Source organism: Zootoca vivipara, chromosome 4, assembly GCF_963506605.1.
Source record: "Zootoca vivipara chromosome 4, rZooViv1.1, whole genome shotgun sequence".
Taxonomy (NCBI): Eukaryota; Metazoa; Chordata; class Lepidosauria; order Squamata; family Lacertidae; genus Zootoca; species Zootoca vivipara.
The window spans coordinates 57,123,671-57,194,412 of record NC_083279.1 but is presented as its reverse complement, the minus strand read 5'-3'; the positions used below and the strand labels follow the sequence as shown (position 1 = coordinate 57,194,412).

At 41.1% G+C, this 70,742-nt stretch overlaps 4 protein-coding genes across 8 annotated transcripts in view; 2 read left to right on the top strand and 2 right to left on the bottom strand.

The window, feature by feature from the left end:
* The window catches only part of LIPI (lipase I), a 15,984-nt gene extending 2,222 nt beyond the window's left edge, over window positions 1-13,762 (bottom strand). Inside the window, 10 exon segments of the mRNA XM_035116146.2 lie at window positions 3,064-3,237; window positions 4,138-4,249; window positions 6,422-6,517; window positions 7,475-7,642; window positions 8,640-8,729; window positions 9,429-9,530; window positions 9,845-9,953; window positions 11,200-11,576; window positions 13,628-13,715; window positions 13,718-13,762. Of these exon segments, the coding sequence (XP_034972037.2) occupies window positions 3,064-3,237; window positions 4,138-4,249; window positions 6,422-6,517; window positions 7,475-7,642; window positions 8,640-8,729; window positions 9,429-9,530; window positions 9,845-9,953; window positions 11,200-11,576; window positions 13,628-13,715; window positions 13,718-13,747 (1,346 nt within the window). The 5' untranslated portion in view covers window positions 13,748-13,762.
* A 2,973-nt stretch (window positions 13,763-16,735) lies between these two features.
* RBM11 (RNA binding motif protein 11) lies at window positions 16,736-26,225 on the top strand. Its single transcript, XM_035116733.2, has 5 exons — window positions 16,736-16,995; window positions 20,611-20,773; window positions 22,513-22,585; window positions 23,921-24,014; window positions 24,848-26,225. The coding sequence occupies exons 1-5, from the start codon at window positions 16,894-16,896 to the stop codon at window positions 25,133-25,135; spliced, it is 720 nt and encodes a 239-aa protein (XP_034972624.2). The 5' UTR covers window positions 16,736-16,893; the 3' UTR covers window positions 25,136-26,225.
* A 716-nt stretch (window positions 26,226-26,941) lies between these two features.
* Window positions 26,942-57,134, top strand: LOC118084808 (multidrug resistance-associated protein 1). 5 transcript variants are annotated; one of them, XM_060273640.1, is made up of 28 exons: window positions 26,946-27,922; window positions 29,764-29,825; window positions 31,907-32,048; window positions 32,665-32,819; window positions 34,278-34,455; window positions 35,793-36,047; window positions 37,297-37,362; window positions 38,297-38,434; window positions 39,267-39,413; window positions 40,892-40,976; window positions 41,078-41,144; window positions 42,424-42,550; window positions 42,917-43,093; window positions 43,873-44,040; window positions 44,147-44,333; window positions 45,950-46,010; window positions 47,244-47,286; window positions 47,536-47,755; window positions 48,348-48,502; window positions 49,670-49,825; window positions 50,232-50,431; window positions 51,033-51,159; window positions 51,541-51,642; window positions 52,506-52,649; window positions 54,366-54,524; window positions 55,285-55,451; window positions 55,946-56,140; window positions 56,889-57,134. In XM_060273640.1, the coding sequence occupies exons 1-28, from the start codon at window positions 27,743-27,745 to the stop codon at window positions 57,022-57,024; spliced, it is 3,999 nt and encodes a 1,332-aa protein (XP_060129623.1). In that variant the 5' UTR covers window positions 26,946-27,742; the 3' UTR covers window positions 57,025-57,134. The 5 variants fall into 5 exon arrangements, 3 of the variants coding, with proteins under 3 accessions (XP_060129624.1, XP_060129625.1, XP_060129623.1); XM_060273641.1 differs by lacking the exon at window positions 56,889-57,134 and having other exon boundaries at window positions 26,942-27,922; window positions 55,946-56,426; XR_009557484.1 differs by lacking the exon at window positions 56,889-57,134 and having other exon boundaries at window positions 26,943-27,922; window positions 55,304-55,451; window positions 55,946-56,083.
* A 2,571-nt stretch (window positions 57,135-59,705) lies between these two features.
* On the bottom strand, window positions 59,706-68,433 carry HSPA13 (heat shock protein family A (Hsp70) member 13). Its single transcript, XM_035114804.2, has 5 exons — window positions 68,279-68,433; window positions 66,050-66,390; window positions 65,250-65,463; window positions 64,689-64,856; window positions 59,706-63,908 (listed from the first exon to the last, which is right to left on the bottom strand). Exons 1-5 carry the CDS (start codon window positions 68,301-68,303, stop codon window positions 63,229-63,231), a joined length of 1,428 nt encoding a protein of 475 aa, XP_034970695.2. The 5' UTR covers window positions 68,304-68,433; the 3' UTR covers window positions 59,706-63,228.
* Between the last annotated feature and the right edge of the window lie 2,309 nt (window positions 68,434-70,742).

The window sequence follows — 70,742 nt, the reverse complement described above, 5'->3', positions numbered from 1 at the left end:
ATGCAGCTCCTATTGATTCCCCTTCTGCTTCCCCTTTCCATACTATGCCACACACAGACCTGCTAGAAGATTATATAGTGCATGCTCACTTGCCTATTTAAAGCACTTTTACATATAATATCTGAGATATTAAAGGTAAAGATAAAGGGACCCCTGACCATTAGGTCCAGTCACAGATGACTCTGGGGTTGCGGCGCTCATCTCGCTTTATTGGCCGAGGGAGCCGGCATACAGCTTCCGGGTCATATGGCCAGCATGACTAAGCTGCTTCTGGCGAACCAGAGCAGCACACGGAAATCCCGTTTACCTTCCCGCCAGAGCGGAACCTATTTATCTACTTGCACTTTGACGTGCTTTCCAACTGCTAGGTTAGCAGGAGCAGGGACCAAGCAATGGAAGCTCACCCCGTCGTGGGGATTCGAACCGCCAACCTTCTGATCGGCAAGCCCTAGGCTCTGTGGTTTAACCCACGTCCCAATACAGTATGTGGTATTAGGAGGCTCTTAATCCTGCAAACTACTTAGAAGCCATCTGGGCTTCGAAAATCTTTATCTGAGCCTTCTTTTATTCTTCTAATTAAAGGTGTCAGTTCTCATGGATACCTGTTGGTTCAAAGTCTCAAATGACCCCACCCCCCATGTGTTCAAACTGAGCTTCTGAGTGGTCACTAGAAGGTCAGCCAGCATGCAGAATGACAGTGCCATGTATCAAAAAAAAAAACCCTCCCCGTGCTCTACCATGATTTTTAAGATCACCTGGGAATGTTCTCCTAAATACACCACCAATGGGCCAAATCAAGATGACAAGGATGTACAGGGGGGAGTCGTTTTATATATCGATTTTTACATAATGCTGCACCTGCACTGTACAATTGGAAAGCTTATCCACACTACTATTTTTTGAGGTGTTGATAGTCAGCTCAAACATTTCCCACCAATATTTGCATAGCAAAGTGTTCTTGGGGAAACGCCTCTTCCACAAAGCACACACAAAAAGGAGTCATGTGACCTAACGGCCCTTTCCTCAAGGCTATTTTTCCAGGTACGTTGTGGCGAGGGAGGGAGGTTGTGTTAGCTGTTCCTCCAGTGCCTTTCCGCTTTGTACTTGATATTGTTGGCAGATCACAAATTAATATAATTTTTGGAGCATTATTCTTTCATGCCAGTGCAATTCCTTATCTATTTTTGTTCTAATTTAATTAACATTTAGAGCTTGGTTAAGTACTGTTGTTTTTAACATATCTCTGAGTGTTTATGCAATTACAGTAATGATGAATAACTACAGAAGCCATATGTGTGTGCTCACATCAATTTCACATATTTTACCCAACTGCAAGACGCAATTATGCAATTACAGCCTATGATTGTGTAATAAGGAACTTTGTGCAATGTAATAATTCAATTGTCATTCCAGCCAGACTTGCATAATTGTATATGAGCAGCAACAACAAAACACACACTCAATACAAAGCACATAATATACTGATAAATAAGTTCAACTGCTTTCCATATGAAGCATATACAGAACTAAAACCTTAGGGGTCACAATCCAATGCATTGGCTATGCACACTTAAGTGTCACTGAAATGAATGGAATTTAGGTATGTCTAATTCTCTGCTGGATTGTGGCCAATGAATTCATGCCTGAAGCAAGTAATAGTTAGGACTAAAGCAAGTCTAGTGGAGTATACAAAATGCTGCGCAGAATGCAAAGGTAATTGGCTAAGGAAATTATTTTTCGAGCAGTCACAGCTCCCCCTACCATGGCCTGAGCCTGGCTGTCAGGATTAGAACGAAACCCTGGCCCAAGACAGCATTAACAAACAAATCTTCCCTTTTTGTATTATTTATGCTACCATACTGTAATAGGATTTGTGGTTGGTTTGGATGATGCCGGTAGGTCCCAAACAAGCCTGTGAGGCAGAATTTGTGAGATGGGGGTCGCAGTAGACTAGGAAACTGCTGAACTGGTCAAACCAGACTCTTCGTAAGCTAATGACCCCAGCTAGGGCCAGCTAAGCACCCTGATTAGAATCTAAAAGAGCAGGCCCATGTTGCTATGAAGACAACTGAGATGTGAAGTTCTTCAAGAGGGAGTAAGCATCTTTCCCCAGCCCCTCACTTGGTTCCAGCAACATCATATTGTAAGTAGGAGAACAATAGCAGAGTTAGTGTGCAAGTTTGGCTGGAAACTGGAGAGAAGGACTTGACTTCCTTGCTGTGCTGAATGAGCCCTTCCATCCTGTGTTCCACTCGAATATATGTGCAAATAAAACAGATATCCACTATCCTTCATTCCAAGGAAACGGAACCCCAGGTGAGTGCTGGAACCTCTAGAGTCCCTCACTACTCAGAGATGGGGGTGCATGCAGCAATACTTTCACTGACCACTTGCAGTCTTTAGCTTGGTGTTATGCATGTGCATGCATGTGCACATACTACTCTGGTGGCATGGGGCCTATTCATTTCAATGCTATTCTCATACTACCTAACCACCCTCTACTGCAGGACTTAAGAACCTGTGGTTCTCAGGGTGCTGCTGGACTACAACTCCCATCATCCCTGACCACAGGCCATCCTGACTGGGGCTCATGGGGTTTGGAGTCCAATAACATCTGGATGACTGCAGGTTCCCTGCCATTGTTCTACAGCACCCCCTACTCCATGCTGTCATTGAGCAGAAGACCTTAATGGGCTGCTCAGCTATCTTTTTTGAAATTTCAGCTCCAGGTTCAATCAGGTCATAGTCACATTCTCCTGTTGCCATTGTGCAACATACTCCCAATAACTTATTCCCTGGCCCATTTGTATAAAATTTCTCCATCTTTCAGTCATCTCCTGATCCTCGTAAGATCTATGTGCTAAAGAGCATTATAAAAGGAATAATTCTGCTGCTGAAATCAAAGTTAGATCTCATACAAACTGCTACAGTTCTTTGTTTATAAGGCTGGCATTATTAGTAGTCATGTTAAGGACTATACATAAAAAGATGTCCACACAGAGGCTTCCAAATAAGGCAATCAATGCAAGTTCTGTTAAGTTGCAAGAAAAACTATATGCTTACCTTTGGGGATCTGAAAGCGACTTTAAACTCATTTTGAGGATCCTAAGCTTGTACTTGCGGCCTATTACATTCCTTGTAGAAAATGTCAATGCTATTTTGGATACATTGTTGAAATCCACGTAAAATCCAGCAAGCAAATGGGCTTGTCTATATTGGTGAAATGTAGCTGCACCGCTAAGGAGATATCAGGACACATTATTAGTTCAACACCTATTCTACGTCTTTACAACTTGCGGCTCTGCAAACCAAACACAGCCTGCCACCCATGTCTGCCAGTTGATAATCCTTGCTTGTTCTTGCAATCCCAGGCAGGTAGCAAAAATAGCCAGTCTTCAAAACAGGAAGTGAGCCTGGCCTGAGTGATGGTGAAGAAAGACATTTAAAACAGAGGGGCATCAGCAGGTGGGGAAAATGTCAAGCATCCTGTATATTCTTTCTCAACTATGCATGCTTTCTCATCCACACATAATCAATAAGTGAAAAACACCAGTTATGTTCTTTGTGTTCCTTATATGCAGCGGTGGGGCTTCATGCTCCGCCACCGGGGGCGGAGAGCAGGCACGCTGCCCCCAGTGATGTGGCGCACATTTTGGGGGTGGGGCGCGCCATGCGTGGTGATGTGGCACACATTTTGGGGTGGGGCGGGGTGCACGTTTTGGGGGTGGGGTGGGCAGCGGTGATGGCACCCCTGGGATCGAGTTGCTCAGGGCACACCGCCCCCACCACCCCTATCTCCCTACGCCCCTGCTTATATGCCTGATATTATTTCCTAGCTTTGAACCTGCCATATTTAACTTGTTGGAACCAAGCCAGGTGGCAAACTCATCAACACTGATGAGACATGCTTATTTTCCTTTAGGCCAGCACTTTTGCCATTGCATCACACTGATTAAAAGACAAAACAGACACAACTATTTGTATTTTGCCATGTTTCTATATATTTATCTTCAAACTGGCACTTCATTCCAAATGCAATTTACTGAGAAATAAGTATCACTTATCTCCATGAGACTTAGGTATACTTATGGCTGAAGTGACTTCTATAAAGAAAAGATCGACTAAAATAAGACCCACCTATTAATTTTGGATTCCGCTGTATTTCCAGCACCATCTGTTATTTTGATCTTTATGAAACCTCTCCTACTATTTCTGTTCCAGGTAATAATATCCACAGAGTAATGATACACTGAAGAGAGAAGAGGAAAGAAAGGTAAATTAATGCAATAAAATATTGTGCTCAGCAAAAAAAAAAAAAAAAAAACCTCGGCTGCCCTTCCCCAAGTGGTGCTATTGCCAGGGATTTCAGTTTGAGAGCACTCTTGAGATTTGTGATCTCTTTGCATATTTGTAAAGGAAACATACACTGCAAACATAGCATAGTAGAAGCAAATAGTGTCCGGTGGCAGGCATCCAAACCACTGATCTTGCCTTCAATTCCCAGAGAGCAACATGAACTTCTACAACCCCCAGGCTGCATCCAGTTCAGCCAGAGTTCAAAACCATCTGTTCTGTACCAAGCTCCCCATCTCCAAACTGTCCATCCCTCAGATTCTGATGGGTGGGGAAAAAATCCAGACTATTGAGTGTCATTAAAATCCCTTTGTTGTGTAGACACCAATCAAGTTTGCCAAGAAAAAGAGAGAAATAATAGGTCTAGGTCTAGGTCCTCCTCCTCCTCCTCCTCCTTTGGCGATCACTCGTAGCTGAGTAAGATTGTCTTCCATAAACATGGTTTTAACAATGGGTCCGTAAGTGACTGTGGAGGCCAATTCTGGATCCACATGTCCTTCCACAGTGGGGACATTGGTTTTCAGGCAGGAGTTGATCATGGTGTGGATTTGCCAAGCGTGCCTTACTCTTAGCACAAAAGGTCCATGCTAACCTTTTCTTCCCCCCCCCCCGCTTGCTGCTCACCCCAGTTAGGCCGCCTTTGCTAAACATCACGCATTCCGCGTCTCCCGTGCCCCCCCCCCAGCATACACGACGGATATTTCCATATCGCACAAACACAGACTTATTTATTATTCTGAAGTCTCGTTTCCCGTATTTCTGCATTGTGTTCCCGCATTGTGTGCAAAAACCCATAATGAAAACCACCACTATTTAAATGTGCGTGTGCGAGGTAGGCTGACCAAGTCTTTAAAGAGCATTCCAAACACGTTCTTTTCTATTTTATCTTATTTTTATTGTTGTTGTTGTTACCTGTGCTACTATTATTATTGTTACTTTTATCCCTATTTTTATTCTTACTTTTTCAGTTTCACTTTTTTAAACCCCCTTTGCTTTCCCCCATATCAACACTTTTATATCATTATTATTACCCCACCCCCACCTTTAATACATAGACCCCCCCTTTGTTACCAACCCCCAACCCCCCCTTTACTCATCTCTTCCAGAAAAAGAAAGTATTTAAAATACCTGTTTAAAACTGGAGGGGTGTGTGCTTCCCCTGCCTCCCCAGTAAAATAATATGCTAGTTCACAGCACCCCACACAAGTTAAATAATATCAAGACCAAAAAGGATCCGACTGACAGATTAGTTTTTGGTTTATTAAATACAGTTATATATTCCAATTATACAGTTATATATTCCAATTATACATTTTATCGCGAAACTATGGGTTTTTTTCTTGAAGCGACACACCACCCGAGTTATGCTCGTTTTTTTTGGTGACTTTTGACACACCAAGCTTAAAAGGTTGTCCATCACTGGTTTACTAGTATTCAGCTCATGATGTGGTGGTGTTTTATGCTTACTATGCATTATTGTTTATTGTAAATGGTGCCATTGCCATTCTAAGAGAACAAGGGAGAAGTTTGTGGTGAGCTTTGGCACCTCTTTTTCTAGAAAAATAGCACTGGTCATATGTACAAGTAAAACTGTGGTGATGATATTGTAATTGCCCCCTAATCCCTGTTTCAGACTCCACATAGCATGCAAGGATTGGCTGACACACATCAAATTCTCAAATTTTAAAACCAACAGAAATGTGAGCATCTGAAAATCACATTGACATACAAATCATGATGCAATGAATTGGAGCAAGCACCTAGCTAACTCTCTTCTCTTTCTTTGTAATTCTTAAAATATTTTTTTTTCTGATTATCCAATGCAAATCCAGCTGAATCTCATTTCCAGCTCATTTGTCATCTTTTACCAGGTGCCCAGATAATTTCCTTTCTTCGGCTTTCCCCCCTTCCTACATGTAGATCTTCTGAGCATAAACAATACAGCAACAGAGAACGAAGTTTAATCAAGAATGTGCTGTGCTATCTGTACAGCAAAAAGCGGTTTGTTCATAATGTTATTAGATAATGAAAACTGGAGAAAGAGGACAGAGAATGGTTAATCACTTACTGCAGAATGGGTCTTTGTCTGAAGTGTCAAAGTAAGCTCTTGTCACAGGAGGGTTCTTTTCAATTAAACGGTCCTTCCACTTATCAGCATAATAACCTGAAATTCAAATTGGAATGTGCTCAGCAGAAAATTAACAAACAAAGGAAAGATAAAAATCATGAAGATTGGTTTTTGTTATATAATGTTCTGGGAAATCAAAACTAACATCAGCTCATAAGAACTTAGACTCAAGTAATGCACGCTGAGTTCTATTACAGTCAGTGGGTTTATGCACAGGAAAATGGATTACACTTTGGCTCCTTTGTCACTCAAGCTATAATATAAGATACGTGTGCATTCCTTTCTGTCTTATGTCACTATTAGTCATCTTACTTTACTGATTTACTAAGCTTGTGGCCCAAGCAGAAGATAGTGTGGTGAAGAAGAGATACTCAGAGAGTAGCCACAATTGCCCTCAGTTCCGTTGAATTAGTTGGCTTAACTGCTTTTCTTTTGTCTTGTGCAAACCATAAGGACAAGAACATGCCCCAAAACAAGTCAGTTTCAGTAAGTTCTATTTACAGGTAGGTAGCCGTGCTGGTCTGAGTCGAAGCAAAATAAAAAAATTCCTTCAGTAGCACCTTAAAGACCAACTAAGTTTTTATTTTGGTATGAGCTTTCGTGTGCATGCACACTTCTTCAGATACCTGAAGAAGTGTTCATGCACACGAAAGCTCATACCAAAATAAAAACTTAGTTGGTCTTTAAGGTGCTACTGAAGGAATTTTTTTATTCAGTTTCAGTAAGGTAACTTAAAACCTATTTGGAAGACATCAACAGCAATTCCTGGTTCATGTGTAACATGGTTTGATTCCTGGTTTGATTCCTTGGTTTGCACCAGAAGCGAAGCAGAAGCCAAGGGGTGTTGTGCAGGTGTATGAAATACATGCATATAACTGGTTTATTAAGCTAATGTTTAATTATCTGTGCACAGCCAGTATCTTCATTATTGCACAACCAGGAAATTATCCATAGCATGCTGCTTCCACTTGCAGGATAATTAATAACTCTTACCCAAAACTGGACATGGGAGTGGCTGAAAAGCTTCACAGTGCACGCATTTTCCATTCCTAAAATTTACGTACGAGTCACAAGGGTATCCAGTTACATTACAATTCTGTTTCAAGGATGCCATGTACAAGAAAACAGATCTCTGATGATCACATTTAAAATATTGAGCACCTTAAAGTAGAGAAAGTATTACAAAAGAAAGAATGAATGAAGCAATGCAATGTTAGTTTTATAAAAGCAATACTAATATTATTAAGCAACAACATTTCAAGTCCAACTAATATTTTCCTTTTATAGATTATCAGCAGTGTGTTTTTTTCTGGGGGGGGGCGCGTGCAGGGGTACACATACCCCTAAATATTTTGTGAATCTTTGTACTTTTGTCCATTTACTGTATTTATTTTCTCCCGATTTGAACTATAAAATGGCGATTTTCTTGAGTCAAAATGAGAGTATCCCTAAACATTTTGTTAGGGGAAGAAAGCACTGATTATCAGTGTAAGACTAGGTTGTCATCTAAGTATATATAAAAGCTTGCCAAATTAATGTGAATCTTACCAAAAAAGGCTGCCTGTCAAATAGTGGTGGCACATGTGCTGAACACTATTATGTTTTAAAGTGGCGAGTTTGACTTTTGCATCGTTTTGTGTTTTCCTACAATCAGTTCTTTCACAGATTCCCATCATGGGACACAATAGCCAACTCAAAAGTAACTAGGAATATGAGATAGCTGATGCAAGGAGGAGTGGTCCCAGGGTTCCATACAGAAAGGCATTTCAAGACCACAAAGAGTGAAGTTGCTGCTGAGGCAAAACATGCAAGGGAGAATAACGCCATCAAGGGTGCATGTAAAGAATATCAGTCAGGAGGACCATTCCGACATCCTGCCAGGAAATACATTTATTTGAGTAAAGCCAAAATGATGCTAATATATTTGCCAGTTGATTTGTGAAAACCCAGTTGACTCCAGAGCAGGCATCCCCAGACTTCGGCCCTCCAGATGTTTTGGACTACAATTCCCATCATCCCTGACCACTGGTCCTGTTAGCTAGGGATCATGGGAGTTGTAGGCCAAAACATCTGGAGGGCCGCAGTTTGGGGATGCCTGCTCCAGAGCATAATCCTTCCTGATGTTTTTATCTATCAGAATTAATTTATCTGTATTTACCACTGAATATTGTTTTTGGGCATCCAGGTTGATCTGTTCCTCCATTTGGGTAGAAATCGATGTTTCCCAAAGGCTCCCTGAAACCCAAACCTAAGAAAAATCAGGTGTCATTTCACAATAAATGATAACATTTTTCTCATGCATTTGTCAGAATGTTCAAAACGACAAATAAAAGAGAACTATTATTCATATTTACAAAGATAACAACAACCAATGAGATTATATTATGGAAATGTAACTAATGGATGCACAGAAGTTGAGGGTGAGGAGGGATGTTCCTGCAGGCTCAGAAAAACTGGAACCAAGACATTTTCCAGGCCTCAGTGACACATAACTAAGTGACAAGTGTGTGACAACTATGTGAACGATGCTTTGGCTAGAATATCCTATAGGTATCTTGCATGGGGTGAGTAGGTGGGTTATAAATTGGCCAAGGCTGGTCATGTTTTCCCTGGAATAGCAGGTGCCCCTTTCCTCAGCCAAACATACTGACCTGCCAGATGCCATTATTGGGCCAGCCTTGATAAATTCTAAGATTGTTCAGGGAACCAGACATAAAGCACAGAAGGCTCTCCTTACTGAATGAATTGAGTTTGAACTAGTGTGTATTAAAGACCAGCCAGTAGTATTGCTTCAAAAGAGTAAAAAACTGTTTTTGCTTTTGTTTTGTGGTTATGTATAAGCCTTTCAGAACACTTGAAATAGTTATTTTTCTCCCAGCCAACCAGATTAGGGGTGCAGGTAATTATTCTCCATTAGGATAACGGAAATCCAAAATGGTATAATTACCATCAGTATCAGTATGAATAACATCAACAAATTGAGCATCACTGTGATCCAATCTTTCACTGGGCAGCTTTCCTCTAAATGATGGTCCTGCTGGGTCAAGACCTGGTATGAAAAATGAAAATTTTAGCTTATTGTACACACACACACACACACACACACACACACACGGATGGATGTACATACGTATCTGTAAATAGTATTTGAGTGGAAGCAGACCACAGCAAATTCCAAATTTCAGCTATGTGCATGACTATGGTCACTTACTTAAACCTACCCTAGGCACTGTACCTTATATCGGGTGACTAAACCAGCTTGACTTTGTTTGCTTTCTATGACAAATTGAATAATTCATCATAGGGAAACAAGAATGTGAATGCAGAATAAAACACCAGAATGTCCAAGTTTTTAACACTTACCTGTAATTCTGCGAATTTTGCCATTGTATGCCTTCCCAACAAATCCAGCTATATGAGCCCCAAGGCTTACTCCAATCATATAAAGAGAGTCAAGAGACGCTCCATTTGCCTGTCAGTAAAAATGTATGGATAGAAGGTTATACCGTAGGAATTTGAACCATAGAGGGCAAACCAGCTTTTATTCTTCCTTCTTAAATGGCCATGTTCCAGCTTTGGATGTCCAAATGCTTTTCAAGAGGAGATGAGACATGGAACAATTTTTCTAGCAACTTCAAAAGGAAGTTCTTTGTAACAGATAATTAATATCTTTGTTGTCTCTTTAACAATACAAAAATGCCATATATTTAATACTAGGCAATATTTACCCACATTGACTATATTTCTGGTTATTTCTACATAGCATGGGCAACCATTTTCTTCAGTGCAGCTAAGCAAGGGGAACAAGGAGACTATGACCACATTCACATCATATATTTAAAGCACTTTGATACCACTTTAAACAGCCATGGCTTCCACCAATTAATTATGGGAGCTGTAGCTTGTTAAGGAGGCTGAGAGTTGTTAGGAAAGAGAGCTACAATTTTCAGAGTGGTTTAACAATCAGTTCCTTTTCCTGGGGAACTAGCTCTGTATTGTTTACAATTTCCATTAACATGCAGTGGCTTTCTGGGATTTCGGGCAGAAGTCTTTCCTTGCCCTAGCTGGACATACTAAAGATTGAACTTGAGGCCCTTTGTATGTCAAGCTCTTCCAATGAGCTACAGCCTGTCCAGGTTTGATTATTTTTTTGCAATTGTAGACCTATCAAAATGTGGGAGAGTACAAGAAAGTTCAGTGTTGCACATGGTAGCAAGTTCAGCAGCATGCTTCAGCAGGAGTTTGGAGCCACTGCATCATCAATCATGAAAGCAGCCACTGCTAGTTTGCTGTGGCTGATGAGCGTCAGCTCTAAGGGCTACTTCACACATTTCATTTTTCCTAGAGGGCAAGAAATTTCATGTCATGAAAAAGTGTGAAAGCTACGCAGATCCTGCACAGACATTTTTTTTTACTGTGTTGACAAATCCTGGGCAAGTATGATTGGCCATGGGTCTGTGGCACATATACAACCGTGGAATTATTGCAGTGTTAGTTTGCATTGCATGTGAGTTCACACATTTTTCTGAATAAGAATATTTTCCAAATACACAAAAGCATAATGTGAACAGCAAAGCAAACAGTGAACAGTCATACATCTCATTACACCCTTATACTAGGTACATTTACCAAGAATTAACCAAGGTCCTGTCACCCTTATAAGACAGTATACTGGATTAGATAGAGGTAAGTAGGCTGTTGTGCCATGGCTTCCTTACCAGCATTTTGTCAATAAGTTTTTTCAAAATTCCTACTACTGCCTTGGCATTGTTAACAGCAGTAGGATAATACACAGTCGTGGCACCCCGATTCCAATCTACCGTTATGACATTGCTGTCTTCTTTTTTAAGCAGAAGCTCTTTAATTTCATCAATCCATACTGGTGGGGAACCTGTAAATCTGTAACCATGAATAATAATAATAGTTTGCTTGGTCAGCTTTAGATGTGTGGAAGCCATTAGATTTTTTTCACTGAGAATCTCTGCACAGTTTTGGTTTCTCCGTGTGTGCAAAAGCAGTTGTACTTTTACATTTGTACCAATCAGAGCATTGCCTAAGTTAAGATGAGTAAATTTAGGGCATTCTTGTCCTGTATCTGAAAGATAAAATAAGTGAGAAATAAAACTCTTGATCAGTTAAAACAATGCTTTTTAAAACCACAATTTACCTCACCGACCTACAAAGTGTATAGGGAAACTTACTTCATTACTATCCTGTTTTAGTTTCCCAATGGAGCTTGGCCTCATAGAATTGTAGAATTGGAAGAGGCCTCGAGGGTCATTTAGTCCAATTCTCCTGCAATACAGGCATCTCAACACATGGTTTCCCATCCAATTTGAAACCATACTGGACCCTGCTTAGCTTTGCAAATGTGCTAGTGGTTTATTGCTGCATCAGAATCAGCAATTTACCCAAGGTCACCCAGCAAACATCATAGCTCACATGAGAAAGAATTTGAACCTGGGCTAGCTGGTCCAAGTCTGCTCTGTTTAATACAATGCTGCATCTGATTAAACAAACCATTTTTATTATTTTTTTGCAAATGTTTCAATGAGTTTTACTATTATGACAAGCTTACACCTTCCTCATCTTATGTACCTAAAAATGCATTCAAATTACTGTCATTCAAACAAGCTCTATCACAAAGAATGAAAACTCCACCATCTCTAACTTGTGTTAGTCCTTTTAATATAATGTGTGCATTTTTACAGTTAGAATGGTTGCTTTTAATATCTTTCTGTCATAATGTCAAAAATAATGCCTGCAGGCTGAAAATACCTACAATGTAACTGCTACAATACAGAAATGCATTGGACATATACAACTTGAATATGTTAATTAGGCATCCCCAAACTCAGCCCTCCAGATGTTTTGGGACTACAACTCCCATCATCCCTAGCTATCAGGACCAGTGGTCAGGGATGATGGGGATTGTAGTCCCAAAACACCTGGAGGGCCGAGTTTGGGGATGCCTGTGTTAAATGTAACACAGCAAACATAAACTGTTCCACAGTGTCAGTCAACATCAATGCAAAATCTCACATTGATCTTCTGTCATTTTGTGTGTCTGAGACACCCATATATTCATACAGATATAATTTATGATCTGTCTGAATGTGAGAAGTAAATATTTTTTTAATAATGACTTAGGCTTCTGTTCTAGGTTTGTTTCGTTTGTTTCCAGCCTTTTCCCCAGACTCAAGGCAGATATAAAACACAGTTAAAATAGAAAAAGATAAAAATATATTAGGATAATCATTAAAAAGCAATTAAATGCTAATCAAATTAAAACAATATTTAAAAATGTATTTAAAATACAAAAGCACCAATGATAAAAAAAAATCACAGCAATAATTTTTTCCTTCAAAACAGTCAGTTCCTAAGGGCCTGTTTGAATCAAAAGGTCTTCACCTACCAGTGGAAGGACAACAAGGAGGCAGCCAGTCTAACTTCTCTGGAAAGAGAGTTCCAAATCAGGGAGCAACCACTAAGAAGGCCCTCTCCGGTCCCCACCAAGCATCCCTGTGAGAGTGGCAGGACCAAGAGAAGGGCTTCCCCTGAAGTTCTCAGGGCCTGGGCGTGTTCATATGAGAGAATAGTTTGAGAGTAATTCCCATTCTATGCAGTGGAACTTATTTTTGAATAAGCATGCTCTGAAGAATCAAGGTCTTAGATGTTTAAATTGTATGAATCTGCTTTATACTGAGTCAGACCACTGGTCCATCCAGCTTAGTGGTGTCTTTTCTGACCACAGCTTTCTAGCCTTTTAACTGTAGGTGCCTGGGATTGATTCTGGAAACATTTGCATGCAACACACATACTCTATCACTGAGCCAGTCCATTCTACTATACACTATATTCAGCGGTAGAGCTACACTATTACATCTCAGCAGCAAGGGATTATATTTTTTCCTCTCTTTCGCCACACAAGGTCAATCTAGCTGCCATTTTTTTGTCCAGAGGTCAAAGACACCTTTATTTGTTTTACAATGAAGGAATAACCTTTGTACTGTTTGTGAAGGAGTCACATTAATCTGACAGGCACTGAGAATGATGACTCACACAATACCGTCTGAAAGTCTGAAATGTATGCCTTCGTTTCCTTATAACAAAAATACATGAAGAACTTTTAATTGGTTATCTTACCTGCTCTCACACACCAAGCCATGAAACAGGTGAAGACACATAATCCCAACACTGGTGATCTTTGAAAAGCAGCATGTAACCACCACATTTCAGGAGGGTGTTGCCTTCTCCTTTTAACATACTGCCGTTTGCTTCAGTATTCCATTAAGAGACACTGATAAAATGGGTGTGGTGTGCAGAAGGAAGTACCTGGCAGAGTGAAACCCAACCTTTATGCTTTTGCAATCTGTTGACTCCTCCTTTCCAGCTAACTTAAGTAGGCAGTTTCTGTTCCTTTTAAACTCTCTTGGACTTCTTGGAACCTTGTTTTACAGGATTCTGTATCTTGATAGCAAATACTTAATGCAGAATGCAAGAGGCAACATTACAGGTTCAGTGGGATGTAGAAGGGATTACTTCCAGTTGACCTGCTTAAAGAGCATTCAGCCTAACCTGTTTGCAGAAAAATTAGACAACACTGGTGATTTAATGTGTATTCACCCTGATTTGTTTATGGGGATATTAGACAGAGATGTGTTAAGCAACAGTTCTCCCATGCTTTCCAGTACATCTTCCCACCATCTTCCTCACTGGAAGAAGTCCAGTCTTTTGAGGATGCAGGTTTCTTGTCCAAGAGGTTCAAATCAGTTTTTATACATTGAAAGCACCATCATGCCACTTTAAACAGCCATGGCTTCCCCTAAAATTCCTGGGAACTATAGCTTGTTAAGGATGTTGAGAGGTGTTAGGAGACTGTTGTTCCCTGCCAGAGAGCTACAATTCCTACGGTTACCTGGGATTGTTAAAGCACTCTGAGAATTGTAGCTCTATGGAAGGAATATGTAGTGGTCTCCTAATAGCTTTCAGATGAAATAGGAAAATTAATGTGTTCCCTGGAAGGGGTCCCAGCCTCATATGGAAGACGTAACCCCGGGAAGGAGCACCTTTGATGAGGCTCCACTCCGGTCAGGAGAAAATGACAGAGACCGCAACCAGGATTCGATAAGCAAAGTCTGATCTTTATTTTATGACAGAAAGCTGTTGCAACAGGGTCCCCTGCTCATGTACAGAAGGCAGAGAGAGGACGACTACAGAATTTCTGGTCCTTTATACCTTTTGTTCTACATGCAAGACAATGATACAGAAAAGGTGGGAAGGAAGGATTAACATAAGGAAATAAAAAAATTCTGTGGAACTTTGGGCATGCTTTGATGTGTCTTTTGGCGGAAGGTTGGAACAAAAGGTGGGTGTTTGATGTTCCATTTGGTGGAGGGTGGTAAAGGAAAAGAATGTGCCTTTCCTTTGATTTAAGCCTTGATTTTAATGATCTTATGTCTCTTCCTCTGTAGGAAAGGACCTTTGAAGTTTCCTGGCTTATCAGTATGTAGATAATGTTTAACTGGTTTGCTTGGGAAGCTGATCACAGTGTCGGTGTGAAATCCTGCTTTTTCTGTGTTTATTTATTAAATAAAGTTCCTTGTTTGCGTAGCTGTGTGCATGCTTTGATAGCATGACAGTTTCAGGAGAAGCAAGAGAATATCATTCACAGAAATACAATAGCATTTAAAATATTTGAGCCAAGGACCCAAAACAGGATTCTGAAAGGTTGAATCACTAACTAAAGGTAATGCAGAGTCAATTGTTACATATTATGTGAATAAAAGATACAATTTAAATGAATACATTTCAAGTATTAAGGAAAGCAGGTTACATTTTATAATGAATACAAGAAATGAGGAACACAATTTAAATGGACATACTGTACTGTACTCAGATACGAGGGAAAGGGACACATTTTGAATGGATACACAAAATATATTTCTTAGAGCAACACTTATAAATGGATACACAAAAATATAGCTAGTCTCAAAACAATCTCTAACAAAGGCGGACCCTAAATTTCTTGGGGTAAGTTTGTGAGAGTCAAAATGGTGTCTTCCTGTACTGTTTCAGACATATGGTTTATATATTTACCGGTATGTACGTTTTGCCTTGTACAATTATGAACACCCACTATATATCTAAGACCTTAAAATTCCTACAACACAGAACCCTTAACAAACTGCAGCTCCTGGGATGGTTGGGGGTGGGGGAGAGTCATCTAGAACTTTTTAAAGATCAAAATTTAAAAAAAATGTCATTGTAACAAAGCATTTTGCTGATACAGTACTCAATCCTAGAACTCTACCTCACTGAAATCCTAGTGCAATATCAAGATGTGCCACAAGATGGCAGACAAAATTTAGGAAGCCTCCGATCATTTAAAAAACCCCACCCGTGTCTCTATTACTGAAATATGTTTAATAATAGTTGCATGCCCAGGGGAAAAAATGAACATTAAACGCACGTACCAACACATTATACACCAAGTAATAACATATAGCAGATCATAAGGGCTGTGATCACAGGGCAGCTGGTGGGAGGAACAGCCCAGCTGTAAGAGGAGGCTTGTTCAGCAGCCTCCCTCACTTTCTCGGGATCTTTTCCCCATAAGGAAGGGTAACAGAAGGTAAGAGAAATTAGACTGCAGATAGGTGACGAGTTAGGAGGGCGGGGAAGTAGAACGAGATGTTTAGAGATACCAAGCATGGTGACGAGACGACATCCTGGGTAGCGCTATGACACCCTCCAGATGTTTTGGACTACAACTCCCATCATTCCGAGCGAGCATGGCCAATCGTCAAGGAGGATGGGAGTTGCAGTTCACAACGTCGGAGGGGGGGTGACCTTGGGCGCTGAAATAAAACTGTAAAAAGTTAAGAGAATGTGTTTGCAAAAATGAAATAAAAGCACACATATATAGTTTAAGTCACTGCGCACTGCTCTGGACCACGGAATCGCCGCAGGAGGTAAAAGAGCGCAGGGGTGACTTTGCTAATTCAGACGGCGGAGAGGGAGGGGTGGTCTCCTTGCAGCTGGGGAAGCCCCGCCCCTCTTCACAGCACCGTCAGTCAGTTGCTAGGATACCCGAGTAGGGAGGGCCCCGGCCATAGCTGCCAAGTTTTCCCTTTTCTCACGAGGAAGCCTATTCAGCATAAGGGAATTTCCCTAAAAAAAGGGATAACTTGGCAGCTATGGCCCCGGCCCAGCTCTCTTGTCCGTCGCGCGCGCGCGCGCGTCCGATGCTTTACAGCCTCTCTCGCTTAGCTCCAGCTCCGCGGCAGCCCCGCCCCTTTCCATCTCCCCATCCCGTTCTCCATCTGCTATCCCAGCACGCAGATGGGGCTGCCGCGTTGACTGGCTCTTCCCTGCGTCTCTCGCGCACAGCTGGGCTGCTGGCCGCTGTCATGACAAGCCCAGGGAGGGCAGACGAGCCGGACCGGACGCTTTTCGTGGGGAACTTGGAGAGCCGCGTGCAAGAGGAGATTCTCTACGAGCTTTTCCTGCAGGTGCAAGGGACGTCGGGGCGGGGCCACCTTGGCAGGTGGGCGGGGCGATCTGGAAGTGGGCGGGGCTGGCGAGCCCTTGGCAGCAGGGAAGGAATGCTTACAAGGAGCAGCAGATGGAAGATTTTTTTCAGTAGTCTTAAATTCGCAGTATGAAGCAAGGCTTCAGTCCTGTTCCATTCCATCGAGGATGTGTGAAAATTACCAAGAGGTGCCTTAAACAAAATAAAATGGAAAGATAAAATAGTCATCAGAAGCTAGGTATGCCTAAAACAGGGCTTTATTTATTTATGGTCCCCCCCCCTTGTAAATATTCAAGAAGCTTGACATTCAGGGTGGCTGGTCAGTTCTCAAGGTGACTGAAAGTAAAGGCAATACAAAATGAAAACTACAACCATATTCTTAAAACCCAAAAAGGTTGCCACCTTTTCCTCCATGTTAGGACTGTGGTGCTAACCCCCCCCCTACACCAGGCAAAAATTTAACAAGTGAAGCTTTCTGAGGCACAGACATAAAATTAGGTGAAATGCTACATTTATTTCCCTGTGGCCTGCAAGCCCTGTGGGGGTTGGACTAGACCCTTGGGATCCCTTCCAACTCTCAGATTCTATTATTTTATGTTCTCCCCATCTTCTCAAAAATTCTCAGACAACCACTGAAAGCAATTGGAATGGAAGTAAAGGAAGGAGATGTAATTGATAAACAATGTTGGGAACTTCCCAGAGAATGGTTGCAATCTTAGATGGAAAAGGGCCTCTCTCTTTGTTTCCCAGGTGCCAGAATTCATACATACTCGGTATCATTCATTGCTTTCCAGGTTTCACCACAACTTAATCATGGTTCTTGTTGTGTTTTGGCATGCCAAGCAACTGATAATAATAGCTTACCACACTCTTAATAATAAACAAAATAAATGGGGGAAGGTTCATGGTTTCCTTATGTTACTTCTTCATCAGGCTAATTGCTAGCATCTTGTCTGGACTTATCCCCTCCTTCTACAGTGATATTGCTGGAAGGCTTTTCCTTTGTTCTTTTTCTCTCAAATTTTTTTTATTCATTTTATAATTTTCCTTTGTTCTGTGTGCTTCATACCCTTCCCGTTTTGGTTTTCTTGCTTCTACATGGATACTTATATTTCATAAAGCAGAAATGCTTTTATCTCCAGTAGCACAGCATAAATAATAAATGACGGGAAGGTCCTGCTTGTTCCCACCTTCACTAAATTGGCACCTGATAGCTTTCTGATAACTTTGTTACATGCATATGATTCACCCATGCTTTGTACCTTAGAGCTGGTAAAACAGAAATAATGGTAAACTAGATGTTTTAAAGCTTTAAAAATCTAGCTGTGCTTGTAGCTTGCTTGAGCAGATATTTTTATTTATTTATGAACAGGGAGATCTACATGTTAAAAAGAACAAGCTCCAGAATACTTGATTTGCTACTTCCTCTCCTTGAAGAACTCCATCATCTGCAGTAGGCAACCTTGAACACCAGACTGGAAAAAATTTGCTTCAGTGAAACTTTTATTTTCTGGGGTGGGACGGTGGGATAAAACAAACATTGATTCTCCTTGGAAAAGCTGAAGGCTTCAGTTATGACTCTGTCAGATGTGATGTTTCCTTTTAAAACATTGGAAAATGTATAGGGCCATTATGTTGGGCAGCAACTGATATTTGACACTTTTGAATACTGGCAAAATACAAAGACATCTAGCTTGTTTTCTGTGAGTTGTCACATTCTTATCACATGCCCCCTTTCATTTTCATCAAGACAGAAGTGAGTTTTATTGATTAATTTAGCAAATCTTTGTTTTCACAAATTCCTGCCTGAATCTGTTATAATGAAGAGATGCTGAAGATCCATATAATGTCATTTTTTACCAGTTTTTAATATATACCTATCCCTCAATCATATTTCACCAGTATACACAGCAGTTAAAAGAAGGAACAATGTCTGTTTATAGCAAAAAACATAACAGTCTGCTGTATCAGGCCAATGGCCAATCAAGTCAAACATCCTGTTCTCACAGTAGCGAACCAGATGCTTGTGGGAAACCTGTTCTCACATGAGCATTCTGCTGGATTTCGTATAAAGCCTGAGGAGCAAATGTGAAGAGGATTACACACAAAAAAAAACATGATTAATCATTCTGCTCTTTGGGCTGTAGACTCATCTCTGCCTGACAAGAGCTTTTGCTCGTTTGAAGAGTGTCAGAATTTCTTTATCTTATTTCCCTTGCTAATCTAGCACAGAAAAAGAAGATCAAGATACATACAGTCTATTAACCAACAATTGGTTCAATCTCTTCTTGGATAGCTCTTATATTTATTTACCTGTAGATCCCTCTACAGTTTTGCACTTCCTTCTTGTTTGTGCAGTATAACTCATGAACAGCAAACAAATTTCAACTGCTCCAAAATGAACAGCCAGATGTGTAGAGTTCATGTAACTCCTGTTTTAAACCACATGCACTGGTTGCCAGTTCATTTCTGGGCCCAGTTCATGGTGCTCACATTAGTGTTTAAATCCCTGAATGATTTAATCCCCAAATATTTGAAAGACTGCTTCTTTCTCTACAGATGTTCTTGGGTATTAAGACCAGCAGAGGGAGCCCTCTTGGTATTTTCACCAGCCTCAGATGTTCACGGAATGGCAGCCTTGAACAGGGCACTCTCTGTGGCAGTCCCTATGCTGTGGGAATCCACCCCCCAAAGGAAAGCCACCTTCATTATGTAGTTATGCTGAAGACACACCTCTTTACACTGGTCTTTGACACCTGAGATTTATATATATATAGGACCCACCTTATTCTCTTGACTGGAACAGGTTTAAAGGTAAAGGTAAAGGGACCCCTGACTGCTAAGTCCAGTCGCGGATGACTCTGGGGTTGCGGCGCTCATCTCGCTTTACTGGCTGAGGGAGCCGGTGTTTGTCTGCAGACAGTTTCCGGGTCATGTGGCCAGCATGACTAAGCTGCTTCTGGCAAACCAGAGCAGCGCACAGAAACGTTGTTGGCCTTCCCGCTGTAGCAGTACCTATTTATCTACTTGCACTTTGACGTGCTTATGAACTGCTAGGTTGGCAGGAGCAGGGACCGAGCAATGGGAGCTCACCCCATGGCGGGGATTCAAACCGCCGACCTTCTGATCAGCAAGCCCTAGGCTCTGTGGTTTAGACCACAGTGCCACCCGCGTCCCTTGTAACAGGTTTACAACAGTGTTAATATTGTATTTTAAAATTGCTGTAGGGCTCAGAGACCTTATGGTGAAAGGTGGGTAAGAAATAACAACAACAATTAATTTATTATACAGTATTTTGGACTGCCCTCATATATCTCCAAAATATCCTTAAGTGCCTTGCTAGTTGCCGTAGTCCATGTAAATTGCATTAATAAGCTAAATAGAATAAAATGTATGAATAAAATGTCATGAATATGTCAAGGAAATCTTTGTATATTAAAGTAAAATTACAGCATAATGGCATGTGTTTGTTGCAATGCTGAAATAGCTGGTACCCATATTATATTCCTTTCCCCCCTTCTTAGCAAGCCTTAGAATCAGCAAAGCTGTTTCCTTCCTGGGATTTATGAGAAAGTAATGCTTAAGTTTCTTGCAGGCTGGACCGGTAACCAAAGTGACCATATGCAAGGACAAAGATGGAAAACCCAAGACTTTTGGATTTGTCTGCTTTAAACACACAGAGTCAGTGCCTTATGCCATAGCTTTGCTGAATGGGATTCGTTTATACGGAAGACCAATTAAAGTGCAATATCGGTTTGGTAGGTTTAGCTACCTGCCAACAATTTTATTTTACAAAACCTGGGCATATAATGCGCAATCCTGACATGAAAAGTGATTGTTACTATGTTAGTGGATCCATATTTAATGCATTAAAACCAAATCTGAGACCATAAGACTTCTCAAACTAATTGGTATATTGCATTTTTACCCTTTAAGACATCCCACTTTCGCAACAAGGCAGAAAAAAAAAATCCCGAGTTTATCACAGTAAAAATATGATCGGGTAATAGATATATTCTTCTGGGAATCAATAATAAATGAGAGCCGACTCTTACAAAATATATTATTATTTTACAGTCTGTACTTTGCTACCCTCCTAGCAGTGTGCAACATTGTAATGTGTACACTTGAAACAGCTGGTCTTTTTCAAATTCCTTTACTTCAGACTTTCAAAATGTCTTTGTACAAAACTCCCCCCTCCCTCTATTATATCCATGTAGCAGGATAGATGCCGCATTGTTCTGTAATCTTTCTATCAAAACTATGTTGTAATTCCCCCCTTTTTTCAATAGAAAACTTGAAATATGTAATGGCTACCAATATCATAAATTAGTAATCTAGTCTTTCCTTGAAGAGTTGTCAGTCTGTTATGTTATAATCTGCTAATCCTTTTTTATCACTGCTAATCTCTTATTAATCTTCCTGACCACTTGCAAATTGAAATATATCAATGAATCAGTTATTCAGAAACTTACCTTGGCCAGGATCTATATAATATCTTGGTTTCACACAAGGATCTTGTGCTTTAGCCTGGGAAAACTTGTAATTTTGGTTCTTTGAACGCATCTGGACAACATACTAAATCATTAACTGTTTTTGAACCTTTCAGCCATTTCAATAGCAGTCTGCCATACACTATTAAAGACTGCCGTTTGAGAAAAAACTAGTCTAGAACCCACTTTTTAAAATTGTTTAGGGAAGTTTTTAATATTTGATGTTTTATTCTGTTTTTAATCTGTTGGGAGTCGCCCAGAGTGGCTGGGTAAACCCAGCCAGATGGGCGGGGTATAGATAATAAATTCTTCTTCTTCTTCTTCTTCTTCTTCTTCTTCTTCTTCTTCTTCTTCTTCTTCTTCTTCTTCTTCTTCTTCTTCTTCTTCTTCGGGATCCAACTAAAGCTGCAGTCCTAACCGTGACTAAAAAGCAAGTCCCATCAAAATCAATGGGGCTTAATGGTATTCCCCAGTAAGTGGTATTGGGTTTGCAGTTTAAGTCATAATCTGAGAACCACTGGAAGCAACAGACATTTAAGTATATTTATACAGTGGGTCTGCTCTTGAGTATAGCCTCAATATTACCCCGATTCTTGGAGACCAATAAAGAAATTACCATTGGGGCTTGCTATGATAAAAATGTCTCCCATATTAACTACTGAATAATGTGCCCCTAAATAAAATCATTTTCCATTTAAAAAGTTTGCATAAAAGTAGATTTGGTTTTGTGAACGGAAGACTCCAGGAGAGGTTTTGCAGGATTTATTGGGTTTTTGGAGATGGGTGGAAATTGTATTGGATTGGTTATGCACTTGGTTTTAATTTTAATTGGTGTTTACAATAAACTAATTATAGTACTGTAGTATGATTGCTGAATTTTGTTTCTATATTGGACTTAATTTCTATATTGTAAAGTATGTTAAGCATTCAGAAAGAAAAATGAAATCAACTTTTGACTAGACCAATTTTAATCAATTTAAAAATTACTATTATTCCATTCACAGGGAGTTCCCACTGTGTAGAGTTAATCAATCATTGCCAGAATGTGGAACATGATATACAGTCATCAACACGCAGGTAATGGCTTTTTTCCAGTATAAAAATATCATGGAGTTTAGTTTAGACACAACCTCTGTTCTTATACCCAATATTATGTGGTATATGTGCACTGAAAGTATAGACTAACCTTCCAAAATGTTCAGTTTCCCACCCGCTTCTAGTGCCATATCCAGTTTAGCTCCCTAAAGCAATAATCCAATCATTTTTGCATTCTGAATTAGTTCCTAAATTATGTATAATGTATAATGTTCAGCCTTAATGTCTGTCCTATCCTAGGACAGACAGTGCCTGGAAACTTCCATTTCACTGTATCTGAAGAAGTGTGCATGCACACGAAAGCTCATACCAAAATAAAAACTTAGTTGGTCTTTAAGGTGCTACTGAAGGAATTTTTTTATTTTACTTCGATCCAGACCAACACGGCTACCTACCTGTAACCTGTCCTATCCTATGTTTACTTGCAAGTAAATTCTACTGTGGGATTTATTCCCAGGTAAGTATGTAAGAATCACAGCCTTAGTATATTCCCATCTGAAGGAATAAGAAGTTCTATAAGCTGACGCAGACTCCAGTTCTATCCCCTGGCTGGCAGTAACAGGGCCTGAGGGAGCCACACCGTTTAAGGTGGGAAGGGCAAGAAAGTGTGGGAGGGGATGGGCAAGACAAAATGCTCCCAGGCTGTCACAGTGAAGAGGTCAATATCCCACTATGGCAGTGGGGTCCACACAGGATCCAGCAAATTCTATGCTGGCCCAGGCACGTAGCAAGGGAGGGGCGGTGGTGGGCAGTCCCTGGCTCCAGACCAGTGGGGGCAGTATGGGGCCAGGGGCGGGGCAGCGCTGCCGGCCCCTGGCCCGCCCCTACCTCCTCTGGCCGAGTGCGCCGCCACCCTCACACGCTGGCCGAGGACAGACGTGTGGACATGCGCAGTCCATCCTGGCACGTGCGTCGTGATGTCATGACACATGCATCAGGCCGCGTCGTGACGTCACGACGCACGAGCCAGGGCGGACTGCATATGTACCACCCTGGGCAGCCAAGCAGCACCATTTGCCACTGTGCTGGCCCTGCCCCCATTGTAGCAGTTGCCATTTAGGCAGGTGCATTTGACCACTCCTTGCTGATGGGCATAACTCCCTGACATTGGAGACTGGTAGAAATAGGCAGGGCTGGGTTGCTCTGCTAGGCTTCAGATCCGCACAGATTTATCTGGGAGTAAATCCTGCTGAACATGCAAAGGATTGTGTTGTAAAGAGCCCAAATCACATCTATACTGTATATGTATGTACTGAAAAAATGAGTAAATCTATTAGCATTCACTCAGCATATTCCCCCTACTTGCTCTTTTTATAGGAATTTAGAGCCTTATGGCGGTACTCCATTACCTCTAAGTCCTTTTCAGGTGAATAATAGTCTACCACAGGGTTATTCTGCCTTTCAGAATATGGTAAGTTTGAAATAATGGTCACAGATCTATCACAACAATAGATAGTGTAGAGACACTTTATAGGATGTGTACTGGAAGGGGAAGCTGCCAAACACATACCTTGTGGAAACTCTTTCCCCCTTTCCCATTGTATGGCTTTAGTTATCAACCTGCACCCATACCTGAACAGCTGCTTAGTGAAGCCAAGATTATAGCTGGCAATCTGCCCCTCTGCGCCAGCTGTGCCAACATCCTTCTGGAAACAGAAATTTACTGGACTCTGCAACAAAACTCATTAGGCTAGGCTGTCTTTAGTATTGCCTAGCCATGTCTGATAGATCCAGGCCAATGAGTTTGTAACCATTTTGCTGGTCATATTGAGCTGCAGCAAAAATTGCCTTTCTTCAAAACAAACAAACAAACAAACAAAAGACCCCCCCCCCCCACATTTATGTCCTCAGCACTTCCAATATGAAGCATTCTAGTTGTGAACTTCAATTATATAAAATGGGATGGAGGCAATCTTTGATTGCTTACATTGGCATGTCTGCTACGCATAATTTCACGTTAAGACCCCCTTTAAGAACCTTATACATTAGTGTGTCGTGCTTGAATTGGAAATGGTTTTGGGAGCAGACCACAGTCATGCCAAAATTCATATCTATAACCAACGTGTGTGTGTGTGTGTGTGTAAGAATTACGGTACTTGATTTTTACAGTCTACCTGATAAAGGACTGGTGTAAATCAAAGCTTGCATACCGACAGAAACATGTCCAGTACCTTTCATTCTCTAGAACTAATGCAGCAATTCTCTTCCAAACTTTAAAATATTAATTTACCTTCTATTTTCTAGATGGCGTGTTTCTTAGCACACCAATATACCCCTTATAATCCAATGGGACAGCAATTTCCTTGCTATCAGATGGCATCACCACCGTTGTTTCCAAGTCTTCCTGTTCCAGCCTATCTGAATCCAGGACAAACTTCTTTTGAATGTGTGTACCCAGAGCCAAAGAACCACACACAGTATCTGGCTACGGAAGGTTCATCTAAAAGGAAAAGGTCTCAGGAAACTAGTGACAGTGATAGTAGTGTGGGAAATGACAGGAAAAAAACAAAAAGAAAGTCAACAAAATTATAAGGACATAAATATGTGTACAATGGGGTTGACTACATGGTGCCTATTTGCATTCTACTAAGAAATAGGACATGGCTATTGTGGTATATAAGATTATTTATAATGGTTTAAGGTAAAGTATTATAGAAGTTACACTCTGATTAAAAGGGAGAAATAGCATTTTTTGGATATATTTTTAATTACCTTACTACTTCACAGGAAAAAATATATACAAAGCATTGTAATCTCATCTAGTAACTTTGTCCACAGTAAAGAGTGGCTGTCTTTAGCCTGGCTTGCAGTTATTCGAAACTGTTTATATAGTTTTTGGTCCTCGTGGTTCCTTACATGGCTGCAGGAAATGCATAAATAGCATGTGGAGGTACCCTTTTCAGCTTTCCCACATCATGGTGGAGAGTGGGGCATTCAAATATGTACTGTAAATGAAACAAAATACTTGTGTACATGGAAATCTAACATGTTAGGCTTAGGCTTAAATTAAGCACTTCTCTCAACTATGCTAGCTTTCCTTGGGGAAGTTGTTTGTTATTAATGTGGAGAAACATGCAAATATATAACTGCTCACTTACTGGTTCAAAAGGGTCATAACACTTGTTATTTCTGCAAATTTGAATTGGCTTTAAAGCAATCTGAAGCAACTTTCAGCTTGATTCAGCTTGAGGATCTAGTGCCACGAAATTCTGTGGGATTTACTACTAAATGTGCAATATAATTGCAGTCTCACTTGGAAATCCAAGAACTGTATGGGAACCAGAAGGATTTCATTCTGAGTAAATATATTTATGAAAAGAATGCCAAATCCATATGGACACAAGGGACACAAATAAGAATATTACTGGGTGCTATTGAAGGAGACATGAGAATGAAGTAAATTTTCTCTTAAGATATGCCTTGTTTGCAAAGTTGTTTATGAATTCAAGGGACTAGCCTTGCAATTCAGGATTGCAGAGTATATATAGGCACACATTATTGGTTAAGTTCTTTCCCACATGCAAATGTTGAAAGGCTTGAATTTTCACACGATGTCACAATGTGATGCAGGTAAACAATAAAGTTTATTGCTAAAACCTGCTTTTGGTACTTGGCAAGATATTTCTATTTCATGACCTATGCAGATATGTCTTATTCCTGTAAAACTGACAAGAGAGAACAATTGGTTACTTTTCTATTACTAACAGAAACTCAGTTATTTTTAATATTTCAGTTACAATCTGGGGTCAGAGTCACCCATTTACATTCATACTTCTATCATGTTGCATACAGTGTTTTTCCGTGATGTCAGTTCATGCACCTGCTGGTTCCATGCAGTTATGTGTAGAAATCAAGGTGTGTACAGTACATGCAGCTTTCTGTGAATCACATCACAGGTTGCATTCAATCGCACTGTTACAAAGACATGCCTTCTCTTGTAGACCTGACACTGTATGTTGGTAGTCCTGACCTTCCAAGTGCCATATACATAGATTCCACACGGCTTCATTACAGAAGATGGTGATGAAACACTGCAACTTTGGGAGAGCAACCCCTCCTTTATCCCCATGTGCTTGTTAAGTATTACTTGTAGGGGGAGGGGGGGAACAATCCTTACCGATCTCCTGGCTGATCAGTACATTTCTAGTCATGGATAATATTTTTGATAGGAAGAATTCTGAAGTTCCTACACACCAATTCATAGAAATGTTAAAAACGTTGCTGCTTTTAATATGCACATATTCAGTTTTTTAAATGGTGATAAGTACCATTAAGGCCAAGCAGGATTGGACCTGTGCTGAGTGGAGGGGGAGTTTAACCCTCCCACAATCCGAATTAAAATCTCACCTTCCTCCTTGCTCTTTGCTTTGGGAGGGACAATTCCACTGACCAATGATGGTGATGTGCAACCACGTATTCATAAACAGGTTGTGCTGGTTTCTTGGCATCTGCCTGGGAAACTATGAAAAAGAAAAGCTAGATGAACTTACTCATTGCAGTAAAACTAGCCTGAAGGGAAGGATCCAGAAGCTTGCTGGCTATCTTTTGGAAGCATAGGTTCTAACATGTCCAGTTCTGTGGGAAACAGGGCAAGGTGTTCCAGCATGCATAGGCTCCTATGATGATGCTATTTCATACTCATCCCAGTCTTAAGCAAGGTAGTATAATCTCTGAGTCCTGGGCAAATCATAAATAATTACTAAGCTCTGAAAGTGCTGGGGGATAAATAACCCCCAGGTGGCAAAAGCAGACCTTAGTCTAGTCCGGGGTGAGGAAACCGTGGACCTGGTGTTTGGTGATCTCGAACTACCATCATACAGTAGCATCCGGAGTGCCACAGGTTTCTTTATCGCTGATCGCCGTCTCTCGCCCTTACTTCACGGCTGTGTCCTAACGCGTTGGAGGCAAGGGGAAAGGCGCAAGTCAGAAGCAAGTCACCATTGACACACGCGGGAGAGAGAGGAGCGCGCGGGCGTGGACGTCAGGACTTTTGCTTTGGAGATAAATCGCGCATCTCCCCATTCACCTTTCTATTCAACGCTGTCTCCGGGCGGCTGAGATCGGGAACTCCGCCCCCGATTTGCCGGCGGCGGCTGGATTGGTTCCTTTCGCTTTCGATCGGAGGAGCCGAGCCTGTCGATGCAGTCGTCGTCCGGGGGGGCTGCTGCTGCTGCTGCTGCTAAGCGGAAAGCATCTGTTGCTGAAACTGCGCTAGGGACGACGGGCGCTGAGCTTCCGGGATCAGCCGGGGATATGCCGGGGGACTCGTGGGCCAACAAGGGGGGCTCCTACGAGCGCCTCCGGCCCTTCAGCCGAAAGGTAATTGCAAGGTGACTCGCTCATAGATAGATGGGTTTTGCATGGTGTTCGCCGGGGGGGGGGGGCGCGCACGCGTAAAATCCGACTAGGTGATTCCAGGCGGTGTGGCTATTTCAGGAAATCATTGTCCTTAAGCTTCCAAAAGCACTCTCCCGGCCCCAGCTCCAACACACACGCACGCGGAAGGTTGAGCTGGGAAATCCTAAGAGACCCCCAAAATAAATTAAAAAGGTGGATATGGTTTTTCTCTAGAAAGACATCCTGTGTGTCCTCCAGCTCCATACACTTGGGATGGTGTGCGAAGGAGGATTGGTTCCTACTGTGCATCCCATCACATGCTGAGGAGCGCTAGTTAAGCTGAGTATGCTCTGTGTTCAGATAGGTGCTGGGAGGGACCTCTAGGGTGCTCTGGTTAAAATGCTAAGAGGCTCAAGGGGGCAGGTTAGGATATAGGCTGCGTCTGGGCAAAGCATAAAGTGGGGTCAAAGGCAGCCGGAGCAAATGAGTGGCTCCTCTCTGCACTGGCTGGGCCTGGAGGCAGAAGCTTACATCTGTATGAATCAAGGTCTCAAGCAGCTTCCTAGCTTGATCCGGTGAGCCCTTTGCATTCTGAAAGTTGTTCTTTACTGCTGACAGCTTGTAGGCATGAAGACCCAGAGGAGTTTATCAACATCTAACTTCTTATTTTGGAAGTGGTCTCACAACTACCTGGAAGTTGCATGCACCCTCAGATCTGGAAGATCCTGTTCTCTCATTCCTTCCAGCAGCACCTTAAAGACCAACTAAGTTTTTTATTTTGGTATGAGCTTTCGTGTGCATGCACACTTCTTCAGAAGAAGTATCTGAAGAAGTGTGCATGCACACGAAAGCTCATACCAAAATAAAAAAAATAGTTGGTCTTTAAGGTGCTGCTGGAAGGAATTTTTTTATTTTGTTTCGACTATGTCAGACCAACACGGCTACCTACCTGTAACCTGTTCTCTCATGTTTGCTATCTGGGCGGTGAGAGTACGGAGTGGAAAGGACAACACACTCTGAATGCCCTTAGTCACTTTGACTCTGGACACACAGGGCTGAAATAGAAGTGAAGCAGATTAGTTGTGATCAAATTTCCTATCTAGAAAGCCACTTGAAAGGAGGAAGGGTGGGAATTGAATTGGGGTGGAGGTGCTGCTGCTGCTGCTGCTGCTGGGGATGCTTAATTAACCTTTTTGCCCCATTCCACTGTCCTGATCAAAATCACACACATCTGTACACACATCCCAAACTGTTACTAATTCTGCTGATTGAAGTAATGGGGCTCTGAGAAGCTGAGATTTAAGGAAAGAATGCACAAAGGAGGCAGGTTTCCGAATAGAAACAGAAGCAGAGAGTTTGGGAAAAAAAGAAGAATTGGGAACAAGTTTCACCCATTTCTTAGGGGGAAAATATATATGTCGTAAACAGACTAGATGTCACCTAAGCCTTTTAAATTTTGCCTGCCCTAAACCTCTTTACAGAACCAGCCATTGTGACTTTGGTTGGAACTACAATACTTGATTCAGTCATAGTTCCTTCAGTCTCTATTGTTTAAGAATGTCTATACTGTATGTATGTCTTTTGGCATGCATACGAAAAATAAAAGATCTAGAAATGTATATTCCGTGAAGTGCCCCACAGTTTGATGACACTACAGAAATAATAATAATATGCAGATTAGAATAGTATGTGTAATTCTTATTTCATATAAATCTGATAGCAAAGTTGTACACTTCTTCTGAATTCTTTTTATATATACCGTACATAGGCTGGACACAGTGAAAAGGCTTTAGCCTAGTTTTTTCTTGTTTGCTTTTTTACAGAAATGCAGTCCTGAAGAAAGTGCTTCCTTTTTAAGCAAGATAACATATTCCTGGTATAGCAGGTACAAAAGTTATATGTTGTTGTTGTTTAGTCGTTTAGTTGTGTCCGACACTTCGTGACCCCATGGACCAGAGCATGCCAGGCACTCCTGTCTTCCACTGCCTCCTGCAGTTTGGTCAGACTCATGTTGGTGGCTTCGAGAACACTGACCAACTATCTCGTCCTCTGTCATCCCCTTCTCCTTGTGCCCTCAATCTTTCCCAACATCGGGGTCTTTTCCATGGAGTTTTCTCTTCTCATAAAGTGGCCAAAGTATTGGAGCCTTAGCTTCAGGATCTGTCCTTCCAGTGAGCACTCGGGGCTGATTTCCTTCAGAATGGATAGGTTTGATCTTATTGCAGTCCATGGGACTCTCAAGAGTTATATGTTGTTTTAAATTTACAATAGAGGTGCTTGTGCTTAACCAGAAACTGGAAAGATAGGAAAGCTTTTAAAGCCTTGTCTTATAATTGATTAAAGGTTTAATTATTTGTTTTAAGCCACACACACCCCAGAACAAATACACACTTCCATGTAGGTCTGCAGCTTTGGTAATAACAAACCGGAGAAACATGCCCCACATTGACTTATCACCCTTTGTCAGAGGCCTTATGCCTCTGAATAACTAAGTTGCAGGGAACAACAGGTGGGCAGAGAGCTGTTGTGCACAGACTTCTTGCATACTCACTTCCCTAAGTCAACATACTAAGATTATTATTTTTAAATGTTCTTTTTGAACTCCCCTTGGAGAAGTTGAAACATCTAATGTTGCTAGGTGAGTCAGTCATCACGAAGTATTATGTTAATTACCTGTGATGGTTTTGCACAATTTACATCTTTTAAATCATGGACTTGTTTTGAAAAAAAAAGTCTAGATTGAACGGCTAAGCATGTAAATGATACTGGCTGCAAATGAGATATTAATATAAGCTGCAACTTTCTGTATCGCTGCATCATGTGCTTATGTCTCATATGTGTATATGTATACATAGGACTGCAGGCCATTGTACAAGATTTGGAATGGCCACCAACTGACCAGACAATGATTTCATGATCAGCAGGCTGTCACTCCTGTTTAAGATACTTCCTCTTTATATAGGCCGCAGTGCTGCTTTTCCCCAGCTCTGCCTCTTTCAAACTTCCTGTTCTTCCTGATACTGGCAATTTTCTCTGTTGGGAGACACACAGTAACATTGGCTACAGTATTGAACCTTTGACATATTCTTTAAGGATGTTCCCCCTGAGGAACTTCCCTCAGGCTGCTCTTCTTGATGGGTTCTGTTTTGGAGCCATGTTGCCACCTGTCTCCCTGCTGTTGTCAGAATGGTCATATTTTCTTGTCACAATATTGTGGTTAACAGTGAATGAACAGCATGCTGCTACATGTAGCCTGAACTCTCCCATTTTGCCTCTCCCTTGGCGTCTGTGGGAGAAACCAATCATGGAGCTGCAATCTAGGTTGGCTCCTTGTGGTAAACCAACCAGGGATCCTGGTTAGTTGCTCCCAAACAAGCCAGGATTCATCAGCCAACAACGAATTATGGTATTATTTCTTCTGCTTGTGCCAGGAATGTAGCAAAAGGGGAGCAATTGGGCTGCATACAACAGCACACTGCTGGTTCACAGAAAACCATGATAAGACAGTAACTTCTGTCTTGTGTGCTGTGCTTCCCTCACATTTGATCACTTCTTTGGCTTCATTTTCATAAGCTGAAATGTAAAATGCAGTTCTAATTACCCATAATGTAGAACCTCTGACCTTTTTTGGATTGTGTGAGCAAGTTCGGCCCCTGTTTCTATTTTCCTGCATACTTCTAAAGCATGCCATGGAGGTTTCATAACTGTTCACAAAACAGATGAGGGGAGTGAGTAACCAACACTATTTCCTTTTATTATTATGGAAGCAAATCACATGGAACATTTTCCCTGTGGTCACTTTGTTGATTTGACAGTGTTTTATAGATGTTGGATAGAACAGGGAACTAGATTTTAACTATAGAAATAAGCACTTTCTCAATTCTCTTCTCATTCCTTTATGTTTTACTATCTTGTTGGTTGTTATTTATCTTCGAACTGTTTTGTGATTAACTTGTCTTTTAACAGATTTATAACTTTAGGCTATAAGAAACCATTGGAAAGGGAAGACCTGTCTGAGCTCACTGAAAGTGTTTCATCGTACATTGTGTGTCCAGAGTTTGAAAAACAGTGGAGAAAGGAAGTATTTAAGAAATCCAAGGACATAAAGGTAATTCTGATGACAATAAAAAAGATGTCCCTGAAAGAAGCCATGGGCTTCCAGAGGCAAGATTTATAACCTGGCCTTGAAGAACTGGAATGACTTTTCATCTCTTAAAGAACTCCTGTGTGACACATGCATATGTTGCTGCTTCTCCTTTTACCTGTTTCCTCCACCCAGTCTGTCTCTTTAGATTGCAATACCTGTGTGATGCTTGCTCAAGATGTTTCCCTGGAATGAACACCTGATCTCATCAATAGATACATGATTTAATGCCTTAGATGAGTAATCCCTTAGGTGAATCATACAATTTATACCCTTCATGCACAGTGAGAACTGACCATCTGAAGCAGGATGATGCCTCTTAGAGTTTATGTATGTTGCTCTATGCAACTACTGGAAATCTGGTAACAACTGATTTAAGCATGTTGCTAGGAATGAACATTGATGTTCCTTTGGAAGCTTGATGCTTGCCACTGGATATACTAATTGCTTCACAGTAAACATGTATGCAGAGCCATTTTTTAAATGTTACTGTACATTTATTTGTTTTAGAAGGGTTTTCTTTTGTTGTAGGCAAACATCATTTCCATATTTTCAGATCTCATATCTGTTTAATCCACAGGCTCCTGCTTATGAAGATGTGACAAAAAAGCCAATTTCCCAAAAGCCATCTCTCCTTTCACCACTATGGCAAACATTTAAATTTTTATTGATCAAGGTGGCTATTCTGAAAGTTGCAACTGATTTTTTAGCTTTTCTGAGCCCACAGATTATGAAGTAAGTTTGCAAATATGCCTTAATATCAAGCTGGCAGATCCAGGTGCCTTGGGCTTTTCCATATCTTCCTGTTGCATGGTTGAAATTTCTTGCAAAAAATCTCACAAATGAGAGATAAATGAACATAAATTATATATAAAATTAATTAGCTGGAAACCAGCTATTGGCTTGCAGGAGGATTACTCTTCCGAGTAATTGGCCTGGAAAATCTGGACCATTGACAGTAAAATCTGACCTCCTCTGGCTGTTTAATTACATACATTTGTGATACCGCTTTGTTGATTTTAAAATAATATGCTTTTTTAAATCAAGTATTATTTGGCTTGAAGGAGATGATTTACCAATTGTGCTTCTTGCATGTTGATACATTTTCAGCTTGAATGAAATGCCGGCAGAATTTGCATAGTTTGTTGAAGTCAGAGATATGTAGTCTGCGTTTAAGACATTAGATTAACCTGATGTTATCACTTTGGCTACCACTGCCATCACATGCATATGTCTGTCAGATAATGTTTGTGGGTTAATTGTTAGCAGCTTGCAGGTGGTTACTGTGGGCTGTATCCAGTGGTTAATTTGTGCTAGCAATGAGGTTCTTCTGTTTATGCAAGGTGGAGCACCTGGCTCTCACTTATTTCCCTCGCCTACTGCATCTTTCCCTATAATGTTACAGAGCATCCTTCAATCATCAAGAGCTGATCAGTAGATAGGGAGGGTTGGTGACATCAGGTGCCTTGTCTTGTGAAAGCAGAAGTGCTTTATGCTAAGGCTAAGACTCCAAGGCTACTACAGCAGCCGCCTTATCACAGTTAACTCTGCTATTAGTGCTGCTCAGTTTAGGAATGATCCTGCCCCTGTCAGTGACATATGGAGACTGGGCTGCCTGTGCAAATGCATCAGAGGCCAAATAGTTTCTGGAATCTGCTGCCAGCATGTTGCAATGAGAGTCATATTTCTATGCTTTCGACATGATGGTTCCCTCTGCCTCCATATGCAAAGGCCACACTCATCCACTGTATATGCTAAGCATTCTTGGAGCACATAGCATTTCCTACACTTAGGACGCAGCCTTTGAAGGGGTTCTGTGTTGAGGGTGGGATGCTGCAGATCATACGGATTGTGTCCCAGATTGAGAGGATATTGGCTGAGAGGATGGTAGCCACACTTCAGCTAGCTTACCCATTGCCTTCATCTGCTCTCAGTCACAGGGGATGGGCTGGCACACTGAAACCCACCCAGGCATGGCATCCAGCTGGTCAGGACCTGGGTGAAACTTGGCATCTTTGTTCAATGTCCTCCACATTCTAGAAACAAGAGTGTTTCACCCAGGTGTTCCTGGTTTTTCAATCAAGTGGATCTAATAAAAGTTGAAAGCTTATTCACTGTGTTATATGAATAGGAATAGGGTCATAATTTGCTTTAAGAATAAAATAAAATAAACTTCGCTGTTTTTCAATGCAGGGAAATGATTCTGTTGTATGAGCATTCCTCTGCTCCACTCTGGAATGGCTATGGGTATGCAGTGGCTCTTCTGCTTGTGGTTGTTATGCAGACACTAATCCAACAGGCCTACCAGCGCCTTAACTTGCTTACTGTTGGGAAAATTCGAACTGCAGTCATTGGCCTTGTATACAAAAAGGTAATCTCTCCTGTCTGTCCATATCGAGGGCGGCCATGGGGGCAGTGATGCCTGCAGAAGGGAAACGCCCACTGCCCCTTCCACACTTCATTCCTCCCAATCCTTGGGATGTGGGCAGGGGACCGTAGTAGTAGGCTGTTATCAGGGAAAAGAGGCAGCCTGCACAAGTGAATCCAGCTTGTTCAAGCTGCCTTCCCAATTCCCCCTGCCCTGCATTTGAGGTCTTCCCTTCAGGTTCCAGGGTCCTCAGGACAGACCTTTCCAAGGTGGCACTTTGATCTGCCTTGGGGAACAGAAGGTGAGGAATTTCCTTTCCTTATGTCTCCTCCATGAGTTCTTTCAGAACTGAGTGGCAGTTACTCTGATTAAAAACCAAAGTTCACACATTTTTAAAAGGTGTTCAGTCTGGTATTTTCAGCTTTGGGGAGTGGGTAGGAGACAATGAGGACTGGAAGGTGAGCAGGCTTTTTGAGCCGTTCCACTGATTTATAGAAAGTTCAGATATTGACATCAAGTACAGTAGATTCTTGCAAAGTGGATAATATAAATCAGAGGTGGGGAATCTTTGGCACATGGGGCAGTCTTGACCTGCCAGAGCTTCCAATTTGGCCTGCCAGGCTGTTATTCTAAAACCATGTCCACTTGTCAATCAGGTGATGTTAACCAATTCAGTCCTGTTTGGTTCAGCTGCACACACTAGTTGATCCCTGCAGAAAACAAAACTGAGCGCCGACCCATCTGTTGATGCATGGGGAATTCCATCCTGCTTGGTTAGGGTGTGCTGGCCACTTCCCAAAAGGAAGTGGCTCATATACCCATACCTTGTAGAAAGTAAGCTTGAACTTCCCACACATTAGCTGATGTGCGGGGAGTTCAGTTCTGCTTTGTCGCTATCTCCCTTCACTCCTATGGGTCAACTTTGACAAGTTGTTGGGACTATGCCTATGTCAATCATCTGGCATCATTGTGATGTCAGGTGATTGAGAAGTGGATGGCCCCATCCACCTGTCAGAGCTGGCCCATGGGAGTTGAGGGGAGATAAAGATCTGACCCTGGGTCAAAAAAGTTTTGTCACCCCTGATCTGCTAGTGGAAACAAGAAATTCTTGTTCCAATGTGCAATGTGTATATAAGTTTCCTCTTTCATATTAATAGTGAATGCAAAGTTCTGCTGGACTGGATTGATGGAGGCATACTTAAGTTTTAAAAGCATTCCTATAAATCCATCCAGATAATTTAAAGTGGCCGTCTTTTATGGTTTTGTATCACAATGGTAGGACTATTACAAAATGTGTTTCCAGAATATTCATTATATCATCCGTCTCTCCTTGGCTGCAGGCTTTAAATTTATCTAGCTCTTCAAGAAAGAAGTATACAACTGGGGAAACTGTCAATTTGATGACAGCAGATATCCAGCAACTCACGGAACTGGCAGTCAACCTCCACCTCTTATGGTCAGCCCCCTTTCAGATCCTCCTGGCCATTACCTTCCTTTGGCAAGAACTGGGCCCCTCGGTTCTAGCAGGTGTTAGTGTGCTGCTTTTGGTGTTACCAGCCAATGCCTTTTTTGCTGTCAAAGTCAAGCAGCTAAAGGTAAGGAATTTCAGTTGGATGTACTGTAGAAAGTTGTTGCATTATAGGGAGATGATCATTTTAATTTGAATGGGTTGCATCCTGAGTTAGTTAGGTAAGTAAGTAAGTAAGTAGAAGCACTCAGGCTTTCCCAGCCCCTGATCCCTCCGTTTCCCCCCTCATGCCCACCCAAAAGCAGCATTGACTTCAGGGCATGATGCCACTTGACAGTGAGCAGGAGGTCTCCCGAATGCAACAGGTCTGGCACATTACATGTTGAAGCTAAGTGTGAAGCTACCTGAGGAAAGGTCGGGTTTCTAAGAGAGGTTGGGTTGGTCTATGTGTAGCGTAAGACAGTAGTCATCCTAGAAATAATTTATCTGTCCAGTGACAGGTTTGAAGTGGGAAGTTGAGAAGGATCTTAAATATCTCAGTAAGGAGTGTCTATGTGAAACAAAGTGCAGTGCCTTTCAAAAGTAGCAACTAAGCTATCTTTGAGTGCAAACACATAAAGTACTAGTTTTGCTCCAAAGGTGCCTTATCCTTACTTAGATCCTCTGGGTTCCCCTTCATCTAATTATAATAACTTACTGCTGTTAAACATAAACCCTACCACAAACACTTAATTGAAGACCTCTGCTGTTGAAATAAAGGGAAAGATTTATCTAATAACACATCTAGCACATTACTCGGCACCCATCTTAAGTCAGGGTGTCTGTCACACAAGTTAATACAATCCAATGTCTCAGGTGCTAAATGAGATTTATCAAATCTTCTGTCTCTATAATGCTTATTTTTTTAAAAAACAAATAAACAAAAAAGTCCAGTCATCTACCAGTGTAAGTAAATACTACAGTTATTCTGCCTGAAACATTATTGATTTGCATTCTCATTGGCTGTATCAGTTGTGGGATATTAAACATACAGTGGTGCCTCGCTTAACGAATGCCCTGCTTAACGAAATTTCCGCTTAACGAAAGGTTTTTTCTAGTGGAGGTTGCCTCACTAGACGAATTTGTTTTACGAAAAATTTGTCTAGCGAATCGCAGTTTCCCATAGGAATGCATTGAAATTCAATTAATGCGTTCCTATGGGCAAAAAAAATTCAATGCATTCCAATGGGATTCGCTAGACGAATTTTTCGTTATAAGAAAAGACTCGTGGAACGAATTTAATTCGTCTAGCGAGGCACCAATGTATTTGGGTTATGCAGTATAAAAAGGAACCTTTAATTCTATAACCTTTATTAATAAACTTTATTGTTTTTCAGAAAAGTCAAATGAAGAGTAAGGATCAACAAATTAAACTCCTAAGTGAAATCTTGCATGGAATAAAGGTAAGACAGATAATATGTCTCATTTCATAACCACATGTAGATTATTTTGAGCTAACTTGATAATAGATTACGCACTTCCCCATTTCTGAACAATTATTGTTATTATGATTCATTCCCTTTTTTCACTATCAAAAAAGTGAAAGTTTTCAGGAAGAGTGCACTATTTCTTTCAAGGTGACTCCCATATCACTCATTCAGAGTTTGGACTGGGCAAGCTTCTGCCATACAGTGTGCTGCATCACAACCAGGAAATTTCAATGCCCTAATTGATAAAACTAAGCCTAAGTGCATGCAACTGAAACAGCCACATATTACTTGTTTAGCCCTGTTTAGGCTTGCCTCCCTTCTCCTTCCTTTCTTCTGCTTCTTCTCTTGTGTTACATCTTGGATTGCAAGCTCCTCAGGGCAGCAACTTGTCCTCTTGCATGCCATAAAGTGCCGTGCACACTGATGGTGCTAGAGAAAAAACCAATTGCATCAAGCAGAAGTTCTTCTATTTAACATGTAGAACAGGCTTCCTCAACCTCGGCCCTCCAGATGTTTTCGGCCTACAACTCCCATGATCCCTAGCTAGCAGGACCAGTGGTCAGGGATGATGGGAATTGTAGTCTCAAAACATCTGGAGGGCCGGGGTTCAGGAAGCCTGATGTACTGTAGAATATCCCTGCCTGAAAAAGAATGGACTACCTGATCACTTTGTGTCTCTTAGGGAAGGGTCTCTGTTTGAGGTAATAGTCAAATTGTGATGGTGTCCTCCAATGGAAAAGTTGCCTCTGCATGTAGTAGATCCTACTTTTCACATAGATATGAGGGGGAGGCTGCATGTTTGCACTTTAAATTTACTATACAGTAATAACACACGTTTGAGCATAAATTTGTATTTCACAATATTGCAAACTGGTGCCAGTGTTTCAAAATGTACATGTCTGTTTAGATTCTCAAGCTATATGCATGGGAGCCATCATATCAGAAAAAGATTGTGGACATTCGGGAACGTGAAATTGATGTTTTGAGATCCTCTGGCTACCTGACAACATTCTCCATGTTGACGTTGACTTGTATCCCTTTCCTGGTGTGTTTTTAATGAAATAGCACTCATACAGTTGGGTAATTATATATCATACATCTTGTTAGGCACAATACAACCCTGCTGATAAAGAACCATTTTGCTACCATTAAGAATGTGTGAAACATATCCAGGTTTTATCACACGCTGGTTCACAAACCATCAGTGTGTGAAGCAATCTTTCTCATTGTGCAACAAATGGAGCAATTTATTTAAAATAAATTTCCTGATTACAAAGTAGCGTTTTGTTTTCGTGCTCAGATTTTAATTTGATGTAACAAGAAAGTAAGGAGTTTGAGTGGGGTGATGCTGAAGGAAACATGGTGGAAGCAAAATAAAATTTTAGGGAAAGTCAGGGAAATTATATGAATGGAGGAACAATTTAGGATCCAACCCAATGGGTGTAGTTTAAGCTTAGTTTGGAATATAATGCTAGTTGTTAGGTAAGACGTATAGTGCATTTATGCTGCTATAACTTTGCAGTTCATTTTGAATGTATAAGTTCCATTTTAGCATTGCAGCTTAATGCTGTTTTGGCTTTAGCTGTAGGACAAATCAATATTATTTGCATAGCAAATAGTCCAAAGTGTGCATTACTTATACGCTTGCTTTCTCTATGAATATGAAGATTTTCAACTTTCAGTTGGAAGTAAGCTAAACTAAGTGAAATGGCACTTAAGAGAGCTTGGTTTTTGCTAGTGGTTTCTGCCAAGGAACAAGTTGTTTCTTGTCAGTCATGCTGTTTATTAGCAATAAACCAAAGCACTGTTCAGTTAGTACTACTGAAAATTGAGCTCTTAACCTATGGGCGGAACCCCATTACTTCTTTCTCTTAAAGGTCTCTTTGACTACATTTGGAGTCTATTTTCTGTTGGATGAAGAAAATGTTTTAACCGCTGCTAAAGTGTTTACTTCTATCTCTTTGCTTAATATTTTACGACTGCCTTTGTTCGATTTGCCTACAGTGATTTCTGGAATAGCTCAGGTAAATATACTGTTTGAGCGTATGTTTGAAAGGATATTTGTGGTACTTAAATAACATTTATTAATGTGCATGTTTTTCATCTTTTAGTTAACATTTAAAATGTATTGGTTCATGCTGCTAGATAAAATTATAAAGGACTTTGCTAAAGTGATGTGCATACTTTAAAACACATACTATTCCCTTTCCAAAGTTTATCTTGGGTGTGTGTGTGATGAATCTCTTAGCACATCTTGAAAGTTGGGGCTGTTTCTCTTAACAATTGCATATAGAGCAGGAAGGTAACGGCCCTAGATTTTAGAGAAAATTTGATGTTTGAGTGTGGAAAGCCAAACTGATATGGCATCCACCGCTTTCTTCCCTGTTGCTATTCTCCCGATACAAGTGCATCTGCCCTCAGTTCAGTTGCCAGAGGAAATAAGCATCAAGGGTGGGGCAGAGGTATAGATTGCCTAAAAATTGAATCTCAAGAGGAAGGGCCAAGAATGCCCCCTCCCCTGCTTGTTGCTCTTTTTGCTCTAAACATTGTACAAACATACTTTATAAATAGTTGGGGTAGGTTTGAATTTTAAACAAATGACTTCCACTGTTAGAATAATTTTGGCTTTAAGATCTCAATTTCCTGAAAACTAGGCAAGGGCTAGAGAGTCCAGTGATAACGAGTGTGACACCCTGACTCATAGGGTTGCCATATGGACTCCTTTTCCAGGGCACATCCTTTTTTTCATGGGTAGAGTCGTCATTGCAATCCACACTTAAAAGCAGAAGTTGGCATATGTGTCTTCTTTTCTGCTCTTCAAATTATGGCAACCCAAGTTAGGTTTGGCCCCCTTCAGTGATGATTTTTATCTGAGCAGTAAAGGCTTTCTAACGTTCTGTCCACTTTTTGACCTGTTTTGATTCCTACCTGTTTCTGATTTTTTTTATTGCCTTGTTTTAATGCTCTAATTTATCATTTAACTGTTGTAAGTCACTTTGAGAGCCCTAAGGTGATTTATAAAGGATGTTGCAATGGGGTATCTTCTGTGATCATGATGCTTTACCTTTCATTGCCAGCCATGCTGCAAGCTACCTTCAGCAGTGAATTACTAAATCAAAATCAGCACGAAAACAGATGAATACTTAATGCAGCCTTCCTTAGCCTGGTGTTCTCTAGGTGCTTTGGGCTAGAACTCCTCTCAGCCCCATCTAGTCCACCCAGAAGGCACCATAGGATTGCTGTCTTATTGTAAGGAAGTAGAGTGTGCTCTGCTTTGCTTACTAGAGCCTACAGAGAACCAGCTCCCCACATGGCTAAAGAAAAGCATATGGGACACTTTTGCAAAGATACAATTTGTTTTCAGCCTCAGGTTAACTGTAACCTGTGCAGCGTCACTTTGCTTTTGGAAATAGCAAAAAATCTCTGCATGGATCATTAGAGTAACATCCTCAAAATCATTTTGTAAAATCTAAATGGACTAAGTGTGTACCTGTTTTTGCAGACAAAGGTTTCTATAGGTCGTTTAGATGATTTTCTGTCTTCTGAAGACCTCAACCCTCAAAACATCCACACAGATTACAGTGGGGGTAAGCTTTTCATATGTTTCCAGTATATGACTAATGCTTGAGAACTTGGGCTGAAGAGTCTGTGTCTGTTAACTTCAGTTGTTTTGTTTCTGAACTTCAAGATCATGCATTTAGATTTGTTAACGCCTCATTCCGCTGGGAGAAGATTGGAGCTCCAACCTTAAATAAGTAAGAAACAAACTATATTTATAGTCTAATGCAAAAATCTGTATTCATGTGCTAAGGTCAATGTCCTGGATACTGGGTTGAGTGGACAAATGAAATGGAGAAATCATACATCCTATAGTGAGGGGGAACTGAGGGGAAAAGCCTTATTGGGAAGAGAAGGAATCTCAAAAAGGGCAAATAGTTGGAAGATCAGATTTGCAAGCAACATTAGTACAGGCAGCTCTGCATTTTTCATATGCACTACAACTGACAACAGCTATAAGAATGGTCCTGGCATCCTCTTCTGCCTAAAGCAAATCATCATGTGTTGCACTAACAGGGTATCCAGCCACCAGAGCTGTGCCTTAACTTGGAGTCTGCTGGTTATTAAACAAGGTGAAAGCTCAGTTCCTATATAAGGTCATCTAATTCAAACCCCAGTTGATTCAGACAACTCACTACTAAAGTATCTCTCATCCAACCTCTGATTAAATACCTCCGTTGAAGGAGAAGAGTTCACCATCATTTGAGGCAGTCTGCTCCACTATCAAACAGCTCATACTGTCAGGAGGTTCTTAAATATTTACTTGAAATTCTTTTTCTTGTAATTCAAACCTACAGTATTCATTTGAGTCCCAACAAATTTCCTCCATCATCTGTGTGATAGTCCTTTAAATAATTGATATACAGCCATGATCCCTCACTCTTTAAGTTTTCCCACGCCACCAACAGTAATTATGTGTGTGTATATATAATAGCCATGTGTCTGTGTGCATCCACAACAAAATAAAGGAACTGCCACAATCTGTATGGGTGACATGTTAAAAAATTAACTCTGGTCCACCGGTAAACAGTAGAACATTTGCCAGGTTCACCAGAGACTTAATGCTACAAAATGAATTTGTGCACTCTGTAAATGTGCCAAAAGCATTTGAAGATGTGGGTACCCGCTCTCCATGGATACCCCCCATGCCCCATGTTTCACGCATGCGCTAATAAAAGGGGCCATATGAAACAAACTTTAACTAGATGAGGATGGTAATTGTAATTTGAGAGGAATGGATGGTGGATTCTAGCTATGATGTGAGTAAAGCCTGTGGAAGGCCCTGGAGCAGAGACAACCCTTGTTGTGACAGCATGCAGTGGTGGTTGAAACGCTAGGACCCTCTGCATGTAGCTTTGCAACCCAGGTGATCCAAAAGTACAAGGAGGGCAGGATATTGGTTACTGTTGAGTAAGGAGTGTTATTCTTCAGAACAACCATTAAAGAAATTCTGCTTCTTTACTTAAATATTTCTAGATTGAACCTGGAGATCCCAGAAGGTTCCCTGGTTGCAGTTGTGGGTCAAGTAGGAGCTGGAAAATCATCTCTCCTTTCTGCAGTTCTGGGAGAAATGGAAAAAACAGGAGGAATTGCCCAGAGAAAAGTAAAATGAGACTGTTTTGGCTTAAACTAATTTTCATTTTGAAAATGTTTATTGTTTGAAAGTGTATTTTTTCTGTGTGTTTGAGTCTTTGAAAAATTGCATTTTTTTCATATTACCTTTTAACAGGGTTTTTTATATATAAAAGAAAAGAAAAGAAACACCCTGTGGCTCTTCTTGAACTCTCAGGAATTCATTATTTCTCTACACTGATAAGGGTTTGAGCCAGTCCTACTGTAGGCTTATTCTAGTAGTGTAGCCTGAAGAGACCCAGAATTGTAGTGTCTGCAGGAAGATGAATATTCATTCATGGAGTTCAGCCCTTCTCAGAGCATTGCACACTTTAGTGTGTTTTCTTCTTTCTTTCAGGGTTCAGTTGCTTATATGTCCCAGCAAGCCTGGATTCAGAATACCACTTTACGAGAAAATATTCTTTTTGGCCTGGAACTGAACAAGCTCTACTACAAAAAGGTTTTGGAAGCATGTGCTTTGTTGCCAGACTTGGAGCAATTACCAGCTGGGGATCAAACAGAAATTGGAGAAAGGGTAAGTGAAAATGCCCATGTACGTGGAAGGTTTATTCAGGGTAGGTATTAAATTTAAATGTACCAGGAAAGAGTAGCAAGATGTTCAAGTTCACGTTGACAGACATGTCCCTGTGCAGTTATTGCATGAAGAAATGTCACTTAACATTTACATTTAACATTTAACATTTACATTTAACATTTAACATTTAACATTTAAAAGGTCTTCCTGTAGGACAGGCATGTCAAACCTGCGGCCCTCCAGATGTTTTGGCCTACAACTCCCATGATCCCTAGCTAGCAGGACCAGTGGTTGGGGAAGATGGGAATTGTAGTCCAAAACATCTGGAGGGCCGCAGGTTTGACATGCCTGCTGTAGGAGTTCTATATGTTTACAAGAACACATCTTTTGACAGAGATCCTTGGGGACTGAAGTGTAAATACTAATCAGGTATGGTGAATCTGTGGCCTTCCAGATATTGTTGGACTACAACTCATCTTCCTTGGCCATTGGCCATGCTGGCTGGGCTAATGGAAGTTGTGGTTCAACAGCATGTGGGGGGCCACATGCTCTCCACCCAATATTAAACACACCAGCAGGTAAAAGAGTGAAACTTGGCCAAAGCACAGGTCATTTTCTAACTACTCTATAATCTTGTTTTTATACTCTACTGATAAGAGCATTTCTTTTTTAATATTATCAATATTAATGTGTTATATTAAGGATTTGGGGGCGGGGCAGAAAGTACATTATTGTTTTTTAAAAAAGTTTTGAATAGTATTGGCCTTATTTTTTCCTAGGGAGTGAATATAAGCGGTGGCCAGAAGCAGAGAGTCAGCCTAGCTAGAGCTGTCTATAGCAGTGCTGACCTCTATTTACTAGATGATCCCTTATCTGCAGTAGATGTCCATGTTGGGAAGCATCTTTTTGAGAAGGTGATCGGGCCCTCAGGCTTATTGAAAAACAAGGTAGGTAATGATGCTTCTTTTCAGTCTTTGGAATTAATACTTTTAATGTGTTTCTCCTATTTAACAGTGTAAAATATAAACATGGTTGTGTTTTCTTTCTCCCAAGACTCGCATTTTAGTGACACACAACCTTGCAGTCCTCTCTCAGACTGATATAGTTGTCATGATGGAAGATGGCAGAATTACTGAAATGGGAAGTTACAAAGACCTACTCTCTCAAAGAGCAAACTTTGCTGAGCTTATTCAAACCTTTGGCGGAGGAAAGGAAGATGAAGACTTGCCCTCAGTGTCAAGTAGGCAACAAAATAGATTTGTACAAGCCAACTTGCGTTATTTTGTTTTGTGACATTTGAACCTTGTGCTCAAAATGATAAAAGCCAATGCATGTGTATTGTGCCCGCCTCCCTTCAGACATACCTGTTATAACCCTGGTTTCCATAGATTTGGCTTATTGCCAGTGCTGTCAACTTTCCCTTTTTTGCGGGAAATTCCCTTATTCAGCGCCCTTCCTTTCATATCCGGGAGCTGACAGCCCCATAGGATTCCTTATCTTCAAATCCGGGGGTTGACAGCTATGCTTATTGCCTCCATGACATGTAGGACTTCCCTAGTTTCGAACAGTAGCGATGACACCTTATCTGCTATATATGTGCATGTAGGAATCAATTACTTTTTGTCTCTCTTCCCAAGGAGCTCTGGCAGAATAGGGTGTCTCCCTGTGGGTTGGCTATAAACTTATAAAGTAGGTTAAACTGAGTGGGAGTGCCTAGACCAGGGACACCAGATTCCTTCATGGGTGAGTTGTTGGAATTTGAACCCAGATCTCTTCATTCTAAGTCCAGTACTTTACCCATGACACCATACTCTGTCATGAAACTCACCATTTAGATTTTATAGCAAATAGCATGTAAAGTGCAGTGGGATGGTACTCAAGTGTGATCTTGCTGCCCCATCATGCACTGAATGTTCATTGCATTTCTACTGTATGTGTGTGTGTTTAATAATTCCATCTTCTGCCACTTTGGGCTTCTTAAACCTTTTAGGATTCCAAGATCTACTAAAATCTGATGCATGGAAAAACAAGATAACCCAGTTTATTTTAGCCAGAACTTCTTTCTGACTAGCCTAGATTATTCACAACTGACTGTATTTGTCTATGGGATTAACTCTCTAGAAATAACAGTCCAACTATTCTTTGTGAGTCCCTCCCATGTGGTGAAGGAGAGGTGGGCCCCAACCCTGATCTTGTCAGAGGTTGTTGGCTCTGATGGGCCTTTTGATTGAAAAAGGAAAGAAAAAAGTGAAGAGATAATCACTTGTATAAACAAGTCATTTGTAACAGTCAAATTAATCCTTTTGCTTAAATTCAGCTAGCTTTAGATGCTGGAATATCATATTATAATATTTCAGTACTTCTTTTGTGCCCAGTGGAATGGATGGCTGCAATAATTTTGTTGGGGCAGCGGGAGGGTGGGGATCAGTGACCGACTAATGAATGAACATAGAAATTAAGTTCACATCATCTGAATATGTTTAGTACCAGCAGTTAAATTGTTAGTTTCTATCCTGATGAATGTTCATTTGACTACACTTTAGTGTGTTGAATTCAAAAACTTTGTGTTTGCACAAAAACACAAGGTCTCTTTTATGACTTTGCACAAGCTCCATGCCTGAGCAGGGAGGAGAATTCAGATATGCTGCTGTTTGTACAAGTCATTGCATAAGCTGTCGTTTGATTTTGCACAAAATGCCTTCTGCTAGATCTTGCACAACAGCTCATGGTGCTGTTCAGCTCACAGTACCATTGCCAGAATTTCTGGTGGCTCTGGATCCAACCCAATATATCGTAGGTATTTCAGTAGGTAATTATTATTATTTATTATAAATCCTATCTAACCTTATTCTTAAGGTAAAATCAAAACAAGAGACCACATCGTACCAAAGAAAAGACAGCTGGGGGGGAAAGACAGGTGAGTACTCAGAAACAGCTGCTAGAGCCACTTTTCATGAGATAAATGTAAACTTTTGTTTGTTTTAAAGTAGGGTTGTAATTTTTTTCTTTATTTTACTGTTTTATCTTTTGTAACCTGCTTTGAAGTTGTTATTTTTAAAGTGCAAGTGGTGTATGAATTTTATGAAATGAAGTATACATGATAGCTCAAAAGGGAGAAATGTAGAGCTGCAAATGCATTCTGAAGAGGGACCAGCAGATCTCTTATTATATATATTGGCTGTAATTTGGATCTTGTGGATCCAGTGGTGGCTGGTGCCCCCAAAGCTGAAGGCATACACAAAGAAACTCTAGCCTTGCTCAAACCAAGATAATAGGATATGTGGTAGTTATGAAATTGGAGGATTCTTGCAGAGTAGGTAGCCGGCTTTAAAGATTGACAGAATCATGCAGCAGAGATCAGGATAGTGTAGCTGTAACTAACCATCCACCCTGCAAATACCCAGATGTCTTTCTCCTTTTCTGCAGCCCCAGTCTTGGGGATGGGGGAGTTCTAAAATGGAGTTTTCAGTTCAGTACTATATGAAAACCACTCTTAATAGCTTTCACTCCTAGAGTGGAGACATCCAAAGAGTTCAACGCCATGAGTGAGTGTTTGCTAAATTTCTGTCTTGCCTTTCCTTCCAAAGGCAGCAAACAACAAAGTAGTAAAAACAATGCAATAATGCATCCTCCATCCTCTTGAATCATTTGCTTTTCATTTAGATTTGTGGTGCAGCCCTCTTGTGGGCATATTATAGAAACACAGGGCAAGATCCTAATGCCCATGAGTGGAATTGGGCTCTTTGTCTATTCCCCACTGGAGCACACTGTGCCAATGGAAAAGCTTTTCTCATGGGACCCCCCCACCTCCCCCCCCCCATGGTGTGCAATGTGATATGGGGAGCTGGAACAGGAAGGAGGAATTGGTGAAGGAAATGCAAGTGGCAATCTCCTTTGTTTGTGCTCCAGTTCCTTATTGTGCACTTACGCACAACTGCGGGTTTGTCTTCTTCAACCCTCCTTTGATATAAGTGGCCTGAGGCTGGGGCACACGTGTACTCCCATCCATCAGAGAAGGCACAGTTTCTGCCTATTCTGTAGAGGACCTGTAGGTTTTAACACCCACAACTTATTTTTAGATGGGTTCTATGTTTCGTTTTTTTATTTTAATGTAAAACAGCTTTTATAGCAATTCTTCTTTTGATCAAAGGAGTGCATTCTTAATGAAGAAAGAAAAAGTTGCCACTGGTTCTGTAAGTATTTTTAAAATGTTATTTTCATGTCTCTAAAATGCAACAGGCAGTTAAAATAAACTGAAGACGCAATCATGAAATCAGTTGCTTGAAGGGGAGAATGTATTTTTGAAGACTCATTATTCGAAATTGGGCTTTATAATTTTATATTGGGTTTGAAGAAGTATAAATCACTTATTCTACCTACTTAATTTACCAAGACTATCCTGTCTGCATATTGTACCTCTCATGAACATCTTTTATATTTAGATGAGAATGTCAATTGTTTTGAAGTACCTACAAGCATTTGGCTGGTCATGGGTGTGGCTAACCGTAGCAGCTTACATAGGCCAAAATGTTGTAGCCATAGGCCAAAATCTGTGGCTGAGCACATGGACAACAGAAGCAAAAGAAATCAAAGACTACACAGAATGGAGACACTTAAGAAACTACAAACTTAGTATCTATGGGTTCCTCGGATTCCTACAGGGTAAGCCTACACATATGAGGCATCTGACTATTTTCTTTGCTTTTCCAAGTTTAGCTTCCTTGGAATTCCTACACTAAGATTCATGTAATCCGGGGTCAATTCTTGCAGTCATTCTGCAAGGTTGGCCCCTTTTTTCTGTTCACCTGCAGATGGCAAAGGAGGCATTTAATTGTTCATCAATATTACAAACTGTGCTTTAGTGTGATGCCACTTAACACAAGCTAGGGAGATCTGTGGAGGTGGTATGCTAAAGGCATGCTTTGTGGGAAACAAACAGTTCAGGGAACCTCTTTGTTGCATGCATAATACAATCTGAACAGGGGTGGGGAACTGCTTACTGTGATTTTGCATGCTCTGGTACCTCAGGCTTCCCAGCAGCGTTGAGTAGATGCTTGGGGTTTCCTGGACGTTTGAAGGGCCCACTGAGTTAAATTCTTTACTTCATCACCTCTCTCCATACTTGAGAGACCAGCAGAGAGGATGGATTAAGGTTCACGCAAAGCTATCTTGAATGGAGAAGCTGCTGTGGTGAACTCTTTGAAACTAAGTAAGATGAAATTCTTAATGTTGCCTTTAATACTGTTCATCCAAGGTTTTTTGGTTTGCTGTGGTGCATATGTGCTCACTAGAGGATCTCTCTCTGCATCTCGGTCTTTGCATCATCAGTTGCTAGACAGTGTGCTCCACCTTCCACTCCAGTATTTTGAAACTAACCCCGTAGGTCAAATCATCAACAGGTTCACAAAGGTAAGGAGCAAATACTCTCTGACTGTTTTGTGTGTCAACTTTGGGAGGGTGGTCAGAACCTGCTGCCTCTCATCCTTGGGTCATGGGAAAGTTACTCACCCTTTCCTGCCCCCCCACCAGTGTGAATGCGTCTCATACTGTCATCACTGGAAGAAGCCACTGGTCCATTTTCCTTTCCATGTTGACAGTGACGACAATTTCCAGTTGGAAGGATGCATAAGCAGGGCTAGATTGATTTTTTTCATTTAGAAATGTCAGCCCTTACTCAGAAGAAAGACATTCTAGAAAGTTTTTTTTTATATCCCATTTCTTTAGTAAACATATGCCCCATTCTTCCAATCAGTTTGCATTGCTCAGGCCAGCTTTCAACAATATAAATAAAACAATCAGTTAAAATCAGTATCTGTTTGAAAGATTCTCGTAGCAGTCTGTCATTACCTCTGTCATTACCTTTCTATATTTCTTTTTCTTTAAATGAAACAGTAAAATTATCTTATTAGGTAGGGAATATCAATCGGAAACATTGCAGTTGAGATGCCTTCATGTGCAAGAGAATTTTTGCCAAGGTTCAGGCAATGCAACAAAATCAACACCACTCTGATTGATCTGTGGTACCCCCGTCAATTTATTCCAGCTTTTACAGCTATTTCCTATTTCTTATTTCTTATTAGACCTACTTGGTTAAGTATCAACTGCAGTGTGACCTTGAATATATTTTATTATAAAAAATTAAGAACACAACAAAAGAAGCACAACTATGTATAGCAGTGTAGCACTAAAATAATTTGCGCATTTATTTGGAAGTTAGAAACTGTCTGATTAGGTGTACTCAATCAGATTGAAAAGAGATGTAGGCTGTATTCACATGGCTGGTCTGTTTTGCTGACGTTTCACTGTTATTTTCTGCATTATATTTCAGTTTCATGTAAAAGCTACTTCTGGAAATTTAGCAGAATCTAGTGGCAGTTTTGTGCTCATTTCCATGTTAATTGCTTCTAGGAAAATTGTGTGAATTAAGTCTGTTCCTGGAAGGCAAGGGAGGGATGAGTGCATTGCCAGGGTTTACTTAGATGCTGGGCTTTGACCCTGTGGACTTCACTACTGCTTCTGTTTCTTTCTTTAATAAAAAAAAGTTTGTTCTTTCCTCCCTCTTTCCAATTATCCTAGGATATGTTTGTAGTTGATATACGTTTCCATTATTATCTACGAACCTGGTTGAACTGTACACTAGATGTGGTTGGAACGATCCTTGTGATTGTGTATACATCACCCCTGTTCATACTGGGGGTTCTTCCACTTGGATACTTATATTTCACTGTGCAAGTAAGTTGAACAAGTGCCAGGCTGAGCATTCAGAAAAATAGTAATAAAACATATCCTTGTTTTACTCCCATTTATTTTAATTTAATTATTATATCTAACTGAAAGGGAAGAGGGATTCATTCCTCTTGAGTGGTTGACTTGCATTGCACAATTCAGGGGAAAGTTTCTGTTCTGTAATCTGAGGCCTATATTTATTCTAAGATGTAGGGGACGTAAGAGGTCTTCTGGTCTAAGGCAATACAGTATTATATATTTTAAGAGTTTTGTATGCTGCCCTTTGCCAGTAGGCCACAGAAAGGCTTGCAACAATATGATATAAAACAATACAATTGAATCAAAACAAAACAATGCCATAGTGCCCAATACACACTTCTTACCTATCCCTCCCTTTGTCTGTTTTAATTAGCGATACTATATTCCTAGTTCCAGACAAATCCGACGGTTAGCTGGAGCTACACAAACACCAATAATTTCACACTTCAGTGAAACGCTTGTAGGTGTATCCACAATCAGAGCATTTGGACATCAGGAAAGATTTCTTAATCAGAACAAAGATGTCGTCAATGAGAACCTGGTTTGCTTCTACAACAATGTGATCTCAAACAGGTACTGTATTAATGATCCTAGGTTATCATGGGAAAGGATTTATACACAGATTAGGAACATAGGAAGATTCCTTATACGGAGTCAGACCAATGGTGCATCTAGTTCATTTCAAGCGACACTCAACGTATGTGGGTATTATGTTATGGGGATAGCGTGTAAATCAAAAATTGAGTATAGTCAAAACACATTGGGTTCAATGGTGGGTGGGATTGCCAAAGTTCTTTCCCCAGAAGTAGCTTTTTCCCGGGATGCCCGCCCCACTTCTGTCCCCTTTTACTTTCTAAGCGCACAAAGCTGAATGCACACGTTAAATGTCTGTAAGTTGCAAGTTACCTGCACCGGCTACACTGACAGACAGCGGCTCTCGGGGGTTTCAGGTGGGGGGGTGTCTTCCAGCCCTACCTGGGGGGGGGGGCAGGGATTGAAACTGGGACCTTGAGCACATGCTAGGCAGGTGCACTACAACTGAGCCACAGCCCTTCCCCATAGCACCAAGCTATATTCTTATTTTAATTGACAGGACTGAAAATGCAGATATTTCTAACTAATTTGATAACTGTGTAATTGAATCCTAATTAATCTGGGCATGCATTTGTGACAGGTGGCTGGCTGTCAGACTTGAATTTCTGGGAAACTTGATGGTCTTCCTTGCTGCATTGCTTGCAGTGTTTGCTGGGAGCAAGGTGGACTCTGCTGCTGTAGGATTATCAATAACATATGCACTGAATGTAAGTAAGTAAGCATTTTTTTTAATGCAGTTGCAGTACTTGGAAAATGGATTGCAAATTCAGTAGGAGTAGAATCATTGATGTTACAGTAAGGCAAACTCTGTGGTAATCCAGCACTTCTAAGAAGTCTCAAAGAGCTTCCAACACATTGGGTTGGCTCCAGATAAGGGCAAGTGGCTCTACAATTTGCATATCAAGTCTCCCTAGCTCATTCAGTTTATATTCCACTTTCCCATCTCAAGGGACCCTCTGGAACAGCATGGAGGGGCTGCAGTGGGACAGGAAAATTAAGAATTGTCTTTCTGCTCATAGAACCACACAGATTTTAACAGGCTAAAACCACTGCAACAAGTTCTATAAACAAGTATTCATTTATTTCAGATAACTCAGAGTTTGAATTTTTGGGTCCGAAAAGCATGTGAAATTGAAACCAATGCAATCGCCATTGAAAGGGTTTGTGAATATGCAAAGATAGACAAAGAGGTAAACAGTTTTTGTAAAAAGACGATAAGCATACAACTTGAAATTAAGCAATGAATTTTTTTTAAAAAAAATAATTGGCAGAGAACTGGAAGGCTCAAACCTTTCCCAAGTTTAGGTTGTGATTGCTGCCGGAGTAGCCTTTAAAAGGTTGGGATAAACTGCTGCAAAGAGCCCCTGCTTTTAGTTAGTCCCTGCTCTTCTGTGTAAGCAAAGAGGAGTAGGGACTGAGCAAGGAACCCTATGCTTTGTACCTCATTGCTGCTCAATGGAGCAGTCTCTGTGGGAGCCAGTTATATCAACTCTGGCAGGGACTGCTTTTCCACACACGCGATGAAGGGTACAAAAATTGGGGAAAAGCAAGAAGACCCCTTGTTCTGGAATATGACGGTCCTTTTCAAAGGTTAAAAGGATCAGCATGCAGTGGGCTTTCCAAGAAGTTCCCATGTATCTGATGGTATCAGTTACGTTAGCTGATGGGCCATGGGCCAGAGATACTTGCAAACTTTTGCAGCACAAGGATTTGTGTTTGCGCAACAGAACTGTCTCCCCTCTCTTCCCCTTGCCCACCCTAAATTTGCTTGCAGGCTTGAGAGGGGGAAACACAGAACAGATTTAAGGGGTGCAGGGGAGGAGATGGGGCAAAGTTCCATTGCGCAAGCACAAATCCTTGTGCTAATGGAAAAAGTAGCTTAGCACTTCCTTGGATAGAAGCCTGGGCAGGCAGCTTCAGCTTGTGACATCATCATCTGCAGTGGTGGAGGGGCTAATTTTATATATTGTGAAATACTTTTTAAGTACATGTTTTGATGCCCACTAATTTGTGGCTTGTTTTATCCGCTTCAAAGTTTGTTTATCCATTTTAGCCCCCCTGGATACTATCCAATCGTCCACCTGTGGGATGGCCCAAGGAAGGAATAATACAGTTTGTAAATTTCCAAGCTCGGTACAGGTCAGATCTGGACTTGGCTCTACAGGATGTAACTTTTCAAAGTTGCAAAGAAGAGAAGGTAACCTACCAAAATTAAGTACTCTGTTATACCTGTTTCCCTTTTAAAAATTTCTTCTTCTTCTTCTTCTTCTTCTTCTTCTTCTTCTTCTTCTTCTTCTTCTTCTTCTTCTTCTTCTTCTTCTTCTTCTTCTTCTTTGGCGATCACTCGTAGTAAGATTGTCTTCCATAAACATGATTTTAACAATGGGTCCGTATGTGACTATGGAGGCCAATTCTGGATCCACACGTCCTTCCACAGTGGGGACATTGGTTTCTAGGCAGGAGTTGATGACGGTGTGGATTTGCAAAGCGTGCCTTCCTCTTAGCACGTTTCTTTCTCCCTTGCGTCCTGAGATCGAGTTTCTTCAAAGCCCATGACACCTTTGGTAAAGGCTGTTCTCCAACTGGAGCGCTCACGGGCCAGTGTTTCCCAGTTGTCAGTGTTTATACTATATTTTTTAAAGATTTGCCTTGAGACAGTCTTTAAACCTATTTTGTTGACCACCAGCATTACGCTTTCCATTTTTAAGTTCGGAATAGAGTAGTTGCTTTGGAAGACGATCATCAGGCATCCGCACAACATGACCAGTCCAACAAAGTTGATGTTGAAGAATCATTGCTTCAACACTGGTGATCTTTGCTTCTTCCAGTACACTGATATTATTTCGCCTGTCTTCCCAAGTGATGTGTAAAAATTTTCAGAGACACCGTTGATGGAATCTTTCAAGGAGTTGGAGATGGCATTCATAAGTGGTCCATGTTTCACAAGCAATGGTTTCCCTTTTAAAAATATAATATCTATTTAATTATATGTTTTCAAAGTCTGTTGAGTAATTTGCGGCTGCTGTTCTTGAAACTGAGTGCCCCTGGTTTAAGTGATTTCCTGTGGACAAAGGGGAGTTGGAGCCTATTAAGCTTCTCCATCTTAAAATGCTGCCCATCTAACATCGGTAGAGGGCTGTAACGTGTCTGTATTCAATTGTGCTACCAGGTTGTCCCTTCAGTTTGGAAATGTAGCATTTTTCAGGCATCACAGCCCCAAGTACACACCAGAACAAGCATAGGGCCTTCATAGCTGCCAAGTTTTCACTTTTCTCGCGAGGAAGCCTATTCAGCATAAGGGAAAATCCCTGTAAAAAAGGGATAACTTGGCAGCTATGAGGGCCTTGGTTTGGAGCAAACATGCTCCTGGACTAGATTGTCAGCCAGTGTCCTTGACCAGTTGAAAACCTGCTCAGTTCTTTATTACTTTATTTTGAAAGATGTATAAACTGCTCGCATAATAAAATATCAGAGTGGTATGCAGGAAAAAAAGCATAAAATGTGTACCAAAACAAATGACAATTAGAGTAGCAGTAGCAGCAGAAGGTAATCAGTGGACAATCAATTTTAAAAATCATTCAGAAAAGGGTTGTGTAAAAAAGAAGGCATTTAGGTTTTTGTTAGTGATCTCAGGACACAATCTATATTTGTGTGGGTGGGTGCACTCTGTCGAGCTCTGTGGCTATTCCTGCATGGCACAAACACTGTGGTTGATGTCTGAACCAGTAAGTTATCTGCTAATGTCAACTACTAACCTTTGCTAGTAGAGATTTCTTGTTGAAGGCTTTTATTTTTCAAGACTGTTTTGCTTTTTTATATGGAATTATAGTTTTCTTTGCACGTGTTAAGTAATGTAGTGAAACTGCTGCCATTTTAAAATGCACATATATTTTGAAAAGTACTCTTGTTACAGATTGGAATAATAGGAAGAACAGGAGCTGGCAAATCGACTCTCACAAATAGTTTGTTTAGGATAATAGAAAGAGCTGGAGGCAAAATAATCATTGATGGCATTGACATATCAACTATTGGTTTGCATGACCTACGTGGCAACCTGAACATTATTCCACAGGTTAGCATTGTGTGCGTGTGTTCTTTTGTGTCTGTATAATATCCACACATATAATTCTTTTATAAGCTTTAGTCTTTTGAATTCTGTCATTATTCTTTTTGCAATAGTTTTAACGAACTTGTCAAAAAGTATTGTAATCCACTAGGTCCACTTGTTGATTTTGCAATGCATTTAACCGCCTGCTTCTTGGAAGAAACCTGTCCTTTACTGAATATTGTAGGAGAGGGAAAAATAGGGAATAACATATGAAACATGTATCAGGAATGCCTGCCCAGCGATTCAAGAATTTATGCCTAGTTAGTGGCATATTTCAGAGTTCTTTCCACCCCTGTCCCACTTCCTATTGCATGGGATTCTCATTGCCCACTGATCTCCTGCCTTTTTTTCAAGTGCCATTCTGATGAAAGCTTACTCTAAGATAACTGGCATGACAACAGCCTTTGGCTTTGGCCAAGTGTGCCATCCATTTGCCACAAGGAAATAGCAGCCCATGGTCTGTCCCTCCTGGTCTTCAAATGCAGCCATCTTTACAAATAAATTTGCCATTTACTCTATTTGCACTCAAGGAGGTTGATGCCAATCTATTGCTTCTTTGCAAATATCTCAAAAACCAGTCAGGATTGAATAGCTTGATGATGGGGAGGGGAGGGGGAGGAACAGCAGCCCTTCCTGACCCCCCTCCAAAAAATTATATCAATCTGAAACCTAAACTCTTTAATATTATACTACATGGAGATACTGTCTAGACATTATTCCATAGGACCCGGTCTTATTCTCAGGGACACTCCGGTCAAACATGGATCCACTTGGAAGATACTCTGATCTTGAACTGTGGGATGCACTGGAATTGTGTGACTTGAAGAACTTTGTACAGTCACTCCCAAAGAAACTTCTCCATGAGATCTCTGAGGGTGGTGAAAACCTGAGGTATGTCTTAAACTATGTTAAGGGGTGAGCTAAGTCACCTGGAGAATAAAGATCTCCCCTAGCAGAGGAGTACTAGTATTCCCAAGTGGTGTTCTACTGATGAAGGTAGTGTTACTTGGCAGGGCAAAGTAAGGGACAAAGGATGAAGAAACATTACCATTCTCTACTTGGATGTCTATTCACCTTAGACCTATCCAGAGATTTGCAGGGGGGTTGTTCTTGCACACATTAAACTGACCTAGACGGAGTCTGTCCACATATCCCCATATTTGCTTCTCAGACTGGGAGTGGTTTTCTAATGGGATACCCAAGACAGGCCTTTCCTAGCACTGTTGCCCCCTGCGATCCTTTTGTAGTCATCCTTTTTGTGTACGCACAAAAGCCTGCATGCCTATTCAACAAGATGGTGCAGCAGTCGCCAGCTGCCCAATCATAAATAGAGGCCTAGCGCCATTCGAGAGCACATATTAAAACTGTATTTCTGTTTTTGTCAGCATGGGGCAGAGACAGCTTGTCTGCCTGGCTCGTGCTTTGCTACGAAAGACAAAAGTATTAATCTTGGATGAAGCAACAGCCTCTGTCGACATGGAAACAGACAATCTAGTGCAATCCACAATCCGGTCAGAATTCCACGATTGCACAGTACTAACCATTGCCCACAGGCTGCATTCCATACTGGATTCTGATAGGTATGTTGCTATAAGTGGCATGTGGTTTTCCCACCCCTCCATGCAGCTCCTGAAAGTAAAGGGATAAACTGGTTTCCGCTTGGGCCTGCTGCAAACAAAATATCCATCCCACCTCAGTTTCTGTGGACTGTCTCCTCATAAAAAAGAACTGCCATCTACTGCCTATTGAATGTTAGGTAGGTAGCACTAGTGGATTCAGTAGAATCTGCCCATTGTAATACACACAAAGCTTGATGGCAAAGTGTGTTTGTAGCCAGATTTGTAGAATCAAATTTGCTTGATGAAAAGGTAATTGCATTCAGAAATTGAGAGGTCAGCACTTTTTTATAGAAAGTTCTTTTGAAGATAGGAAGCTACCTTGTATCATGTCAGATTTATTCATCTACCTCGATACAGTTGACTCTGGGTTCTCTCGTCTTTCACATCACTTGCTATCTTCTGTTTAAACAGAAATTTAACCTTCAATCTTCAACATGCAGAGCATGTGCTCTTATACTGAGCTGTTCCTTCTTCCCTGTGGAGGTCAGGAACCTTTTGCCTTCCAGAAGTTGAGACTCCAACTCCTGTCCAGCGACAGCTGGAGAATTGCAGGTTCCCCTCTCCTGCCTTAAAAGTAGTCAACCTTCAACCCCAGAAATCCTTAATTAACAAATGAACTACTTAATGCAAAATTTATTTTGCTAGTTGATCAGCTCTAACTCTTCCTAGATTAAAGGTTTCCCCATTGCATTCTGTTTTGCTCTTTCAGGGTGCTTGTTCTGAACTCTGGAAGGATTGCTGAATTTGATACTCCAGCCAGGTTGCTACAACAGAAAGGCATATTTTATGAAATGGTATCAGAAGCTGGAATACCACAGGAGGCAAACACCGAATCTTTAATATGAATACAGTGCTTATTATTTTCCTGAATCCTTCTACAAGAATTATAGCAATAGTACTTCATTTTATAGGGAAATTTTAAAACGAAAATTAATAAATGTTTTTAATACAAGGTGTATGGGTCTGTATGAAAGTTATTTCTGCAAGAATGTTTTAGCAAACTTGTAGCAGATTATTAATTACAAGGAGCATGATGAGAATCAGTTTAGCCCCTCTGGCTCTGGAGCAGCCTTTGCTAACACGGTGCTCTTTGTCCATTTTGGACTGCAACTCCCATCAACCTTGGCTGTTGGCTGGGACCGATGAGTTGCAGTCTGGACATCTGACTGGGGGAAGGGAAGGGAGGCCTGCGTACAGTCCTGATCATCACCAAGTATTGGGGGGGGGGGCTTGTTACAAGTTTGAAAAAGCATGGCATAAAAATCTGAAATGAAGCAATGTTTTATTTCAGTTCCTAAACATATACCCTGTTCCACTTTCTTCCTGCCAGTTTGTCATTATGGTTCAGGGTAGACAGTATTGCCTAATGACCAGATAACGCGCTACTACTAAACTCAAAGTACTCCCAACAAAAACATCACATGACACAGACATCCTGTGATGGTCTCAGAAAATGCAAGTGAGGTAGGACAGAACTGCACAATTGGACATTCCCCGCCATAAAAGAAGAAGAGTTTGGATTTGATATCCCGCTTTATCACTACCCGAAGGAGTCTCTCTCTTTTTTTTAAATATATTTTTATTAATTTTCCAATTAAAACCAATTATATCACATTCGTTATTTCAAATTATACACATGTATATCAATCAAACCGAATATTATGCCAAATCATCTAAAAAATTTTTTGGGTTCCCATGCTTCAAGAAATTGGGGATTCCTCGCAACCGTCCACTGCCGTCTTTTTTCTAAAGTTCAAATCGTCTCTCCAAGTTCATAATAATCCGAATCTTTCCCTTACAGTCACATAGATGTTTTCCACTTTCAACCGATTGTTTCCCAGCTGCTGAGATAAATATCAAACAAGGTTTCACAAATGTTCTTTCTCCTGTGTGGGTTAATCAGTCCAGCCTCCCCATAAATCTTCTTGGTCTGGAGCTCCCTGTTGCGTCAACACGAAGCAGCGCCATCTTAAAAAAACTCAAAACACTTTCGTTTTCTCTCATAACCGGGTAGATTAACGATCTTTATAAAATTTACAGCTTTTCCAGGCAGAAGACCCAAACATCAAACCATAAACTCTTGGTAAATTAATGGATCTCCTTGCCCTATAGCTGAACTTAGCTTCAGGTCGCTGCTCCAATTCAAAGTGCGTCACAGCTCATAAATCCTCCGAACGCGTTCAGGCACTCCTTCCGTCCAACTAGAGGGGGGCTTTTCTCGTCGGCAACTCCACATCTTTAAAAAATATGCTCAGTAACAACAGTTTATAAAGTTCAACTCACACAGTCTTTTGCTTCTCTTTCACTCCAAACAAACCAGGACATCGCGTCTGGGAAGGTACGAAGTAACTCATATGAAGAAAAATTAAAAAAAAACTCACTTCCCTTATCGCTCCGTCCCCATCAATCCTTCTTTCAGATGAAATACAGCCTTTGACTCCTCTCCCTCAGCAGCATAAATTTCTCAGCAGTAAACAGCGCTTCTTCCCCTCCTTCTGAAGTATGTCCATAGATTTAAGCCTAATTATCTTCTTTAACCATGGAAATCCCCGCCATGCAGATTAGCGTCCGGGAGTCCTGGCCCTCGTAAGTGCTCAGCCCAAGCTCCCCCCACTCCAAAAACAGTCGGAGTGGGTCTGGGGGCATCGCGGGCCAGCGGCCCCTCTCCGTAACCCCCGGAGAGGGTAGGGGGTTGCCATTTACTCCCCTAGCAACGGCCAAATTCCTTACGAAGGTCAGAGAGATGGAAAACAGGTCCGCCATTCCTGCCGGCGGAAACCGGAACCCACTACCCGAAGGAGTCTCAAAGCAGCTCTCCTTTCCCCTCCTCCCCCACAACAGACACCCTGTGAGGTGGGTGGGGCTGAGAGACTTCAGAGAAGTGTGACTAGCCCAAGGTCACCCAGCAACTGCATGTAGAGGAGCGGAGACACAAACCCGGTCCCCCAGATTAAAACCAGGGGGCTGGGGAATCAGTAAAGTTTCCTGCATTTTTTAATGCTTCTGCAGTTGTCATAAAATCTAGCAAGTTCATTAGCCGGTGACACCAAGCCCTTCATTTTCCATAGCCCAGTTCAATTAAACGATAAACCAAGGTTTGTTACTGCCACAAGGTGCAGTTAGCCTTAAGAGATGGGAAGCTGCTGTTCCAGTGTTTGCAATAAACTGCAATTTTCCATTCTGTATGAATTAAACTGGGAAATTGCAATTTCTTCAGAACTGTGAATTGTAACTTCTCTCTTTCTCTCACTCAGAGAGGGCAAGGAGAAGAGAAACTGTCAGCCTCAGAGCAAACCATGGCTTGCCATTGTCTGAAGTGGGCTGGATGCTCTCTAGAAAATCCTCAATCTGCAGAGCAAATACTCTTAATATTTCAGAAAATTCTGTGTATGTGTTGATTATGGAAATCCTTCCAAGCCTTGACATACCTCTGCAGTCGATTCCCCTCCATCTTATAAACACCCTAGTTTAATTGCCATGACCTCATTTACATTCAGTAGGGCAGTCTCAAAGTAAGCACAACAGATAGTATAAAAAGTGTTTTATTCTGATAATACAAAAAGACAATTTTGTAAATGCAGTCTCCAAACAAAATTATCATTTTTCCACACAGAAAATCTGCTTCACAGTAGCCTGCAACCCAGCTTAATCGTTTTATGTGCCAGTGTGAAAGGAACTGTGGTTCCAGCAAGAGATGCTGATACAAATGTTACTTAGCTAACCCATCAGGATTCCAACTGATGAAATAAGCCTGTCCAAGTCTTATTTTTCTCATGACTATTTCTTTTTTTATAGAAACCTGTGAGAACAACTTGAATGCCTGTGTGTGCGTGTGTTTTAAAGCCAAGGCTTCATTAAGAAAAATATTTTACTATAATTATTTGTCTAAAAATAGGGGCCATGTTATGGTTTACAAGTTTGCCATAAGAAGTTAATGTCCAAAATACATTTACTCCTTTGCAAAACAACTCTAAATCTTCAAGTGAACCTTAAATCTGATTGGGTTCTGCAAGCTACTGCACCAGCACAGCAACTCATAGGGGGCAGTTAAGGATGCCAGTAAGCTGGCTCCAGCATAATCAAATCAGTATGGGTGGGGAAGAAAATCAAGTCTGCTTCATTTGCCATAAACAGAGGCATGCCTTAACAGCTTTTAAAACAGTTCTTTAGAGCAAGGTCCACCAGAGATGGTTGCCTTTCTGCTCTTTAGAAACTTCTAGAAACTATCCTAATTGATGATATACCCAAACTATCAACGGCTGGAAGTCTGCAACAGTTTGACTTCCATGGAGCTTAATTTTACCTAGATTTGACCCAAACTTGTACGGTTTTTGCTTGTAACTTTGCCTTGCCATGTAAAATCATCACTTGGCAACTTAAAACTTGAATAAAAATGGATTACAGAAAGCTGTGAGGCAAAGCTTTCTCTTCTTGCCAAGCTAAGCAAGAAGGGTAACCCCTTTAATATATGGAAGTGCTACAACCAATTTTTAAAGGCAACAGGAGTTGGCCTTGTGTTGGAAAGTTTAGGAAAAAATGTGAGCTGTAGGTTCCTCTCATTACGAGAAAAATGCAATTTATGGTTGCGTTCCAACATTCTGCAAGTGGATTTCCTATTGCATAACAGGACTTCACCTTCCTCTCCCCCAAAATCTGCTACAAAGGGTCTGTCCCTCGCCAACCCCCCAGAGAATATTGAGGGAGTAGGCCAGGGCTGTATGGGGAAAGGGGGAAGGAGAATTCCCATTGTGCAAGAGGAAGTTCATTTCTCACACAGCCATCTGCTGATAAAATGCTATATTCTATCTATCGATACTGTAAGGAGAGCCTGAGAATAAGTTCAATGTTTTCTTCAATTCCTTCAGCTATCTCTGATTCACATTCTCAATTTATTTGGTTCACCTCTTGTTGCTGTACACCTAAGATATTCAAGTCTCTTTAAAAGTAAAGACTGGTCTACTTCTTTATATCTGAAGTAAGAAACAATGGGTCCGAGTTCCAATGAGCTACTGAGGCTCACAAGTGGATTTCTTTTTATTTGTTTCTTTCAGCAGCCGATAACCCGTGAATTCAGAACACCTATGACTTATGACAATCTACTTTCAAAATCCAGATTTTAAAAGCAGTTTGCTCTGCAGCATGGGTTAGGAGTCAGAAGATCCTTCTTAGAACTAGCTGTCCAGCTCTTTAAATCCTGATCAAGTAGTTGGTGGTCCTACTAATAGCAATATAATCTTCAGTACCTACACAAAGACTACAGGGCAGTTCACACATGGCATCCTGCTCTTTACACAACTGGTTCTGCTCCTTGAAAACATTCTCCATGCCCTGTGTCCACCACCACAAAAAACAACCACTCAGAACTAGGTTTCAGCAATGTTCTTTGAGCCACATTGTACAGTACATTTCGCTCTACACACGTGATTATGACGATCTCTGACAAAGTGCCTATGTAGACAAACCTGGGCAATGACATATAATGTTTGTTAACTACCTCCTCAACAATGATGACACATTTTCAACCACCATAATCAAGAAAATTTCTAACCATTGTATCTCAGGTTTGCACATCCTATTTGAGGATGAAACACTCAGTATTGTTTGCATTAACATTGCAACACTGTGAGCATTTTGACACTTTAGGATTACAGATTAATCTCTATGTCATTAATTGAAAATTTAGAAGCAAATCTAAATCTAAAATAAACAGTAAACAATGAGATGTTTACTTCAGTGCTGACTAACATCAGCAGCCAGACAATACCAGTTTTCTTATTAACAAGAATGGAGTGTTTTCAGGAGTCCTGAAATATTTAGTTTCAATACTTTCTACAAAAGCATAGACTGAAATTGCTACTTCAACTTTTTTGATGGAATGGTTAAAAAGACTGTTCTCTGAATTGCACGAACTGTAACTAAAGCAAAGGTAGAGTTATCTGCATTATGGAATTTTTCAGTAGTAATAACTGATCAAAACCAAAAAATCCAAGTTTTACACTAGCCTTGTTTGGGGCACAACATTAGCCTATAGTTTAGTGTTAAGTGAACAAGCCTCAGGCGCATGCACTCCCTCAAGAAAACTTGAACAAACAGGCTAGTCTTAATTTTGGATTATTGCAACAAGCCAGCTTTAAAATAGTGGCTTATGAAGCTGGCTTCTTTCAGTAAACCATAGTTAAGACTAGCCACAGTTTGGGTTCTGGGTGTAAAGCTAAACTGCAGTTAACCAGCTTCTAACCTACTCACGACTGCCTGAGAACAAGGAAAGTGGGAGCACACAAACCAGAACCTCATTCACATAGCACTAAACCATAGTTTTAGAATTATGCTTGAACAAAGTCAACATACCATATGATCATGGAGTTTCCAGTGATAACACATACAATTGTGAACTTCCTTCAGCACATGAGTAGAAACCATAATGTTTGCCTCTTACTACCTTACACTAGAAATACTAAGAGGTGTCCAAAAGTGATGATTCCCCATGGCTAATGTTAAGGAATGCATTAGATTTTTGGTAGGATCTGCAGAACAGCTCTTGGTAAAGTGCTACTATCTAAAGCACATTCAAGCTTGAATGCAACATTAAGAAAAGTGCTTTTAAATGTAATTTAAGATGAACTTCAGCTGTGCCATCTGCATTAATACTGCTACTGCCAGGCCAATTCACAGTCAATACATATTCCTGGGAAATGCCAGGAAACAATGCCAACACTATCTCCCTCATTACTTCAGAATGGTTTAATTCCATTTTCAAGTAAAGAAGTCTTGAGGTTCTGTTGATTATTAAATTAATAAAATAAAATAATGCTTCAGAAACAATGTTTCTGATCATTGGCTTTCCTTAACAAATGAGCTCATGTTTTCCTGTAGCTCAAGCATTAACAACATATTTTCTTCTTTATATATCTAATCCCTTACAAGGGACTCAGGGGAGGAACTAATGTACACTGAACAGTCCAACATGCTAATGGATTTAGGTTAGGACATATAGAGCCCTGCTTAGTTCTGGAATTGAAGAAAATAAAATGGGATAAGAACACTGAAGTTTACATGAAATTTGTCTTTCGTAAATGCCTGTTTGGAATTTCTACAGCACTAACTTGGAGGGGCCAAGATCCGCCCACAATTCCAGCCTGAATGGCCACCCCTATTACCACAGCTAGATCTGGGTCAACAGAAGTGTTGGGTTTCTTCCCAAAGAATTCTGTAATAACTTTACGTATTCTTGGAATTCGGGTGGAGCCTCCAACTAATACAATCTCATCTACTTCTGTCTTGTGTAGATGTCCTTCTTTCAATACCTGCTCAATGGGAACAAGAATCTTCTCAAAAAGGTCTTCATTTAATGTCTCAAACAGTTTCTGGGAAATTTCTGTTTCAAAGAGAACTTTTTTCCAAGGGACGTTCTGTGTTTCTGGAAGTCTGCCCTTCAGGTCCTCATTCACCCCTGTTTCGATTTCTGAAGGGACATTTACATGTTTGCTGTATACCTTGTTGTCTTCCTTCAGGGATTCATGTTGGTCCTTCCGCTGTGGCATAGTAAGAGAAATTCTGATTGTGGAAGAGTTGTGAACTGTCAAGTTCAATTTGACAGCTTCTACAGCCTGTCTGAGTCTATGTATCTCTTCCTTTTTAGAGGGCAGCGAGTCATATGTGTGATGGATCTCATCATATAGGTATTGCATCAGCCGCTGATTGAAGTCCTGCCCTCCAAGTTTGTTGTTGCCTAAAATACAAAGCCCACATACAGACAATTCACAGCAATTGAAGACAATGATATACATAGCTTAGAAGCATAGAACTGAGGAGTTGGAAGAGACATTGAGGGTCACCAATCCAACCCCCTGCATGAACACACGACCCCAAAATTAAGTGTCTCTTGCTCCACTGAATGAGCTATCTCATAAAACAGGTGGTTTCACTGAGCCCTTGAGAGGCTGCCACAGACAGCTGGTTGGCTGTGCTGAGCTTGGTGCATCATAACCTGGCTTCAGCTAGTCACAAGTATAGGTTTATTTGGAAGCAAGTTCCACAAAAAAAAATCATTGGTGCTCACTGTCCAGAAAATATATTAGGAATAAATGGGACACACAAAAATTAAGGCCAATAACTCGACTCTCTGATCTCTCTATGTTCACCTCACCATAGGGAAGACTCACAGATTTATTTATTTCCTTTATATTCTGCCTTTCTTCCAGTACAGGACCCAAGGCTCGTTTCATGACTCGTTTGCTGCAACATCAAGTGTTAATTTGCATGAATGGGCAGACCATCACAAATGCAACACTTCGGACATGGCTTCTACATCTTTCCATGTAATCTTAACTACAGCATTTTTCAATGAAGTCAGTTCACATATTCAGCTGCCAGTGATAAGCATGAGTGTATCCAATGGTATGCAAGCAGGGAGGGAAGATGTAGAACCAACCTACAACTTGCTGTATTGGAACTGCCAAGTAAAATTATTTTAGTGACTCAAACCCTAGCCTTAAAGACTTTTCTTTACCTGCCATGGCTCGGGTCAGAAACATCCCTCCTTGCTTGTTCAGCAGAGAAACATCCAACGTTCCTCCACCCAAGTCTACGACCAGAACGTTAGAAACATCAACTTTGTGGAGACCGTATGCCATGGCTGCTGCAGTGGGTTCATTAATTACCCGCAAGATTTCCAGTCCTTCAAAAGATAAAATAAGTTATCAATATTTTTATTTTTGCCTCCTATTCCATCTAGTAAAAGAATGATTCTAAATAAAATATGACGACTGAGTGGAAAGTATAAAATGATTAAAGCTTGTAGACTTGTGTCTAACTCTCCTTCAGAGTTACAAATGGTTACAAAAGTCTCCTTCAGACAACAAATGGTTGTGTATTTGTAAGTGATTTTGTTTCCTTAGTGTTGTTTCTAACCCTGCTTGTCATTCTGGAACAATTTCATTCACAATTTCTAACGCTGCACAAGTCAAAGCCAAAGACAAGTCCATGTTGGCCTACTATAATATAAGCTCCAAGTATGGCATTATGAAAATAAACTGAGTTTAGCAAGAATATAAAGGAAAATGTGCATCACCTGCAAGTCTTGCTGCTTTAATAGTGTAGTTTCGTTGTCTTTCATCAAACTCTGCTGGCACTGAAATAACTGCTCTGGAAACAGGCATTCCAAGGTAGTCCTCTGATATCCTCTTCAGTTTCAAAAGGAGTTGAGATCCAATATATTCTGGTGTTACATTATAAGTCTCATTGGTTGCAATGGAAAATTCAGCAGATCCCTTGTTATTAATAATCTGAAAAACAAGATAAAAGCAGAATCTTTAAGCTACTATCATGTAAATATGAGTGAGTGGAACTGCTTGTACACAGAATTACTCACTTAATTCTGAGTGAACATGCATAGGAGTGTGCTGTTAAGAAGTAAAATTCCTTATCTATTCATTATATTTATATAGCCACCTCATGACAGTTCTTTGGGTGGCTCACACAGCAAATAAAGTGTACTCTAAAACAAAATTAAAACTCCATATGTATAGGAACCACAGAAACATGCCAGAATTCATCATAGAGGCTTTATTTTTCATTAAAAATGATTTGTCTGAACTAGACATTACCTGAAATCACATGATACATACGATTTAATTAATATTTAAGAGTGGTGTAAATTTAAGCAGTTCCCAGCAGCACAAAATATATTTCCAAAACGTAAAAACATTGCTCCTCATTTGTACAAAGCACTTCTAACCTCAAGGCCTCAGCTTCACCTATTCCTAGAACAAATGAATCATCTCAGGTCTTCTAACTTATCACACAGCAGTGAGAACTGTGGGTATCAAACACTCATTGGCAGTTAGCTGGTAAACAAAACATTAAGCTCACCTTAAATGGGTATCTGCGGCTCTCACTTATCAATTCTTTTGGCGTGAAGAGCTTCCCTATAAATCGCTTGGCGTCATACACAGTGTTCTGTGGGTTTGAATCTGCCAGCTCTAGCCCATCATACCCCACATAAATATCTCCCTCCGTGAAGGACACTATGCTTGGAATGCTGTGGTGCCCACTTTCATCAGGAATCACTTTCACTTGCCCTGTGCCAGGAAGGAAAACGCCAACTGAACAATATGTGGTGCCAAGGTCAACCCCTATTACTTTTGGTGTGGGCATAGGTAAATACTGTTGGGCCAGGTATCCAGCTAATAAAAGTGTCAAAATAGCAGAACCTGAAAGGAAAGTAAAAGTAAAAGAAAGTCAGAAAATTAATCCCAGAAGAAGTTAACACACTATCCATTTTTTAACAGAATTACAGAGTTGAAAGGGACCCCAAGGGTCAACCAGTCCAACCCCCTGCAATGCAAGAATCTCAGCTAAATCATACATAGGAGGAACAATTTTTAGAACAGCTATTGTGTCACTCATATTTTATTTTTATTTTATTTTAAAAAATCTAAAGATCCTCAAACCATTTAGATTTTAATACACTCCATGGTCATTTTAGCTGCATCTACTCTAGCTCTAGAATATCATTTTTGAACTGTACATAATATTCCAAAAGGGCTGCATTATGGATTTGAATCAGAGCATTTTGATACTGAGAGTTTTGTTTTTAATCCCTTTTCTAATAATCCTAGCACATAATGTCTTTTTCACAGCTGCCTCACTGTTGGCATTTTCACTGAGCTATCCACTCAGATAAAATCTTTCTGATGAGTCATGGGCACTGGCAGTTCTTTGAAAGAGGTCCATCAAGCCTTTTCCAGTACAGTGGAACCTCGGTTTACAAATTTTCGGTTTACGAATGCCGCGGACCCATCTGGAACGGATTAATTCACTTTCCATTACTTTTAATGGGAAAGTTCGCTTCAGTTTATGAACAGACTTCCGGAACCAATTGTGTTCATAAACCGAGGTACCACTGTATTGGCAGATGGCACACACATTGTCTGTGTAACAAACTCCAAACTAGAAAGACAATGAAAGGCACCCTCCTAGAGAAAACCAATAACTTTCATCTTCAACTCCTTCTTCAACTGCTTCACTAAACACTCCTCTTCCTGCGACTCTGCCAATCACTGATCAGTTTCCCAGAAGCAAAATTACAGATACCAAAGTCTGCAAAGGAAGTGCTTTAACACTCTCATCCCCTATGTCCAGGACCATCCTGAGTCAGAGCAGCAAATGAATAGCAGTGACGCAATTATTTTGGTACCTGAAGCAGAAAATCCCACAAATGCCTCTCTCCCTCCTGGGCAATGAAAATACTATATGCACACAAAACCATTTATAACTTTTCATGATACCAAAGATCAGACACCTAAGGTGATCACTTTTTTTCTGGTTGGCAGCAGCTCCACCCCTCCCCCTTTCCTCATAAAATACCACGATACAAAAGCACAAAATCATTAGAACTGTCCTACAGGGTCAGACCAAAAATTCATTTGGCCCAGCGTCTTGAGCCCAAAGGGTCCCACCAGATGCCTTCAGGATTCATAGAATTGTAGAGTTGGGAGGGACTCTAGGGCCATCTAGTCCAACCCGACAGCGGTAACCAGAGATAAGAACACAGATCTCCTGCACTTTTAGTAGTTGTGCAGAATCCCCTTTCCTGCACAGCGAATTAGTGGGGGAGGCAGACTCTCTTGCCCAGACATCCCCAGACTTCGGCCCTCCAGATGTTTTGGACTACAATTCCCATCATCCCTGACCACTGGTCCTCTTAGCTAAGAATCATGGGAGTTGTAGGCCAAAAATATAGAGGGACGCAGTTTGGGGATGCCTGCTTTTGCCTCTAGCCACCATATAAGCAGCGCATGAAGGCGACGTTCCTCCCAGCAGCTGGAATTCAAACGCACACGTAGACTGCCTCTGGAACTGGAGGCTCCCTTCAGACACCTCCAGTGCCCTGCGTGTACTCAAAAGCTTTCATTTTAGCTTCGAGTATTCCGGCGTAGAGTATTCCGGGTTTCAGCGGCGGATCTAGGCCAAGGTCCCCCCCTCCTCCCCCGAAAGAAGGCAGGCAGGCAGGCGAGAATTTAGGGTGGATCTTAACGAGGCGCGGAGCAGAGGCTGACACAACCACCGACTCGCTTTTAGCCGGCCCCTCTCACTCACCCAGCACCGTCATCTCCCCGGCCATCTTCGAAACTTCTCGCTGTCCTGGCCCGGTCCTATAACGCTCCGCCTGTTGTTATGTGTGACACTCGCCGTCTTCCTGGGCCGTTTACCGGTGTGATGACTGTACCTTCGCCGCTTGGGGGTGGAAAAAAAACCTCGCGCGACGCGGCGCATGCTGGGAAATGTAGTTCTCATCATAATACCCCAGCGCAGTCCGTAGGCAGAGAAACTACAATGCCCGCCAGCCCGACGCATCTCGCCGACGCGCACTCTTACGTGCCTCGCTGACCCCTCCTCTCAAGACACGTCACCCAATCCGTGCGAAGGGGCTGATGGGACGTGGGAGGAACTTTCCGTACAGAGGAAGAAGGGTCTGTTATGACAGCTCTTCCTGCGCTTTGCCTGTCGGGAATGGTAGTTTGTTGTCTTTTGTCGGGCAAGCTGAGCTGCTTCGTAGTTTTCCTGATGCTTATCGTTAAAGTTTTTGTTTAGCTTGCTTTTGGTAAATTGTATCAGCCACCACTCTCCACTCCCCCATCCCCTTTTTAATACCTAGTTAAGGACTAAAGGCATTTTGGACTTTCCAGACTCAGAGGATGCTTAGAAGCATTTACAGGGAATGCATTTTCAGAGCTGTGGGCTGCCTGAGCAAGTAGAGGGCGAGAGTGGAAGTGCTTGGAAGCAGCTGAATGCTACAGCCTGTTCCTGTGAGTAGGTAGCATCTTCCGTGTGATTTGGAGCCCTGGTCGCAGCAGGATTCCCAGACGCGTTGAAAAGCCTAGCTCTGTGTTTTTATTTATTTACTGCTTTTACAGTATATCCCAGCTTTATATTCAAGCTGCTAAAGGTGCCACCCGGTGAGTTTCATGGCTAAGTGGGGATTGAAATCCTGGTCTCCCAAATTCTAGCCTGGTGCTCTAATAATCACTGTTTTTAAGGCTGCACAGGCTAAATATAGGTATTAAAATGAGTTTTACATCACAGCAGTCTTTACATGTCAATGAAATGCTTCATGTTGACAAAAACAGATTGACAAGCACAGCTTTTTGATACAAAACCACCCTCCAGGAGCTTCTGTAGGAGAAATTGTGTTGGAAATTACTCTCTGGGAGTAGCCATATTGCATTTTCACCCACACAATTTTTTCCTCACCTTTTTGGAGAGGGTAACCCCAGCCCAATTAATTTTTTTCTCCCTTCTAACTTAGGAAATCAGCTGTCAAACAATGGACAAAGGCATACTATTATGACTGTCTTAGGAACCAGAAACAACAAAGAATTTTGTGGCCTCTTAAATACGTACATATTTATTGTATCATATATTTTGTGGACTAGAATTCACTTCTTTGGATGTGTGACATTGGTGGGCATACATTAAGTACAGAGAAAAAGGTATAAGGCAGGAAAGCTGTGTTGTTGTGTAGTCGTTTAGTTGTGTCCGACTCTTTGTGACCCCATGGTCCAGAGCATGCCAGGCACTCCTGCCTTCCACTGCCTTCCGCAGTTTGGTCAAAACTGTATAAGCAGTTATACTCATTTCCCACTAGGTGTCAGAATATTGCTGGAGATGCGGATTTGATAGGACAGTTTTGAAGTGTTTCAGATTCATAGAGAGCATATTAACCTTTGGTAATCTTTATCCAAATTTTTGCAGATGCATAAATCATAAAGAAGCCTCATCATTTTCTGCCTATTATATTTAATTCTCTAGATCTAACAAATTTACTGAACCTTCCTATGAAATCATTCTGGAAGCTGACAATGAAATCCATTCTTTCATTTTCACATTTACAGTCACGACGTTAACGTCATGTTAGCCACAGTGGTTATTTTCAGGGGGAATATTGCATGAAGACAGTAGGTCCTTCACAAGTGCAGTCAAAACCATATGTTGTGAATCTTGTGTCTAAATTCAATTTATGCAATGGTGGATGCTTTTAGGTTTCTCTTTTTAAACAATCCTGATGCATTCAGCAACCACTGTTATAAAAGTATTTCAACTTGGCAGGAATCTTGCATGCATATGGTGAGGGTTGGGTTGCTCTAGAGACAGAGTTAAATATTCTCCTTTTAGCTTAAAGGGAAGACCCCCTACCCACTTTAAAAACTCATTTTTATTCCTGCTCCACTGTTTAGATTAGTTGGGGGTGAGGCTAAATTGCATCTTCAGGGTTCAGAGGTGGTTGATTTGAAAGGTGGTTGTGGCAGCTTGTTATGCCAGAGGCCCCCAGCAGAGAGCAGTCAAGTTCTCATGGGAGAGACAAAGGCAGGGAATAGGCACTGTTTCACTATGACAACTGGTTCAGGACAGTTATGGGCAACCTGTGGTCCTCCAAATGTTGGTGGACTCCCAAGTCCCATCATTCCCAGCCAGTGTGCTCATTGTCAGGAATGATGAGAATTGTAGTCCAGCAATTTGGAGGGCCATAGTTTCCCCAAACCTGCTCAAGGGAAAGACACGT

Excerpts from the sequence above, each read along its gene's own strand:
- RBM11 (XM_035116733.2), top strand. The coding sequence starts at position 16,894 with ATGACAAGCCCAGGGAGGGCAGACGAGCCGGACCGGACGCTTTTCGTG. Across the intron at positions 16,996-20,610 it reads TCTACGAGCTTTTCCTGCAG|GCTGGACCGGTAACCAAAGT; the intron begins GTGCAAGGGACG and ends AGTTTCTTGCAG. Across the intron at positions 20,774-22,512 it reads TAAAGTGCAATATCGGTTTG|GGAGTTCCCACTGTGTAGAG; the intron begins GTAGGTTTAGCT and ends TTCCATTCACAG.
- LOC118084808 (XM_060273640.1), top strand. The coding sequence starts at position 27,743 with ATGCAGTCGTCGTCCGGGGGGGCTGCTGCTGCTGCTGCTGCTAAGCGG. Across the intron at positions 38,435-39,266 it reads TGACTTGTATCCCTTTCCTG|GTCTCTTTGACTACATTTGG; the intron begins GTGTGTTTTTAA and ends TTTCTCTTAAAG. Across the intron at positions 55,452-55,945 it reads GAGGGTGGTGAAAACCTGAG|CATGGGGCAGAGACAGCTTG; the intron begins GTATGTCTTAAA and ends TGTTTTTGTCAG.
- HSPA13 (XM_035114804.2), bottom strand. The coding sequence starts at position 68,303 with ATGGCCGGGGAGATGACGGTGCTGG. Across the intron at positions 66,391-68,278 it reads CGGGGAGATGACGGTGCTGG|GTTCTGCTATTTTGACACTT; the intron begins GTGAGTGAGAGG and ends CTTTCCTTTCAG. Across the intron at positions 64,857-65,249 it reads TAAAGCAGCAAGACTTGCAG|GACTGGAAATCTTGCGGGTA; the intron begins GTGATGCACATT and ends TATCTTTTGAAG.